This window comes from Trichosurus vulpecula, chromosome 3 (assembly GCF_011100635.1).
Source record: "Trichosurus vulpecula isolate mTriVul1 chromosome 3, mTriVul1.pri, whole genome shotgun sequence".
NCBI classification, from domain to species: domain Eukaryota; kingdom Metazoa; phylum Chordata; class Mammalia; order Diprotodontia; family Phalangeridae; genus Trichosurus; species Trichosurus vulpecula.
Genome location: NC_050575.1, coordinates 273,699,837 through 273,771,925, shown reverse-complemented (window position 1 = coordinate 273,771,925; position 72,089 = coordinate 273,699,837).

Sequence of the window (72,089 nt, the reverse complement as noted above, 5' to 3'; positions counted from 1 at the left end):
GGTGCTTGTAGTTGCCGCCTGTTAACTCAGCCCAAAGAAGAGATGTGAGTTTCCCCTGTCACTCATCCTTTACATAAGAATGTACCTAGTACACAAGGAAGCTGCAACTGCCTTGTATACGTAAAATTGTAGAATCTGCCCTGGAAAGGGCTTTAGAGATTGTCTGAGCAGGTGCTTTCATTTTACATAGAAGGAATCTAATGTGCTCAAAGATATACAACTGGTTAACAGAATTGGAATTTCTAATCTGTTAGAATTCTAAAAGATAATAAATAATTCTGGTCTCATAGATTAGAAATTCTAATAGATTAGAATTTCTAATCTACTTTCCTACCTTTTATGAATTCAATTAATTAAATATTTATTTAGAGGTAGCTTGCCTCAAATATTAACTTGCAAGTCACTTAACCTCTCTCTACCTCAAGATTCCTAATCTGAAAAGGGAGGGGGAGGAGGGGGCATGTAATGATGTAATAATAGCACATAGCTCTCAGGATTGTTGTGAAGATCCATTGAGACTATGTCTGTAAAATGCTTTGCAAAATTGAAAGTTTTATATATTTGCTAGATATCATTTCTTAATGATAATGAATCAACTCTGGTATCAACTTGGAGGAACAAGGTGAGCAGATCATTTTAAACCTCGACCTGGTGTTGCTAACTCAACCTTGAATACCACCTCCCTCAGGTTCCTTTCCCCTCCGATTGGCAGACTGGAGAGTGGCATACCAAACTCCTCCCAAAGCTTTCCTTTATAGAGGGCAGAAATTGGATTTCCACCTCTGCTGTCCATCTGCAGCTCTACCTTCTTTCAACTCCACTGAACAAGATCCCCCCCCTTCCAGCTTCCTTTTGTGTGCTGTTTTCTCCTGTTAGATTATAAGCTACTTGAAGGTAGAGACTTTCTTTTTCTTATTTTTATCCCCAGCACTTAGCATAGCCCCTAGCACATAGTATTTAATAAATGTTTATTGAATTGAAGATGATGATGATGATGATGATAAATAATAGGTAGAGAGCTGGGCCCAGAGTGGACTCATCTCTGGTATTTATTGGCTTTGTGATCCTAGGCAAATCACCTAACTTCTCAATGTCTCAGGCACCTGTCTAAGAATGTAAGTTACAGAGCAGCTGCTGATCTGCCTTAAGAGAGAGAGTTACCTGACTGGGAGTTCAGATGCAAAAATAAATTAAGTCCACATTATTAAGTGCCTACTATGTAGAAGTTTCTGTAGCAGGCACAGAGTGGAATGTACTCAGAAGATATTAACATTCACAAGTGGCTGTGATCTCATAGATATGAATATTCCCTCCAGTAATGCAGATCACTACCTGTCCATGTTTGCCCATCCTATGCAGTCCTCTTGTCTGAGTCCTTGTACAAGTTTGCCAGATGGGGACCAACCTACTTTCTGCTGATACCAATAAGAGTTGGTACCAATGGAGCACTCAGACTATCTACCTGTCATCTGTTCTGTTCATATGATCAACCCATCTTCTCTTTCCATCATACATCTTTCTATTGACATCTTTTATTTCTGTTCTTTGAAGTCTTTCATTGGTTATATTTTGCAACCTGCAGCTACCCATCATGCACTTCACTGTACTCTGTGTGCTATTTATTTTGATTTCATCAGAGACTTATGTTCCAGGAAACAAGACTGAGCACTAGGGCAGGAATATGTCTCTCTTTCATACAGTGGAGCATGAAACCTAATGAAACTCAGGCAATCCCATGATACAAGGAAGATACGCCAAGTTTGAATTCTTCAACTAAAGTTTGTAACCTCTATCCTGTTGTCATGACAACCATTTTCAGCTGTCATGCAGATAAGAATAATAAATGTTTGTTGAATTGATTATAATTAGTGTCATTATGCAATATTTGTCACTGACCATGGTTAACCACATTAGAAGTTAATGATCTCATATTCTCTTCCCAAAAGACTTCTCATCAGTTGAGGCATTGTTCAAAATCTGAGTAAAATATTGGCCAGCGAGCATTAGAATAAGAGTTCAGGAAAATTAAATGAAACTCCAACATGTTTTCTTTTGTTTCATTCTTCCAATCAAATAAAATAAGTTAAGAACTATGATCTTGGTTGACTAGATCCTTGCATCATAAATACAACTCCAACATGCTTTCCTTTAGTATCCCCTCAGTGTATCACTTCTCCAACAAAAAACAATGTAAACGGCAACCCAGATGGTGTCCTAAATGGAGGCAGGTAGGCAGCCCATCTCCCATACATCTACTCCAGTAAAAACATAAGAATTATACCAGACCAAAAAATAATCAAGAAATCCAATGAGAAACTTCAGTAAGTGACTTCCTCCCATTTAGAAAAGGGAATCTACTAGCAAACCAGCAGCTACATTCAGAACTCCAAGCCAACAGGGCTCCCTAGAACCACCAGAGGCCAGTTTAAGATACACATATCCTACAAGGCTCTGTATCTCAAAGCAGCAAAAGAAAGCTCTGTGAAGAAAGCCGAAAAAGCAGAATGGAGTCAAGAATAGAGAGTCAGGAATGGAGCCGAAAAAGCAGAATGGAGAAGAATCACTAGCATACTGCCACACAATCTAGAAAATGTGCAAGACTGAACTCTGATCAGGAAAGGCAAGGGAAGGAAAATCACAGTGAGTAATTTTTTTAGTTTGGTGCAACTTAGGAAGACAGGTCTATAGATACTGGGGTAAGAACTGGCTAGTTGCACCAGAGGCAGTAGCAGTTGTTGAAGTGTTCCAGTACCCAGGGAATGAAGAGAGCCAAGACAGAGTACTAGCACAGGAAGCACTGGGGCAGAAGGAGAAACCAGGGGATCCCTGAACTAGCACTGGGTACAAACTGGCACCATCTGGCAGCTCTATTTTCTGTTGTCCAATTCTGGGCCATGGATCCAGGGCACTTGGTAGGAAGAGTGAGCCACCCTTGCTGTGTACAGAGCACAGAGCACAAGCCAAGCAATAGGAACTCAGGTCTAACCCTCAGTTCTGCTTCTAAGCCTGCAGTGGAATAATCAGGGAAGAGATCACATGCCACAGGGGAGCCAATAGCAATTGCTCCAAACCTGCAGTGCCTCCCAGGAGGCTAACAATGACATAGTTCAGAAACAGTCTACTGAAAGTCAATCATGTACAAGCCAACACACCTAAACCTGAGTCTGGAACTTGCAGAAGACTCTGGAAGCATTGGAAGCTTGCAGGCCCCCAGCCAGAGCTATGAAAGCTGAAGGACATAAAAGGAAAAATTCAAGTCAGATAACCTTACTCCTCTCCCTACCCCCAAAAAAGCATAGAACCCAGCACTAACAAAGTTCAAAGTCAAGACATAGGATGAAAAAAATGAACAAATGAAAAAGATCCTGAGCATAAAGAGCTGCTGTGGTGATGAAGGAAACTTAAGACACAAACACAGAAGATAATCACCTGAAAACATCTACAAGCAAAGATTTAAAGAAATGTGCAGATTGGACACAAGTCCAACAAGAACTCCCATAAGAGTTAAAGATATTAAAAACCAAATGAGAGCTATGGAAGAAAGATATGAAAAGAGAAATAACAACAACAATAAAACTCCTCAAAAATTAAAATTAGCCAAGCGTCAGACATCCCAAAATGAAGACTCCTAGAAATATTATAACCAAAATCCAGAGTTCCTAGGTCAAAGAAAAATATTGCAAGCAGTCAGAAAGAAAAAAAAATTTCAAGTAATACAGAGCCAGAGTTGGGATACCACAAGATTTAGCAGCCACTACTGTAAAGAAATTGGGAGTCTAATATAATATTCCAGACTCTTGCTTTCCAAACAAGAATAGCCTACCCAGACAGAGTATAATCCTTAAAGGCAAAAAACTTAATATTTAATGAAATTGAGGACTTTCAAGCATTCCTGAAAAAAATACCAGAGCTGAATGAAAATTGTGACATTCAAACACTGGGCTCAAGAGAGACATAAAAACAAATCAGACAACAACAACAAAAATGACTGAGAAATCTTAAGGGAATAAACAAAACTAAACTGTTTACATTCTTACCTGGGGAAATACTTCACATAGCCCCTTACAACTTAATCATCATTCAAGATTTTAAGGAAGGCTAATTATACAGAGGGTGTGGGAGCAATCCTGTTATGCTTTAATGATCATAAGAGAAGAATGGAAGGGTGGGGAAGAGGAATGCACGTGACAGGGGAAGGAAGAAAAGGAGTGGAAAAAGCAACTTCACAAAGTGGAGTACAAAAGGATGAGTTTATACAACAGAGGAGGTTATGGGGAAGGCCAAGCAACATGAAAGGAGGGGATAGGGGAAAAAAAGAGGAAAATTATAAGAGAATAGGCTAGAGAGAAATATACAATTAACAGTTATAACAGTGAATGTGGATGAGATGAACTGACAAAATGGAAGAGGATAGCAGAATGGATTAGAAACCAGAATCCTAGATCAAAATTTATTCTGCTTCAACTCAGTTAGAAAGTGGGAAGAGCAATCATGATCTCAAAGCAAAAGCAAACATAAACTTGATTAAAGGAAATAAGCAGGTAAACTGCATTTTGCTAAGAGGTACCATAGGCATAAATATCAGTACTGATACATAGGCAATGAATAACAGTCCTGAACATATAAACAATAGTTGATACTTAACATATATACACTAAATGGCACAGAAATGGCACTTAAAGGAAAAGTTAAATGTCACAAGAAGAAATAGATGGTAAAACTATAATAATGAGGGGCCACAATTCATCCCTTTTAGACAAAGATAAATCTAACCACAAAAATGAACAGGAAAGAAATTATAGAAGTGGATAGAATTTTTGAAAAGTTAGATATAATCGGGCTCTAGAGAATATTGAATGGGAATAGAAATATTTCTCAGCTGTGTGGCACCTTTACCAAAATTAGAGCCTAAAAAAATCACAAATAAGAAAAGTAGAAATATTAAATGCACCTTTTATGACCATAATGTAACGAAAGTCACATTCAATGAAGGGCCTCTGAAGAGTAGATTAAAAATTAATTGATAACTAAATAATTTAATTCAAAAGAAAATCCAAGAAGCTCATTTCTAATGGAGGAGACAATGTGCACACATCTGCATTCAGTAATAATTATTTACCAAAATAAGGTTAAAATGTGTACGTGACTTAGACATAAGCAGTGATACCATAAGCAAATTAGGGGAACATGGAATATTACCTGTTAGATCTATGAATATGGAAAGAATTTACGACCAGACAAAAATAGCATTATGGGATATAAAATGGATAACTTTGATTACATTAAATTTAAAAGGGTTTGCACAAACAAAATCAATGCAGCCAAGATTAGAAGGAAAGCAGAAAACTTGGGGAAACAAGTTTCTCTGATAAAGCCCTCATTTTTTAAATATATAGAGAACTGAGGCAAATTTATCCAATTGACAAATGGTCAAAGGATGTGAATAGGCAGTATTCTGATGAAGAAATCAAAGCTATCTATAGTCACATAAAAATACTCTAAGTCACTATTGATTAGAGAAATGCAAATTAAAACAACTATGAGGTACCACCTCACACCTATCAGATTGTCTAATATGACAGAAAAGGAAAATGACAAATGCTGGAGAGGATATGGAATAAATTGGGACATTAATACACTGTTAGTGGAGGTGTGGACTGAACCAATCATTCTGGAGATCAATTTAGAATTATGCCCATAGTGCCATAAAACTGTGCATACCCTTTGAGCCAGCAATACCACTGCTGGGTCTATGTCCCAAAGAGATCAAAGAAAAGGGAAAAGGTAATATATGTACAAAAATATTTATAGCAGCTCTTTTTGTGGATGTCCATCAGTTGGGAAATGGCTGAACAAGTTGCAGTATAGGCAATGGAATACTATTGCACTATTAGAAATGATGAGCAGGCAGATTTCAAAAAACCTGGAAAGGCTTACATGAACTGATGCAAAGTGAAATGAACAGAGCCAGGAGAACATTACACATGTAATAGCAATTTTGTACAATGATCAACTGTTACTGACTTAGCTCTTCTCAGCAAGACAATTCCAAAGGACTTGTGAAAAATGATTTTCACTGCCAGAGAAAGAACTGATGAAGTCTCAGTACAGATTGAAGCTTATTCTTCTATTTTATTTTTCTTGGGTTTGTTTGTTTGGTTTTTTTTTTTTGGCATGAGTTTTCTTTTTGCAACACGGCTAACGTGGAAATATGTTTTGCCTGACTCTTCATGTAGAATATATATTAAATTGCTTACCATCTCAGGGAGAGAGGGATAGAATTTGGAACTAAAATTTTTCTGAGATGTAATTTGAAAAGTGTGAAAATTTAAAATGATTGTTATTAATGATAGCTAGTATTTTGTATAGCGTGTTAAGGTTTTCAAAGCACTTTACAAACACCTCATTTTATCCTCACAACAACCATGGAAGGTAAGTGTTATTATTATCCCTATTTTACAGATGGGGTAGAAAGAAGCTAAGTGATTTGCCCAGGGTGACACAGCTAGTGTCTGAGGCCATATTTGAAATTCATGTCTGATTAACTCCAGATTTAGTACTCTATTCACACAGCTGCTATTGTAAACAAGTAAGATATATGCAGGGTAAATGGCATATAATATCAGAGGGGATTCTAACTGAAAGATGACCAAAAGGGTCACTATTTTAGACAAAAAGTCCCAAGATTACATAGAAAGGATCCTTATGTTCATAGGAAAGCTTTGTTATAATAGAATCAAATACACCTTTTTGTAAAAATGAAACCTTAGCAGAAAATAAATGAACACAAAATATTTGGTATGTATATTCTTTAAGCATTCTTTTAGTGTTGCTCTCTCTACCAGCTGAATATTTTATTGAATGCTGCCTAAGTATATTGAATGCTGCCTAAGTACTTAAAAAAATCATTCATTTTCATTAAGTTTCCTCATATCAATGTCTGAAAATCACACTTCGGAGTATGAGATAGTATACGATTGAGACTACATCTTATCAGAAAAAAAGTCCTCTTATTTACAGAGGAGGTGTCAGAAGCCATCAGCTTTGACAGTTTTTACACTTCCTTTGAAAACCACACTGGCCAACCAATTTCTCTGATGAGAGTGCCAACACCACATGTATTGATTAAAGAAAAATCAATTAAAACTAAAGTTTACATGGAGAGAGGTTTACTGTATCAATTTCCTAGTTTCTTGTAAAAGGGTCACTTTTTAAAAATCACATTTTAAGTCATATTAATTAGCAGTCACTTATTTAATCAGCAGCAGAAATATAACCCATCTTTTGTTCCTGGTGAAAGGAGATAAGGACATGGATAATTGAGCTGCACAGATAATTCAAACTTCATTTTAGCTCACACCTTCAAACTCATCCACTGTCTTTTTTTTAAAACCAAAACTTCTAATATAAAATCAGCTAATTTAATTTTCATCTTTTCCTTGGCTAATGAGCAAGAAATTGATATTCAAACAGAGGAGTAGGAAAAGGCTTGATATCTGATCTCAAAGACTTCTTTAAATTCTAGGAATCTGTCAACTCTTGAATAAAGGAAGAATTAATGGAAATTATAAACAGTAGGACTTGAATTCCAAAATTGAGGAATTGCTGACTTTTCACTGAAAAAAACTCACAATTCAATAAACTCCATTAAATACACAATGCTAGACTCTGAAGAAAATATTTCAGTACTCCATGAAATGAGCCATCTACTTTATTGGAGCACTTCCAGTCCCTGTGGGAGGAGGTTATGGGAAGAATGGAAGATAAGATATACTGAGTAGAATAAGGAGAAGAAAATCATGTTGGTGATGTGCATTTGGGTTGATGAAGTCAACCAGAGCTTGAATTTGTTGAAAGAAGAATCATTTGTAGAAATTGGAGAACATATAAGGAATAATACCCTGTGAACTCAGATTCTGCTTCTGACTTCTGTAAAAGGAAGTTAATGAGGAAGGAGCAGGCTCAAGGAAGACTAGAAGTAAGGACCAAAAACAGACCTAAAACCTTAACCCTCAAGAATTTGGGCTCAAGGAAAGGGAGAAAGTAATGGGCAGGCAAGGTAAGTGGAACAAGTGAAAGAGTAAAGCAAATTGGTAGATTTGAATAGAAGTAGAGCAAGTAAGTAAAATAGGAGCTGAAATTCCAGTGAGACTGTCAAGTTTTTAAGAGGTTTTAAAATTCTTAAGTTGCTCATGGGATGTGTGTGTGTGTGTGTGTGTGTATTCCTAAGTGTCAGGAAGAAAGGAAAATCTCAATCAGTATAGACAACAGAGTGAATTTTGCAGTGATTAACATTGAATGTTAAATTCTTTGAATGCCTGCCATAGCCAAGTGATTATCTTTGTTTTAAGTGTAGGTAGGTCTTCCTCCTAGTAGATGTGAAGGAAGTAGAGGAAGGACTTTTCTCAGTCTGGATTATGAAGGATAACAGGAAATGTCAAGAAGGCATCATGGGTGGGGGAAAGGGATCTGGGATGGAGAGAGAAGACAACTCTTGACAGGAAGATGGAGAATTTTAAAAGAGTGTTAAATGAAGGAGAAAGTGAGATGGAGGAAGGACATGTCTAGATCAGGAGATTAAAAAAAAAAGAGTTGAGACTCTTTCCAAAAAAGAGAGAGCTGGATGTTCTGAGGAGAAAGCAGATTCTTCTGTCCCAAATAATCACTTAGCAGAGGCTAGGACAGCTAGGTAGTGCAGTGGAGAAAGCACTGGGCCTAGAGTCAGAAAGACCAGAGTTCAACTCTGACCTCAGACACTTACTAGTTGGGTGACCCTGGACGAGTCACCTAATCCCTGCCTGCATAAAACCAGAGAAGGAAATGGCAAACCACTCCATTCTCTGCCAAGAAAACCCCATAGACAGTCCACAGGGTCACAAAGAGTCAGGCAGCTTGGAGGCACAGTGGATAGAGTCCCAGACCTGGAGTCAGGAAGACCCGAGTTCAAATCCTGCCTCAGACTCTCACTAGCTGTGTGACCCTGGGCAAATCACTTAACCCTGCTTGCCTCAGTTTCCTCATCTGTAAAATGAGCTGGACAAGGAAATGGCAAACCACTCCAGTGTCTTGGCCAAGAAAACCCCAAATGGGATCACATAGAGTCAGACACAACTGAAACAACTGAACAGCGACAAGAGCCACAGAAGCTGTTAGGTGAGAGATTGTTCGGTAAATGTCAGAGGAAAAAGCCAAGGGTAGGCATGGTTGGTGATTCCTGCACAGGGCTACTGATGTTCAAACAATGACAACAGAGAGGTCTACTGCTTTCTCATATTCACTTCTCGTGATTTACGTAGGCACAAATGATTCTACCAGAAGGAAACTGACAAGTTTCGCCAAAGATTATAATGTCCTGAGCAAGAAATTAAAGAGGATCCAGGTCACAGACTGTACTTTCCTGTTTCCCAATAAAGGTAAAGAATGCAGAAGTGGAAAAAAAAAAGATTTAATAACTGAACTTCTGACTAAGAAAGTGGTATCTCCAGGTGGGATTCAGACTTCTGAACTAGGTTTAAAATACGATAATGACAGACTTCTCATGAGGGATGGAGTACATCTACCAAGGGCACATGTACATATTTGCTGGGTGTCTTGCAAATCCAATCAAAAGGACTTTAAAAGGCATAGGAGAGAGAGAAAAACACTCATGCGTGTTCATCAGGTTAAATGACGGAGAAATAGCTACAAAGAAAGAAGAGATACCCAGAAGTTCACAGGAAACAAAATCCCAGAAAAGAGCCAGTAGTAACACCATGGCTTCAGAATTTTGTGATTCTGGGCTGTTCCTTATGCTATGTAAAACAATGTGGTATCATGGACTAGAAAGCCAACCTTGCACTCAAGAAGATCTGAGCTTAAGTCCAGATCTGTCATGTACTAGCTATGTTACTGTGGGTGCGTAACCTCTCTAAGACTCTGAGTTATGGGCAGTGGCCACTGCCTTTCAGTGGAGGAAGCTTTGATGGTCTGAATACCAACAAAAAAAAATCTCTTCTGCCACTTCCTGGATGTCAGTTATGTTGGAAATAAGTAAATAGTTCTTTAATGTTTGCAAAGCACTTTATAGATGTTTTATTTTATCTTCAAAACAGTCTTGGAAGGTAGGTATTACTGTTATCCCTGTTTTACAAATGAAGAAACTGAGGCAAACACAGGCTAAGTGACTTGCCAGGTCACACAGGTAGTAAATGTCTGAGGTCAGATTTGAACTCATCTTCCTGATTCCAAGTCTAATGCTCTGTCCATTGCTCCACCTAGTAGACTACCAGTAACCATAGAACAAAAAATCAGATTTCATCATCACAGCCTTGTTTTTTCCAGTCATTGACCTTCCCCAAAGTCTACTTATCCAAATCTACTAAATTTACCATAATAACACACCCCGGATCAACGCTTCTTAAACTGTGAGTCGTGATCCCGTAAGGGGTCGTGAGTAGAAAAAGACCACCCCCATAATAAGATTTTAGTCAGCTCTATATTGTAGAAGGTTTTGAAACAAAAACTACGAATTCAGAAACAAGGAAAAGAGAAAGGAAGAAAAGTGTATGTCAAGGTTAACCATAACCTATTGTGTGAAAAAACATTGTATTTCAAGTATAGAAACCAATGACCAGTATCTGAAAAACATATCCATCTATAAAAATTATAAATCTTTTTTCCATTGATCCACATCACCATCAGACATCTTTGCTTGAAATAAAAAATTGGATCTTTATTAGGAATATGACTTATTATCCAAATCTTCACTGGTCTCTTATGCCTCAGGTACAATAACCACCTTCTCTTCAGTGGCTCCTATCTACTGAAATGTTAACTATCTATGACTTATTTCTAACCTCCATGCCGGTAGACCCTCACTATTTTTATATGTCTATTTTTCCATGTAGGACAACCATTTCAATGGCTTCTACCTATTTGAACAGACTTGAAATATTGACTCTGTTTTACTCTTTGCAAGAATAGCTGCTACCTTTCAAGGGAATGTCCTTTTCAAGAGAACAAATGTCCTTTTGAGATGCAACAGTCATTACAAAGTTATGCTCAGTTGTCCCATATATCAAAACCACTCTTGTACTGTATATTTGGGGTGGTTTCTCCATAGATAAAGATACTTTCATGTGATTTTTTTGCCTTTCACCTTATTCTACCATTTGTAATCACCACTCTCACAGGCATTCACCTACTATTCCTACATGAAGCAAAATCTAATAACCCATCCAATATTGACTCAAATTTAAATATGATTTTGTTCTATCTCTGTTACATCGTTAGAGATCCCTTAGGCCTATTTCTACCACCTTTACTTCACCTTACATTAGCCATATTCTTATCTGACCTCTTAGGTGGCCCAAATAACTTTTCGCCAGCTAACCCATTAAACACTCCATGCCACATTAAACCAGAATGGTATTATTTCTTCGCATAGGCAATCCTCAGCTCAATTCCTAATAAATTAGGCGGAGTCTTATCTGTATTAGCTTCTCTTCTTATCCCTTTAAGCAAGAAAGTCCAATATTTCTACTTTTCACACAATGTTTTCTCTTTTCTCCGTGTTAACAGTCAATTAACATTAACATGAATTGAAGGTCAACCTTTTCAATAACCATTCATTGTTATTGGCCAACTTGCATCTGTTCTCTACTTCTCACATTATTCTTGTATATTATATTAAAATCCTATCTTATTCTGGTCCCCCCAACTACCTCCTCTTCTAGTATAACAAGTATATATAGTATAGTATAGTAATGATAATATAATAAGTTTATAAGTAGTCAGTATAAAGGAGCAATAGAAGGAAATAAGATTGCAAAGAGGAACCTAGAGCTCATGTACAAACTGTTCCAAAGATCAAAGGACCATCATTTACAAACTGTATCATATATTAACCAAAATTCACATCCTGAATGAGTGGAAGCCATCTTGGCACTGCTGTCGGGCCCTTTTGGTCCTATGATATGTAAATCCCAGACAAGTTCCAGGCATCCACGGTAAGATCAACAGAATGCCACAAGGTGCTGATCATTTTGAGATGATGTGGATGTATTAACTTTAAAGTTTTACCAACAACTTTGAGATAAGTTGGCTATGTTAATGAGCTCACCCCAAGGTGGTAGAGATAATAGTCTTCCTCCAAAAACCTATAAAAATGAGACCCCCAAACTCCAACTCCCAAGTACTCTTCCATCTCTACCTGGGTCCATGTTGCTGAGTGCTCCCAACTCCAATCCATGGTTATGTGAGTGATACTCTGTGCCTCTCCCTCTCCCCCTCCACTTTCTCACACTGCCTGCCCTCCTTCACCATCCCATCCCCTATCCTCACATCATCTACCTCCATCCATCTTTTACCACAGGTCTTTAGAGACCTTTGGCGGCTTCTTGCCCCCCATGTCCTCTGTGCCTAATTAAAATGTGATTCCTACGCCTTTTCCTGTTACTGGTCATGGTCCTTCCCAGTAAGTACCCTCATTTCATGTCCCTGCCTCTTTTCACAATTTCATAAATTAATTATTCATACATTTTCTAGAGGGGCATGTGAAAAATAATCTACTCAAATGAAAGTCCCAATAATTTAGTAAAAATAATGGCCTCATAAGTTATGGAGGTACATGTCTTCTTAGGATGCAAGGACTAATAGCCTCTGGGAAGAAAGCTTCAGTCCTTACCAGCAGTCCCAAAAGTGTATATTCTACATGGGACAGCTTAAAACTGCACTAAAAATCTTTAGATAACACTATACAAATGACTTCTTGATTTTCAGTTTTTCTAGATGGTTACACAACAATCCAAACTTTTGCCATATTGTACCTGCAAATTCAAAGGAAAAATTATAAGTAGCTCACTAATTTTAGTACACTAGCATATAATATGATATTAATAATGCAATAGAATAATTAACATAACATATTAATGACATAATGACCAGCATAATACTTAAATATAACTAACTTACAAATATCCTTTATTAAGATATCCATATACTATATTTACTAGGTGTATACAGGTAAACTAATCTGATCCACTAATATATCCCTTCCTCCTGGATTTTCTTAATCTAGTATCTTTTTTTTCATCTTTTATTTTTCTTTCTGCAGGGGGGAAGGCAGGGCAATTGGGGTTAAGTGACTTGGCCAAGGTCACACAGCTAGAAAGCGTGTCAAGTGTCTGAGGCCAGATTTAAACTCAGGTCCTCCTGACTCCAGGGCTGGTGCTCTAATCACTGCACCACCCAGCTGCCCCTTAATCTAGTATCTTACACGAGACTAGTTACCCTCCCTTAAAACAACTGTTTCCTCAATAGATGACCCATCAGTCCTGGGTGGTATCTTGTACTGTTTCTGGCATCAGATACCTATCACACATGGTGATGTCATAACTCATCTTCTTTCAGTTTGGTAGGTTTTTTTTCTTTAATTTTAGGGATGCTATCTCTCAGTTGTGGCTGTGAGGCTTCAACATAGTAAGATTTCTTGTAGCTAAACTTATTCATGAACTCCATACCTTTTACACATTCCCCTACGGGCATATTTTCTATAGTATCACAAATATTTTTGCTTGACAAATTTTAATACTAAATTTGCCATAAAATGAATAAATACTATCTTATTTCCTATTTCAGTTTTATCCACAAATTCTCTTTTCCCCAGCTATAAATAAGTAAATCAATGGTAATTGCCATCAATCTCTTAAGATTGAAAAATATGCATGAAAAATAGATTAAATATTTTAATCACATCAAATCTTAGGCATAAAGTTGGGATTTTTTCAAAACTTTTAAGAAAATTTTTGTTTTTAATTTAACATAACATAGAAATTTATTTTAATCACTAATTTCATCAAATTTCTGTTATAAAATTACGTGTAATTTTTATTCAAGATTTTGAGAAAGTTCTTCAATTTTAAAATTTAATACTGACAGCATAGAAACATCATTTTTTAAAAATCCTACCTATGATAATGATGATGATGATGATGATGATGGTAGCGTTTATATAGTCCTTTAAGGTTTTCATAGTGTTTTCCAAATGCTAACTCATTTGATCTTCACAAGAACCTGTAAAATAAGTTCTATTATTATCCCCATTTTACAGATGAGGAATTTGAGGCACAGAGAGGTGAAGTGACTTGCACAGGGTCACACCACTAGTAAATATCTGAGGCAGGATTTGAACTTGGGTCTTTCTGACTTTAAGTCTTCTGCTCTATCCAGGGTAATACCAGCAAGCCTCTTCATTGTATAAGGACGTGTGTGTGTGTGTGTGTGTGTGTGTGTGTGTGTGTGTAGAGAGAGAGAGAGAGGGAGAGAAATAGCAAGCCATATACAGGATAGACAGGTGGTAATTAACAGAAGGAAGGCATTAGAATTAAGAGGGGTATATCAAGAGAAGGATTGTGGCTAGAACACAGGAAGTATTCATCTTAATTTTTTCTGCCCTAATCATGTGACATCTGAAGTATGGTGCTCAGTTCTAGGAGCAACACAAACAACAAACTTGAGCCTGTCCTCAGGAGGATGGTCAGAATAATTAGAGGATCGGAGACCATACCACTTGAGAATCAGTCTATGAAACTGGGGGTGTTGCACTTGGCCGAGGAAACCCTGGGGGAGATAAAATAGCCTCCTTGGAATATTTGAAGGGCTATTGTGATGTAGCTGAGGGGTTATATTTGCTCTACTTGGCTACCAAGGACCCAACTAAAAGTAAAGATTGGAAGTGTCAGAGAGGGAGATTGGGGCCCAATATAAGGAAAAGCTTCCTAACTCCCTTCTGACCTGGAGAGCCTGGGTTTCTGTGATCTCTAAGGTCCCTCCCTACCAGTTCGAAATCCTAAGATCTTAGGTGTAAGAATGCAGTGCCCTGCCTTTATCTCCTCCTCCATCATGACCCATCCTTGGAGATCAAGGAGTAGGTTCTGGCCGTGGGGCATTCTGCCTTCCAAGGCCTAGATCAGGACAGAAACAAGGACAGATGTATGCTCATTCCTGCTATTTCCAGGCTGTTGCTTCTACCTCATTGGGCTCAGCTCAAACAATTTCTGAAGCATGCCTCCTGACTAAATGATTCTCTGCTCCACATAGGCAGTGACTAGAGTTAGGGGAGCGGTACTGAGGGGGTGGGGGAAATGGGAGAGCGGAAAGCCGCCACCTCCTGACCTGAGGAGCCACACTGACTGTGAGGCCCCCTGTGGACTTAAGTAAGGGGCAACATGGTCGACTGAACTGCAGATTTCAGTGGATTCAGCTTCAATCTGAATCCTTCAAATAGGAAGGAACAGGCAACCACAGCAGCCACAGAGATCAGCCACTGACCTAACAGTGAATTGGTCCTAACCTCAGGCCCTATAAATATTAGGGAGGAAAGGGAAATGCCAGGTTTGAGAGGAATGATTTTCCCTGACTGCAGAGTGAATCGACAGACTGCCTGTCTCTAAAATACTGCCCTGGGACTAAAGTGTACAGAAGGTGGAAATTTCTTTTTAGACTGATAAAATTGTTCTCTCTCCTCATTCTATTAAAGGGCCAAAGATGAAGTGGAAGGGAAGATTTATAACCACAGGGACGCAGGCAGATTGGTGTATTGGGCTTGGGCAGAGGGGAGGGAGTGGTAGAAGAAGAGAAAAGATAAGAGAGTTTCTGGATAGCCTGAAGTCACTAAAACTAGTTGGAGTGATCCGGGGGATTTTCATGGAAGAAATACACACTAAGAGGTTTGGGAGGAGAGGGGGAAGTAGTGGATCACATGGGAGGGAAGGGTAAAGAGGCAATTGTCAGCAAAAAATTTATCTTGAGCACACTATGAGCCAACAATGTAATCATGGCAGCCAAAAAAAGCCTATGTGATCTTAATTTTCATTAAGATATGTAGCAACCCTAACACGGGAAGTAGAGTCCCAGTGTTCTCCACCATCTGTTACTGTGTTCCAGTCTGAACTGAAAAGCGTGGTATCTGGCTTGTGGAAAGCACTGAACAGATGCTGATTGGTGAATTCAGGGTACCACATTTTAGGAAGGCCATTATACTTGAGAGTATCGAGAGGAGGGCAACAGAATGGGGAAGGGCTTTGGGATCGTATAAACTTGCAGTTAAGTTTAAGGCCTTTAGCCAGTTGACAAGCAATTATTAGGAAAGTTGAGAAGGATTTGGGAAGAAAGACAATGAGTCTATTTTGGATATATTGAGCTCAAGTTGCCTATGGAACACCTTGTTTGAGATGTCCAAAAGACATGAAAATGCAGGACTAGAGCTCTGGAGTGAAATTAAGGTGGTAGACATATAGATCTGGAAACCATCTGCATAGAGGCAGTAATTGAACCCAAGGGAGCTGATGAGATCACCAAGTGAAATAGTATAGAGATGAAAAGAAAAAGGCAGCTAGGTAGTGCAGTGGGAGTCAGAAAGACCTGAGTTCAAATCTGGACTTAGACACTTACTAGCTCTGTGAACCTCAGCAAGTCAACCCTGTTTACCTCAGTTTCCTCATCTGTAAAATGAGCTGGACAAACAAATGGCAAACCGCTCCAGTATCTATGCCAAGAAAACCCCATGCCCAGTATCAACATGCTGTGGTCCACAGGGTCACAAAGAGTCAGACATGACTGAGCAACAACAACAAAAGAATAGGACCCAGAACATGGGTGGGCTTTGGTCCTTCTCCCCACTTCCACTCCCTCCAATACTTCATAGCAAACAGTTCCTCTGAATGAAAATCAGCTTATCTTTCTAGAGGCACAGTCTATTAAAGAGACCAGGAGACCCCCCGAAGGTAAGCAGTGCTAATTCTCCAGGCAGAGGTAAGGCAGAGGAGGGGGAGGAAGTTGAAAAGGGATAGATTGGTCAGATTCCAGTAGCAGTGAGGCAGGGACAGTCAAGGAAACAGCAAAATTCTGACCAGGCAGAGCATTCCTTAAGCAAGTCAGTGAGACTGACATGGTTCCAGCTGTCCATAATTATAGGCAGTTTGGGCTAGCAATACCCTTTTCTTACAATTAGCTCACCTCTGGCATGCATTGGTAATTGGGGGGGGGGACTTTTTTTTTTTACTGTTTTCTCTTCTGGAGCACTTAGGTAATCAAGGGATTTTGATGAGTCTAGCCTTTGTTTGATTAAATTGGGAGTCTTTGATGACCTGCTTACATCAAGAGAAAGCCTAGTCCACATAGGTTTGGGTCGTATGGTTGTGACGCCCTTTGACCCTGAAAAGGGTCTATAAACTCAGAGGTTAGAGTTTTGCTTGGGGGTCTCACTCACTGGAAGAGTGTCATGTGATTTGAACGAGGCTCTGGGCAGCCACTGGAGCCCTCCGGCTTTGAAAACCCAGATGTTGGTGCCTCTTTCTCTGATAACTATGTAATTCTTTGGTCAGACAGCTAGAGGCCTGTTTGTTGATAACTGGGTATGTTTACTCTGTTTATATTGTCTCTGAAATTTCTGTTTGTATTTGCTCTGAAGTTCAGGGTGCTGGCTTTTCTCCCTTAACTAAGTGAATGATATATGTATGTTTGATTAAAGTGAGATTATTAACCATTAAAGTTGCTTTACTTAGAAAAGCAGATCAAAGAACCTGTGCCAGCAGCCTTCCTGTGTGCTGGTTTTATTGGTCTTTCACCCTGACCACAGCTGCTAGCAACATTGTTGTTACAGGCATGTCTGCCCTTCTGGGCCCTTCTGTCCGTGGAACCCCAAGGTCCCTCAACCTCCAAACCTTGAACCTCCCATGATGCCTTTAGTCCTTCCTTCCAGTTGGGGAAAACTAATTTCCCATTAGTCCCCTTGCTGATAAGGGGCTACACTCTATTCACAGGGAGATTGGACATCAGGAGGGCATATTTAACAGTTCACTTTCCATAGGGAAGGGAGGACAATGAGTTAAGCTTCCTGTAATTATGCCACACTGTGCCTGTGATGACCCCTTTTGAGGCTGATAAAGTTTTGGAACAGGAATCTTTTGGCTTCTAAATGTGACAAGTGACCAGTTTTTCCTGAGCACAGGAGTGGTTTCAGTGACTAGAGTATGACAATCTTCATATTGTGAGTCGGACAATTACCCAGGATGCCAGCGCCCTAAGCATTTCCCTGGGTGGCGAGCTATTATCACTCTCCCTCCCAAAATGGCATAAAGTCCTTGTTTCTCCCCCGTGGGCCACTAGACAAGTGCCCGAATGTCCTCAGGGAGTACTGGCTATCCTAGCCAAGGACAGAAATAGACCCATTTTTGACAGTAATCAGCATTTGTTTACAATAAAATATGGACAATAATGGGAGAGTTTTAGCCTGACAACAAGCTTACCAACATAAAATGAAATCATCTTTCGGTCTTTCTCTATGAAACACCAAGCGACCTCGTTTGCTCAGATGGATGTACTAGACCAGTTCAGCCAGGTATCGTTTTGCCAAAACCTAATGCTAATTTTCCATGAAAGCAATGGGAATGGTCCTCTCCAAAGACAGGAGCAATGAAATCTATTATGACTTGCTCTGCTTCTCCCCAAATTGTTCTCTCTAGCATCGAATACAGATCAGGCCCAAGAATAAAGAAGCTGGGAAGGAGGCTCATGGGCACTCAACCAAAACATCAGTCAATGATATATTAAATGAGAAATACATGTATACGTGCGTTTGTACACAGACATAGATACGCATAGGTAATGTCCATGTATCTACATATATATGGATGGATGGATGTTGTGTTCAGCACTGGGGATGTAAAGGACAAAATGTAGGCGTCTGTGCCCTCAAAGAGCTTACATTCTATCAGGAGAGACACGTACATATAGAGGCGTGTACGACATGCATATAAAGCAGACATGAAGTAATCTTGGAGGAGAAGCACTAGCTGCTAGAGGGGGAAAGGGGAAGGAAAGTATTGCAGAAGGTGACATTGGAGACGTCTTAAAGGAGCCCTGCCCTGGTCAATCTGACTAGCTCCAGAGCTCTTTATTTTTTTCAGCCCTACATAGAGGCATTCAGTCAACCAGACAACGATAGTTTATTAAGAAAGGCAAACAAACAAACAAGTGGGTCCCTGACAAGGGAAATCTATTCTCCTGGGAACACAGGAAAAAAGAAACAATCCCCTACAGGTGAGCAGAAGATACTTAGGCACACACACACACACACACACACACACACACACACACAAACACCTCATTCAAAGGAGAATAGTGTAGGGCTTCCCAGAGAGTCTGGCTCAAATAGTAGCCTGCTCAGTCTGTGCCCAGAATCATTCTATATAGCCACTGGCCTGTGTGCACCAAAACAGGAAGCCATCACCATTTCCCTGGTACCGCATTTCTTTCTGCAGCAGCCAGCCATCCCTAGCACTTGCCATTTGACACCATTTCACTGTGTTGGTACCATTTCTCCTAGTTTTTCTGTGTTCTGTGTACTACCTCCCTCGCAACCAGTTGCAACCTGCCCAAAAGTGTCTTACCCAACTGCCTGTCACAGTGCCTGAAATTCCACCATTAGAAATTACTTCTCTGGAGTTAAGGTGATGTTCTTTCTTAAAAGACAAATTCTCCTTCAGAGTTTAAACAATCAGTTATTCAGAGAAGAATGTAAATTGGTTTATTGCAATCAGTTTTTTTGTCCTCCCTGTACCCTTGACCTCTTTCCCCTGGACCCTGGGGTCAGTATAGCATCATCTTAGCTGTGTTTTTTTTTTAAGTTTTGCAAATAGCATTACATTATCTCCTACGGCTCTTACAAAAACCTTGGTAAGGTAGGTGCTATTGTTATCCCCAATTTAAAAATAATTTTATTTTTAAATTGAATTTTTTTCATTCAGTGAAAAATCTTCTTTTTCTCCCTCTTACATTCCCCTTTCCCGTAGAGAGAAAGAAAAACAAAACCCCTGTTATAAACATGTAAAGCAAAACAAAGTCTTGCATTGACCATGTGAAAAAAGTCTCAATCTGCCCAGCTCATCACCTCACCATCAGAGAGTGGGCATCATATTTCATCATGAGTCCTCTATAATTACGGGTGATCTTGACAGAGCTCAGAGTTCCTAAGTCTCTCAAAGCTTTTGTTTTTACAATATTGTTGTCACTGTACAACTATTCCCTTGGTTTTGCTCACCTCACTCTGCATCAATTCATATAAGTCTTCCCAGGTGTCCCTGAAACTATTCCCTTCATATTTCTTACATCACAATAGTGTCTCATCACCTTCATATAGCATACCTTGTCAGCCATTCCCCAATCGTTGAGCACACCCTCAGTTTTCAATTTTCTGCCACCACAAAAGAGCTAATTTACATATTTTTGTACATATCTGTTCTTTTCCTCCTCGATCTCTTGGTATCGTTGGATCAAAACATTTAATTAAAAATTTAATTACACTTTTCAATCATACTTCCAAATTGCTCCCCACAATGGCTAAACTAGTTCACAAGTCCACCAACAATGTATTACACCCTCTCCAGATGTCATTAGAATATTTGACCTCTCAGAGAGAGAAGATTTCCTTAAAAGCATGTAACTTGGAGAAAGAAAAGGACTTCTTCAACCATTGGGCTAATATCAATAAAAGGCCAGGAGATCTGGACTTTGCCAACCTTCTATGTTATTACTATGAATCCATCAGATGATGCAGATGGAAGGTGAATAGGATGTGTTTGTTAAGCAGGCCAAAAATGTCTTAACCTTCCATTGAATGTGTCTGAGGGGAGGGAAGTCAAATGAGCTCTTTGAAGGCATTCTGTTGTCACACTTGTTCATGGCAACTAGGTGGTGCCATGGGTACAGTCTTGGGCCTGGAATCAAGGAGACCATTGTTCAAACATGGCCTTTGATACTTACTAGTTGTATGTGACTCAGAACAAGTCACTTAACCTCTGTCTGCATCTGAGTTTTTTTTTTTCCATTGTAAAGTGGGGATAATAATAGCACATACCTCCCCAGTTGTTGTAAAGATCAAATGAAGTAACATAAAATCAAATGAAATAATAAATAAGTAAAATATGGTGCAGTGCCTAGTTCATAGTAAGCACTTAATAAATGTTTGTTCCCTTGTTCCCTTCTCCGTGGGCGCCTATATGTCCTCTTCCATCTTAGGCATTTTCTGTGGTGGAAGAAATATAAACTATCCCATTCCCGGAATGGTGAAAGAGAACTATGTTAGGATGCACAAGCTTCCTTTTTACGTAGATAAATGGATGGATATGTGATCCCTGGATCCCCCAATAACTATATTGTACATTGAGCATCTATATGGAAGTGAGAACGCTGTTACCTACACTTAGAGAAATCTAGACATGAGCCAGCCATGCCTATGGTTTTATGAGGAAGAGTTTTACAACAGGGTTGGGGTAATGAACCAAAGGGAGAAAATAACCCTTTGGAATCGAATCCAGTCCATGTAAGCCCAGAGTCCTGGGGAGAGTTCTTGACTTTGGGTAATGTAAGTAAATGGAAAATACAAAACAATTACCAAGTCATTTCTGTGGTAGAGACAGGAAAAGCACTAACAACTAGGGGAGTCAGAGATCCCAGATGCAGCCAAGAATCTAAATGAGAAAAAGCTTGCAGGCCCCAACATGCACCTCCCTCTCCAGCCCAGGCCCATACACCTAAGTAAATGAAATAATTTTTTTTCACTGTCTCCTAATCTAACAGGGCAGGAGGAAAATTAAAAACCAAATTGAAGCTCATCACTCCAATATTGAAACCACTCAGGCTATCTTTAATGAAGCTTTTCTATGGGCCCATCCATTAGATGCCTCTGATTACTTTCCAAGACTTCCTTTGGAGCGACCTGGCTATTGGTTCCCAGTATCAGCAGCCCACTTTCTGCTGCTTATGTCCTTGAGTATTCTGGCTCAGTGTTTTTGTAATCTAATACCCAGTCAGGCTTGGAAGCCCTTCACTTTTTAATCATCATTATTTCTGAAGTTACTTTGTGTTTCTTCCATTCCCAGTTGTTTACTTCAGAAGAGTTAATTGCTTGTTTAATCAAGCCTGTACTATTGATTAAGGCAGATGGAAAAGGATGGACACATCACTTAACTTCTCTGGACCTCAGTTTTCTCATCTGTAGAATGAGAGCATTGAGCAAAATGACAACTAAGGCATCTTTCCATTTTAAATCTAAGATCTTATACCTACCTTTTGCCATCTATTTTTTCCCTTCTAAGTCCTCTCATTCTCCACTGTAATTTAGAAAGAGCCATCATTGTCCCCAGGAAGTAGTGCTGATTTGAGATCCCCAGCTTCCAAACATCATCCTTTTCTGTTGTGTTTTCAAACTGGATTCTCATTCCCTGTGTAAGAACTCAAATCCATGTGGGGTTTTAAAGTTTAACAAGCATTTTCTTCATAACAACCCTGTGAGACAGGAGGTGAAAGTATCATTATCCCTGATTTAAGTGCAAAAGCTGGAGAACAGAGAGGTTAAGTGTTTGGCTCAAGGTCACACAGATAGTAAGTGTTGGAAGTGGGATGCTAACTCTCAGTGGCCTCCAAGAACACTCTTCTTTCCATCATATTGCACTACCTCTCAGAGTGCCAAATTAGGTGTAAGAGGAGGTCAGTAGGGGAAAAAAGAGAGTAAAAGTCAGAATAGAGACGTAGAAGAGCAGAGAGGACCAGCTTCTAACCAGTCTCTCCCTGCCTTGTTTTTCTTAATGCATTCCACCTGCAACTTGTTTTCTTGGTCAGAACAAGCCTTAAACTATCTGGAATGTCCCATTCTGCCCAAGAGTATCTTCCCCAACTGCCTATCACAATGTCTGAAATTTCACCATTAGAAATCATTTCCCTTTGGTTAAGGTGATGTTCTTTCTTAAAAGGCAAATGCTCCTTCAAGGGATGAGATGATCTATTATCAATTATTCAGAGATGAGTGCAAATTAGTTTGTTGCATGCTTTTCTCCAAGAACGGACACTGAAGGAATAGGTTTAGCGCCATTTAAGTTAGTCTCAGTAAGCATATGGTAAATATTAATTCTATTGAATTGGGAGAGTGCTGGAAGGAAGGATGGTTTGCAGTTTGGCTTCCAAACTGATTTTTCAACTGGAAACTCTTCTCTCCAAAATTACCAATTATCATTTAATCCCCTAATCTAACTGCCTCTTCTCAGTCCTCATCCTTTGCCTCTCTGCAGCATTTCCCATAGTTAACCACCCTCTTTCTACTTGGCCACTCTCTCCTTCCTGGGCTCTGAAGACATGGCTCTTTCTTGATTATCCTCTTACCTACTTGGCTGCTTCTTCTCAGCCTCTTTTGTTGGATCACCATCCATTTCCTGCTACCAGCCTGTGGGATCATCCCGGGCTCTGTCCTGGGCCCTCTTCCCTCTACACTTTCTTGCTTTGGTGACCTCCTCAGCTCCGCAAGGTGTAATGACTCCCAGAGCTAGAGATCCAGCTTCAGACTTTCTCTACCTCACCAATTGCCTATCAGACAGTTCAAACTGGATGTCCTAAGGGCATCTCGAGCTAATTATGTCCAAAACAGAGCTCGTTCTTTTCTTTTAAACCCATCCCTTTTCAGAATTTCTTTATTTCTGTTGATGGTGCCACCATCCTTCCAGTCATCAGAGATCTAAACTTCTAAGTCTCCGTCAACTCCTTATTCTCACCCCATATATCCAACCAGTTGCCCAGTCTTGTCATTTCTACCATTTTTTAAAAAACATTTCTCACATTTGTCTCCTTTTCTCTCTTTTCATGCCTGGACCTCAATCATACTCACCTGTACTATTACAGTGGCTCCTTAATTAACTCTCTTGCCTCATCCCTCTCCCTTCCAATTCATCCTTCACAAGGCTGCCAAGGTTATATTTGTAAAGGACAAGTCTTGCCTTGCCACTCTCTCACTCAAAAAACTCCAGTAACCCCGAGTCTAATACAAATGGCCCCATTTGACATTTTAAACCCTTCCAGACCTGGCTTCGACCTGCCTTTCCATCTTATTCTACATTATTCGTCCTCACAAACTCTTCAGTCCAGCTAAAACGAATTTCTGACTGTTTCTCACACATGACATGTGGGGGAGAAGTGGACAAAGCCTCACTCCTCCCAAACGAACCTCAGACACTGTGTTCAGCTCTTTTATCGTAAGTGAGCTGAAGGACACAGCTGCAACAGCTAGTGTCCTTCAGTGTCTCATTCTCGCCTTTTATCAGAATCAAAAGACAGCTTCTGATGGTGAAAGATTCCAGAATCCGGGGAAAGTTCTCCTGTGGGCAGATTTCTTTGTTTTAAGTGAGACCAGCCATGTTCAGATGATAACTCCTTTATCTGTCTCCTAGAGTTAAGAATACACATTTTCCCCAGCAAAACACTATTTTTTTTTAAAAAAAAATCTACTTTATAGCCAACTTTCTTTTTTTTTGTTTCATACACTGTTACTTTGAATAATGTTTTGGTTATAGACATTCCCTAAAAATCTGTGTATAAGGAGGCTTATGTTATATTCAGGGTAGATTGCTGTCCATCTTCCAATCTGCCCTATTTAGTCAGAGTAAATGGCTTCTTGCTTCACTCTTCATAGATTCCTGACTGCTGTTATGTGACCTGACCTCAAGAATCCAGACTGAGGAGGGGTGATCCTTTGGGGTGCCTAAAAAATTCTACTACATATTCTATCCCCCAATTCCATGCCTCTTCATAGACTGTCCCCCATGCCTAGAATGTGGTTTCCTCCAAAACTTAGCTCAAGTACCATCTATCACATGAGATCCCTTCCACCCGAAAGTGCCTTCCTCTAAAACATTACCCTCATGTTTATTCTATAATATCACTAACAACTAACATGTATGTAGCACTTACTATGTGCCAGGCACCATGCTAAATGCTTTACAATTATTATCTTGTTTGATCTTCACAACAACCATAGCAGGTAGGAATTATTATCCACATTTTAAAGATAAGGACCTGAGGCAAACGGAGATCAAATGAGTTGCCCTGTGTCACACAGCTAGCAAATGTCTGAGGCTGGATTTGAACTCAGATCTTCTTGACTTCAGGCCCAGCCTTCTATCCACAGTGCCACCCAGCTGCCTATTTATTTTGCATATGTTAATATGTGCATATCCTATAATATATGGCTTCTATGATTAGAAACTCATTATTGGGATAACTTCATTATGTTGTAAGATTTAATCAGCCTTGGCACTCTATCTCATCACTACCCTCTGACTCTCTGATTGGAGGGTAAGGCCATGAACTCCAAACCTCTGTTTGAGGAGACAGTCTAGCTCAGCCACCTTCTCATTTCTCACTTGGCTGCACTACCTTGGGACTTCACTATGTCCCTTCTTTAGGTACCTCCCCTGCCCCCTTTTCAGCTTCCTTTTGGGTTTAGTCTTCCTCCATTAGATTGTAAGCTCTTTGAGAGCAGGGACGGTCTTTCTTTTTTTTCCCCTTGTATTCCAATCCCCAGTGCTTAGCACAGTACCTGTAACATGTGTGCTTAAGAAATGTTTATTGATTCTGTATGTGAGGCAGCTAGGTGACTCAGCAGATGGATCACTGGGCATGGAGTAAGGAAGATCCGGGTTCTCAGGTCTCAGACACTAACTAGCTGTGTGACCCTGGACAAGTCACTTAACCTCTGTTTAACTTAATACACTGAAGAAGGAAATAACAACTCAGTCCTGCATCTTTGCCAAGAAAAACCCATACAGGGTCACAAAGAGTCAGACATGACTGAATGATGACAACGATAAGGTGATGTCTACCCTGATAATATGAATGTGACCATCCTGAGTGTGAGAATGGTTTTATTTGTGTCTTTGTCTCCCCAGAAGCTGACACAGTGACTGGTATGGAATAGACACTTAACTGAATGCTTGTTGATTTGATTGATCAAGACAGGAGTAGGGCTAGGAAAGGCAGGCTCGAAGGGACGGGGCACTGGCATATGAAAGAGTGGGGGAGGTAGATTGAGAAACCATAAGTCAGCATTAGATGGTAGGGACGGCGCCATCAGGAGAAGTAGGAAGGGGTACTCGAGTATTTTATGGCATCGCTTAAAGTCATCCTTTGGCAAGGAGAGAGAGCATCATATGTGCAACAGCCTTCCTGGACTTGGATCAATAGCCAGTGAGCCAAAGGAAAGAAAGGGGGAAAAAACTCTGGAGACTTAGCAAGAGAGAGAATCTAAGGACACCTAGTGTGGTCAAGAACCAAGGTAATGTAGTAGAAACAGCACTGATCTTGGATTCAGAAACAGACTTGAAAGTTGCTTTCAAGTATCTGAAACAGGTTACACAGGTTATAATGGACGAGTTCTGTGGAAAATTTTTCTAGCAGTTAGGACAGTCCCCAAATAGAATAAACTACCTCAGGAGAATATGGGAACATAGATTTAGAGCAAGAAGGGAACTTAGAGGTCATCTAGGCCAACCCCCTCATTTTTAATAGTATTTTTTCTAATGATATGTAAAAGCAATTTTTAGCATTTATTTTAATGAAACTTTGAGTTCCAAGTTTTTCTCCCTCCCTCCCCTCCCCTCTTCCTAAAACAGTAAGAAATTTGATATAGGTTATATATGTGCAATCATGTAAAACATATTTTCATACTAGTCATGGTTGTGAAGGAAGAACCAGACCAAAAGGGAAAAAAAAAACAAGAAAAAAATAAAGTGAAAATAGTATGCTTCAAGATGCATTGAGTCCATCGGTTCTTTCTCTGGATGTGTGCAGCATTTTCCATCATGAGTCCTTTGGAATTGTCTGGGATCGTTGTATTGCTGAGAAGAGCTAAGTAATTCAGAGCTGATCATCACATAATGTTGCTGCTACTGTGTACAATGTTCTCCTGGTTCTGCTCATTTCACTCTGCATCAGTTCTTGTAAGTCTTTCCATGTTTTTCTGAAGTCAGCCTGCTCATCATTTCTTATTGCCCAATAGTATTCCATTACATTCATATACCACACCTTGTTCAGCCATTCCCCAGTTGATGGGCATCCCCTCAATTTCCATTTTTTGGCCACCACAAGAGGAGCTGCTATAAATATTTTCATTCATGTAGCTCCTTTTCCCTCATTTTCTAGATGAGTAAACTGATGCCCAGAGTGATTAAATGACTTGGCCAAGTCCATGCAGGTAGTAAATGGCAGAGTCAATATTCCAACTTAGGTCCTCTGACTCCAACTTCTGCTGTTCTTTCCACTGGTCTGTGAGGTAGTAATTCTAGAGGTCTTCCAGCAAAGGCTAGATGACCATGTCAAGTTTGTTTTAGGATGACTTCTTTTTCAAGTACACATCGTATTAGATGACCTTCCAACTCAGTTTGTGATTCTGTGATCTGTGATCGACCTCACTCCTCTTACCAGGTATGTGACCATAGACAATTAGCCATCTCTCTCAAATTCACTTGGTTTCCTTATTTGAAAAATCAGAATGAGTATCGGGCCCGTGTATTTCATGAGGTTGCTTTGAGCAGTGTGGCAGAATGGAAAGAACAAAGCTGAGTCCAATCCTGCCTCTCCCATTTACTAGCTTCATCAGCTTTTGACTTTTACCATCTTTGCAAGCTTTTCAGTAGATTATGAGCTCCTTGTGGGGAAAACCTATCCCTAGTATCAGGCACACAGCAAGCACTTAATAAATGTTTATTAATTGATTAATTGAATGCCAATGGGCTGAGTCTCAGTCCCTTCATCTACAGATCTGTAAAACTCTAGCACCTGTCTTCCTAGACTTGGCCGTGGGAACTGGTTGTAGATTGGATTAGAGGAGATGATGTATGGAAAGTGTTTTGTAACCTTAAATCACAATATAAACATTAGTTATTATCATAGATGGGAAAGTCCTTTAAGTACTACTCAAGTGGAAGTTCAGGCTGAGGAAGAATTCAGTGTCTATAACTGGGCAGTACCAGTTATGGATAAAACAGTGCTGGAGTGGACCATTCACAAGGAGTCAGGAGACAATGTCTCAGTAAAAAGGCACTGGCATTCAAGTCAAATGATCTGAAATTAAATCCTGACTTTGCCCATTCTGCATGTGTCTCATTAGTAGGGGTGTGTGTGCTGAGAACTATTTAACAACCAAATTTCTGTGAGAGATAAAAAAAAGAATGTTCCTTGTGATCTAAGTGGGCATGAGCTGGTTTAATAACTGACTCTGTGTAAAAAAAAAAAGTACCTGTGTGATCTTAGCAGGCGTGTGATAAATGTTTAATGACTGGCTGTCTGGTGGTTGGGGGTGGGGATGTACCTGTGTCATATGAACAAGGGTGAGCTGGCAAATATTTAACAACCATCTCTCTGAAGGAAAAAAAAACATGTACGTGTGACATACTTGCTTCATTATTAACATTTTCTCTGTCACTTTCTTAAGGCTAGACAATCAACAAAGCAATAAATTGAACCTTGATTTGTAGTGTTTGACAATTTCTTAGCTATAAATGCTCACGCTGAAAATTTAATAATCAGCTCTTGTGAACCTGATAGGAGTCAGCTCTAGCACACCCCTGACCCAAGTCACTTAGCTGTTCTGGGCTTGTTTCCTCTCCTGTACGTAGGGGTATGGGGAGCTGAACTAGGTGACTTTTGAAGTTCCTTTCAGCTTTAAATCTATGTTATTATAAGATCTGAGTTCAAATCTCAACAGCTATGTGAATATAGGCAAATCCCTTCACTTCTCAGAGCCTTAGTTTTCTCTGAGTAAAATGGGCATGGCAATAGTTGTGCTTCCCTTTCACTCAAAAGTTCTATAACTCTTTTGCCCTTGCAGCAGCTATGGAAACATGGAAACAAGGCTTAAGGTTGGCCACCATTACCCAAGGAGAAGCGATTTGCTTTGCCATAAAGAAAGGAAGATCCAACCAACATTCCCCATCTCAAGGAGCTAGAGAACTGAAAGGTCCTAAATATCTCAAGCTCATCTGTCTAAAAGGCACTGACTGTTTCAGGCAATGTATTTCTAAATGGTCCTCATGAAAAACAGGGCTAGTTCATGGATATCCCTTCTACTCCACATTTTCAAAATAATTTTTATTTAGGGAAAGTTGCTAAAATATCTTCTTCTGGCATTGACCTGATCACAAGTTCTTGAAGATCGTAGGCCATGTGCAAGCCAACCGTGTTAAGTTCTATCAAGTTGGAAGGGTAACTTAGGCAGGCAATAGGGTAAGGAACTTTTCTAGTTTCTCACCTCTCAAAAACCAAGAGCCAAGAATCCTGCTTCTCTCTAAGCTTCACTTGCGTTTACTTTTGATGCAGTTAAATGCTGCTTTCTTAGAGGCTGATGAACTCTCCCGCTGGTAAGTCCTGTGGAATTCTTGTTTTTCTTTATCAGCTTCTGAATTTCCTCATCATTTCATCAAATCAGTCTTGGTGTTTGTGAGTGTTCTGCTCTAGATGAGTCAATGTGGTGCTGGATACCAGATCTCTGGAAGCTGCCCGCTCCTTTTCTGCTCTACTGTTGCTAACTATGTGTTGGCTCAGCTTTCCCTCCAAGTTAGCAATGAACTATTCACACTAGAAGTGTTCTAATCTGTTGACATTAAGTCTTCTGGTAGTCTTGCCTTGAGGCCACAGCTTTTTTTGAATGTGAATATTTAGCTTGGAGAAGATAAGCATTTGATTGGTCAAGCCAGCACATACCACCTTCATCACTCTCCCGTCCTGTCTGTTTCTTCTCCTTACAGTGGCATATGGTCTATGAAATGCCAATGTTGCTGCAAGGGTGGCCTTTTCAGGGCTGCTTTCCACCTCTGGTGTCCACCTGATTCACTCAACTTTCCCCTGTGGCTCCAAGAAGCTGCAGCATGTGCAGTGGCCACACTCTGCCATACCATTTAGGTAGGCCAGCTAAACCAGGTTGAAGGTAACCTAGGGGTCTCGAACCTGTTGGTAAATTAGGAGGGTGCCTGCCCTAAGAATGTGAGGACTTCCCCTGGTGGAATGCGCACATGAGAACAATTTGTTCCAGTGGTCACAAAGGCAGCCGAAGTAGTTGCTGTGGAGTGCTTAGAGCTTCGTCAAACATCAAAGAGCTCAAGGTCATTCTCTGTATCTCAAAAACCATCTCCTAAATCACAGTTGGGGTTGGGACTAAAGGGAGTCAGCAAATTAATCATTAGATAGTAAGCTTCTTGAGGACAGGGCCTATCTTTTTCCTCTAACTGGCACAAAGTAGGCACTTAATAAATGCTTATTGATTGGTCAGTAAGAATTCTTTTTTAAACCAGACACTGTCCTTACATTGGAGCTGCAAGTGTAAAAAGTGACAGGATCCCAAAACTGTCCTGAGGTCATCCAAGGTTCAGAGGAATAGGACTCTTGTTGACACCACCTTGCTACCACCAAGTAAAATTGACTTTACCCTCCGTGCTTTCCTGGAAGGCAAAGACCATCTCACCTTTTTTTTCTCATCTTAGTTCCCTCCTTGCTTTGCTGTTCTCTAATAGAGAATTGGTTGCAGAGGATCCAGCCCTACTACTCCTGATTCTCCTCCCTCAGTTTGTAGCAGCACAGTGTGGCCACCCTTCAAATTGCTATTTCTGTAAACCATGTCATTTAAAATACTTTCTCAGTATGTGTGTGTCAGTCTATTAAAATCAGGCTGGCCATTCATATCTATCCAATTGTGCTTACTTGAATGGGAACTGAGGAAGTATCAAACCCCAGGATGGAAGCCAACTTGCAGTCTTGGGGTTTTATAAACCTAAAGTTGTATTTTCTCAGTGCAAGCTACATACTTAATTGAGAGTACAATGCATTAGAGGGAAAAGAAGAATAATTTTTTGGCCAGACCCTCCTGACACATGAGTTGATATGGAGCCCCAGGTTGCCAGTGGGCAAAGCAAGACTGAAAACACCTTCAATAGCTCTGCTGACTCAGTGGGTGACTGACAGCTCAGCCTGCCAGTGCCTCAGTGCCACTGGCTGCTTATATATGGAAAGCGCTTTGCAAACCTTAAAGCACTAGACAAATGTCAGCTCATATTACCTCTGCCCCAGGAAATCCACTCTCAGAGAACAACTTCCACTGTGAGTTTTCTTGCATAGAAATAAATTTGGTAACATACATTCCCACCCCCTCTCCCAAGTCCTCACATGTATTTGGGTGGGTGTTTCCATTTCAGAATCACATGGTCAGGATAAATGACTTTACATACCTAGGGTCTTGTCTGCCAATGAATCAGGCTTGGCCACAGTGGTCTAATATGGAAACTGGGATTAGGCCGTTCTTTTTCCTCCTCTGGTGAGCCTCATATAATTACTGCATACATCAATTCTGCCAGAACAAGGGGCACTCGAGTTTTGTTTTGTTATGTTTTGCTTCATACAGTTTTAATGACATCCTCCCTATAAAATACACCCCTCAAAATTAAAAAATTAAAAATTTAGAGGTCGATTCTCTGACAAGAGAGGGGGTAACACCCACTGCTGGCTGAAGCATTTGTAAATAAATAGATTCTGAGATGGGTGCCCGAAAGTTAATGTGCCTAGAGCTAATTGCACCATTACTGATATTTTGAGCCTGGGCTTGAAAAGATAGGTCAGGAAGCTGAAATATTTATGAATGGGCCTCATTTAACCTCCATGAATCTTAGAGCCATGCACTGGTTAAACATCCTCCTTAATGGAATCATAGCTCATGGGGGATGAAAAGAATTGGCCCAACTCCCCAAACTCATTTTTCCTTTTAGTTTCACATTCTGCTGTTGGAGTGGGCCATGGAAGGAAGGGGGAAATAACTGCTGTCTGGGGAGAAAAAACAGTATTATTTCTTGCAGGTCCTTTTGGCATTTGCTCTCCTCTGTTCACTTGTCTTCTTTCTTCTCCACCCAGGATCCAACCTCTGTCATCTATCCTCTTATTTATTTGAGTTGTCAACAGTTCTGTGGCATCTCTCCAGATGACTAGGTCCTCAATCTAGTTTGATTGAACAAAACTTTATTAAGCATTTCATCTATGGCTGGAGCCCTAAAAACTCCCCGTCCTCTGATATCCTTCCATCTTGCCTGGATCTTGTCTCCAGGTGCTGCTCACCACCCTTTTCCTTACCTAGCTCTCAGTCCTGTGCTGCTTTCTCCCATGAGCTCATTCAGCCAATCTAGTTGAAATAAGTTCTGTCCACACTGCCTATTTGTGTTATGAGCAGAATGGTAGTGGGGGAATTCTGGTACCCGGATTAAGATTTAGTTGAGGCTAGGAGGGGCAGAGTGGAGTCTGCAGGGCTTCCCAGGAACTTCTCCTTTGGCAGAGGGTATTACAAGACCCATGAAGTGATCTCTATCTCTGGGAAGAACAAGGTCCAGAGAAAGATTCCTGGAGAAGTAAAGCCCTTAAGAACACAATCATGGCTGACTCACCTAGGGATTATATTACTCTTTCTCCTTATCCGGTCTAGAGTCTGCACCTCTCCTCCCTGCCCCATCCCTTCCTGATCTTTATCCTGAGACTGAGGAAGGGGTCCTGTCTTCTCTCCCACTCCTTTCCTTTAAGACAGGAAGTATGCCCTTTTCTCCCTGCCCCCCCCGCCCCCCCCCACATTAGTGTGCTTGATGCAGAGGCCTGATTGCCTTGCCTGTTTCAACTCTGGCTTTGAGACATTCTCTTCAGTGGTAAAGGAAAGCTGTTAAAATAAGACAAAAATGGAGAAGCACTTTCTTCCTATCGATCCTTCTTTAAACCTTTAGTTGAATCTCTGCTCCTTTCCTAAACCATTTACTTATTTGTTTCCCTTCTCTGATATTCTGATAACTAATTGTACTTTGCTTTCTTTGTTACTTTTCTTTAAAGAGATAAATGCCTTAAAAAAATTCCACTAGTTTTGTGGTTCAACTTTTTAAGAATTGTCATTAATTTGTTCTCTTGCCTCTGGAATTGATTTCCCCTTGACATACTTAGAAACACACTTCTTAATCTAGCCTGTAGCTCACATTCGCACACGTTGCTCCATTTCCTGCCCTTGAACTGATTTAGATATGTATGGTTTTCTCTCCCTTTCTCTATTTCCAGTTTGTGACATTTGTAGCTCAGATTTGGTGAGGATTTTGTTAATGAAGCCCTGAGGATCTCTACTTGTTCCTCATATTTTGTATTTCTCAGAGGAATTGTAATCCATGGAAGCTTAATTATAGTGTCTCTTAGTATTCACCAACCAGCCTGTTCTTGACTCATAGATTCCAATACTCTAGGCTCACTGGATTGTTTTATAACTCTAAACATTTTTCCTCTTCTTCAACCACAGCCTATTGAATTGTCTTCTTTTTCTCTAGTCAGGTAAGTTTAGATACCTGTTTACTAGTGGACACAAAGTCCAGTATTGATTGCTGTACCCCATCCTCAACAGACCACTTTTTCTAGTAGTTGGATCAAGAATATTCTGTTTAGAAAACAAATTCTCCCTAGATATATAGGTGTATTTTTTATAGAAGTGTTCATTTTCTTTAACAAAAAATCCTCCTCAATCTTCTCAGTAAAATGTCTTAATGTTTTATTCCTTTCTTCTCTCCTCTTTCAGAGGTTTCTGGGAAAATCTAATATCTTTCATGAGGCCTTTGCCTATAAGCTAAAGGCAGAGCTTGAATATCTACCTCCTCTTGACCCTGTGTCACTTAACCTCACCCAAAGACTATGTGATAGAGCTCCAGGAATTGCAGACTTATGAAAAAGAAACAAATCACGGAGACCCAAACATTGGTAATAGATGTAAACCACAGGCAATGTATCCATTTAGTAGGGAATTTTACTTTTAGGAGTGGTATCCAGATTCTGAACAGATCGCCTCTAGGTACAGGGGAAATCTGTATTCAGATTGAGAGAAGTTGACTGTGTCATTGATGATGGTCAAGTAGATTCAAGCAAAAATGTGAGTTAGGCAGCTTGTACTTGATGTCCTTTGCAATTCCTAGAGATAGAATCAGTTTCCTCTAACCTACAACCTCATTGTTTTTACCCCGCTCACTCAGGAGCTTGCTGGCATCCCCTTTAGGTTTCCCATAGTATCATAGATTTGGAGCCAGAAGGGACTTTAGGGTCAAACCCTCTCTCTTTTACAAATGAGGAACTGGAGGCCCAGAGATGTTAAGTGACTTGTCCCGGGTCAATCCATCAATAAACATTTATTAATCACCCACTATGTGGCAGCCACTATGCTAATTACTGGGGATATGAAAACAGGAAAAAGATAGTCCCTGCCCTCAAAGAGCTTACAATCTAATGGGGGAGACAATACACAACAAACAAACACAAAGCAAACTATCTATCTATATATGTATATACATACATACATCCATATACATATATATGATCAATTTTGTTATTGTTCAGTTGTCTCTCAGTCATGTCTCACTTTTGTTACCCTATTTGGGGTTTTCTTGGCAGAGATACTGGAGTGGTTTGCCATTTCCTTCTCCTGCTCATTTTATAGCTGAAGAAACTGAGGCAAACAGGGTGAATGACTTGACCAGGGGCAAGCAACTATTAAGTGTCTGAGGCCAAATTTAAACTCCAGAAGGCTGGGCTGGAATTAAGAAGGATTAGGGAAGCATCACAGAGCTCATCGGTGAGGTAGGATTCAAACCCAGGTCTTTCTGGCAACAAGGTGGAGAGAACACTGGAGTTCAAATCCAGCCTCAGACACTTCCTACTTGTGGGACTCTGACCAGTTGCTTAACCTTTGTCTGCCCCAATTTCTTTAATTATAAAACAGGGATAATAATAGCACCTATCTCACAGGATTGTTGCAAAAATCAAATGAGATAAGATTTGTAAAGAGTTTTACAAACCTTAAAGTGCTATAAACCACTAGCTATTATTATTATCATTCACTATACCACACTATATCTGAGCTGCCACTTCTTTTGTTCCCTTATTCCTTCTTTTAAAAAGTATATTTTCAAATAAATCCATCTCTGATGTAACCATGGATTCTTTAATTTTAAGAAATTTTCTTTTTTTAAATTTTTTTTCAATTTATTTAAATGTATTTAATATTTTAGTTTTCAACATCGATTTCCACAACATTTTGAGTTACAAATTTTCTTCCCATTTCTACCCTCCCCCCATTACAAGATGGCATCTATTCTGATTGTCCTGTTCCTCAGTCAGCCTTCCCCTCTTTCACCCCACTCCCCCCCCCCATCCCCTTTCCCCTTACTTTCTTGTAGGGCAGGATAGATTTTAAAAGTTTGAGTTCCAAATTCTCTCCCCTCATCCCTTCCCACCCAACCTCCCTAGGAAGGCAAACAATTCAACATAGATCACACATGAATCATTATGTAAAACACTTCCACGATGTTCATGTTGTGAAAGGCTAACTATATTTCCTTCCATCCTTTCCTGTCCCCTTTTATTCAATTTTCTCCCTTGATCCTGACACTTTTCAAAGGTGTTTGCTTTTGATTACCTCCTCCCCATATCTGCCTTCCCTTCTATCATCCCCCCTTTTTTATTATCTTCCCCTTACTTTCCTGTGGAGTAAGATATCCAATTGCATGTGTATGTTATTCACTCAAGTTGGATCCAAATGAGAGTAAGATTCACTCATTCCCCCTCACCTGCCCCCTCTTCCCTTCCCACAGAACTGCTTTTTCTTGCCACTTTTATGTGAGATAATTTACCCCCTTCCATCTCTCCCTTTCTCCCTCTCTCAATATAGTCCTCTCTCACCCCTTAAATTTATTTCATTTTTTTAGATATCATCCCTTCATATTCAACTGATCCTATGCCCTCTGTCTATATTCCTTTCAGCTCCCCTAATACTGAGAAAGGTCTCATGAATTATGCACATCATCTTTCCATGTAGGAATGTAAACATAACAGTTCAACTTTAATAAGTCCCTTATGAATTCTCTTTCTTGTTTACCTTTTCATGCTTCTCTTGATTCTTTGAAATTTGAAAGTCAAATTTTCTATTCAGCTCTGGCCTTTTCATTGAGAAAGCTTTAAAGTCCTCTATTTTATTGAAAATCCGTATTTTGCCTTGGAGCATTATGCTCAGTTTTGTTGGGTAGGTGATTCTTGGTTTTAATCCTAGCTCCTTTGACCTCTGGAATATCATATTCCAAGCCCTTCAATTCCTTAATGTAGAAGCTGCTAGATCTTAGGTTATCCTGATTATGTTTCTACAATACTCAAATTGTTTCTTTCTGGCTGCTTGCAGTATTTTCACCTTGATCTGGGAGCTCTGGAATTTGGCGACACTATTCCTAGGAGATTTCTTTTTGGGATCTTTTTCAGGAGGCGATCGGTAGATTCTTTCAATTTCAGTTTCACCCTCTGGCTCTAGAATATCAGCACAGTTCTCCTTGATAATTTCTTGAAAGATGATACTTTAGCTCTTTTTTTGATCATGGCTTTCTGGGAGTCCAATAATTTTTAAATTATCTCTCATGGATCTATTTTCCAGGTCAGTGGTTTTTTCAATGAGATATTTCACATTGTCTTCCATTTTTTCATTCCTTTGGTTCTGTTTTATAATATCTTGATTTCTCATAAAGTCACTAGCTTCCACTTGCTCCAATCTAATTTTTAAGGTAGTATTTTCTCCAGCAGTCTTTTGGACCTCTTTTTCCATTTGGCTATTTCTGCCTTTCAAGGCATTCTTCTCATTTGCTTTTTGGAGCTCTTTTGCCATTTGGGTTAGTCTATTCTTTAAGGTGTTATTTTCTTCAGTATTTTTTGGGGTCTCCTTTAGCAAGTTGTTGACTTGTTTTTCATGGTTTTCTTGCATCACTCTCATTTCTCTTCCCAGTTTTTTCTCTACTTCTCTAACTTGCTTTTCCAAATCTTTTTTGAGCTCTTCCATGGCCTGAGCCCAATTCATATTTTTCTTGGAGGCTTTAGATGTAGGCTCTTTGACTTTTTTGACTTCTTCTGGCAGTTTTGCTCTCCTTTGTCACCAGAAAAGAAATCTAGAGTTTGAGTTTGAGTCTGAGTTTGCATCTGAGTTTGTTTTCACTGCCTGTTCATGTTCCCAGCCAACTACTTGACCCTTGAGCTTTTTATCAGGATATGACTGCTTGTAGAGTATAGAGTACTTTGTCTGAAACTTTAGGGTGCAAGCACTGCTGTTTTCAGAGCTACTTCTACTCCACCATCACCCCAGGCTCTGTCCCAGCAGTGCTCCTCCTCCCCCAAGAACCCAACCAGGACCGCAATATGGATCCAAGCAGGGCACAGCAAGAGAATCTGCCTTTGTGCAAACAAAGCGCTCCTTGCACTCCCACTCTGATATGCTGCTAGATTCCTCCCATGGTGTGAGCCGGGGATTTGGGTAGTGGCTGATGCTGCACCACCTCCTTCACCCCCAGAGCTCTTAACTCAATCCTGCAGTTTCCCCCAACCTGCTCCTTTGGCATTTGTGCATTGATAAGTCTGGTAACTGCCACAGCTCACTGTTTCATGGCCCCAAGGCCTGTTCTGGCTGACTGATTCCAGGGACAGATGGCACAGCCCAAGCTGGGCTGCCCTCCACTCTCAGCACCATCCTGGCAACCATCCAGGCTCTCTTGGGCTGGGGACCTGTTTCCCTCTGCTATTTCGTGGGTTCCCCAGCTCTAGAATTTGTTCAGGTGTTTGGAGGGATTTGGTAGAGAGCTTACTCAGGTCCAGGCTTTCCAGCCGCCATCTTGGCTCTGCACCACTAAGAAATTTTCTCCCTCTGCCTGTGAATGAAAGCAAAACCCCAAACCCTTGTAAAACCAGGCGGTTCCCTAATCCTCATATTAATGCCTTCAGGAAAGTGAGACAGTTAAACTGTCAGACTGTAAGGTTGCAGCTGCTTCCAATAACTAGGCTCTCACCTCTCAATCTACTCTACCTCCATCTGAGGACATCTTAAGTAGCAGATAATAATTCTGGAATGTGAACCTAGTATTGGGCTGGTTCTTATGCTTTGTCTTTGAAGGTGAAAGTTTACAAAGAAGGCAGCCAAGAGCTCCAACATGACTCACAGTGTTGGTAGTATGGCTATAGCCAACCTCTCTCAATCTATTGCTTCTAATGTGGTATGGGGCGCGGGGTGGCAGCTAGGTGGTGAAGTGGATAGAGTACCAGCCCTGCAATCAGAAAGACTCGTCTTTCTTAGTTCAAATCCAGCATCAGACACTTATTGGCTGTGTGATCTTGGGCAAGTGACTTAATCCTATTTGCCTCAGTTTCTTCATCTATAAAGCTGAAGAAGAAAATGGCAAACCACTTCGGTATCTTTGCCTAGCAAACCCCAAATGGGGTCAGGAAGAGTTGGACACTACCGAAAAATGATTAAACAAAATGTATCTTGACCTGAGGAATCAGATAATAACCAAACTTGTTAGCACTGTTGAGTCTAACATAAGAATAAATTGGCCCTGAATAAAGGCATGAAAGTCTCACCTAAGTCAAGTGCTTGGATTTCAATTCTTGATGCCATTAATTTACCGAGGCTACTGGCTGTCCTCCATGCCCAGAATTCTCTCCCTCCTCATCTCTGCCTTCTCTGGCTTCCTTCTGAGTCCCAGCTAAAATCCAACCTTCTATATGTAATGAGCCTTCCTCCATCCACCTTAATGCTCCTGCCTTCCCTCTGTTTATCATCGCTGACTTGTCCTGCATGTATGGGCGTTTCTATATTGCCCCTCCCCCCACATTAGACTGTGAGCTCCTTGAGAGCGCGGCTGCTTTTTGCCTTTCTTTGTATCTCCAGCACTTAGCACAGCCCTTGGCATACAGTAGGTGCTCAATAAATGCTTGTTGATTTGACTTTTCTTCTTTGCTCTCAGCTATGTTATAATAGATCAAACTGCCAGATAGCGAAGTTTCAGATTAGTAAATTCTTTCTGCGTCTTTTTTCTCCGTGTGATCCCCCAAGTCCAGGTCATCTTGCCATCATTTGTTCTGCTGTTCCTTCTCGAAAAGAACATTTTCAAATGAATCAATTTCTGATGTAACCATGGATTTTTCAAATCAACAATGTTTTTAACCTTTGCTTATGAATTCAGGCAAAACAAAACCATTGTAAAACCCAGTGTGATCCCTGCCAAAAATGAAATAGAACAGACCATGGTACTAAAAACCTATTGCAATTTATGCCAAATGATTCTCTTCCTCTCCTCCCCCTATTGATGCATCTCAATATAAAGTAATCCCATTTACCAACCAACTCAGGCAGGCTTTATTTTCCATATTGATTTCTGAATACTCTGCCTCATGTACTCTGTGTTCTAGTCAAACTGGCCTATTTACTGCTCCCTGAATTTGGTATTCCATCTCCTGCCCCTTGACCTTTGCTCATCTCCCTTTCTCTAGATTCCTTTCTTCCTACTCATATGTGGACTATATACTTCCTCCTCCAGTCCTTAGCTTCCTTTAGGGCTCATCCCAGATGCTGCTTGCTATGGAGTACCTTCAGTTCTCTCACTCTCAAAATATCTTGCATTTATTTATTTGTGCATGTGACATATCAATAGTAGAATGTTAGCTCATTGAGGGTTGATGCCGGTACGTTTGTTTGGTTTTTGTATCCCTGCACCTAGTATAGAATTTTGCACATGCTAGGTATTTACTAAATGCTAAATTGAACTGTCATGTTTCAAGAAAGATCGAAATGAACTTTCTAAGGCTAGGAACATTTGCATTTTCCATATTTATTTTTGAATTCTTTGTTTTTCTCAAGGAATATAACACCAAACAGTTTGAATGGGAAGCATTTGCTACCTACCCTGGGCCCTGAAAAAAAAGAGCTCTGACCCTCTGTCAGCATACACTCCTCACTGGCTGGATGGGAGCATAAACTGTTTTTGTGTGTACTCCCCACACTGGAGCAAGGTACAGATAGATGTTAGCAGGAAGCCAGCACTCCTAAGAAATACAGCGATTTTCAAAACGAGCTGAGGATCTGAGATAATAAAACATGTTCAATTAGTATTAAAATGGCATCCCCTTTTCTGAACAAAGAGAACAAGCATTTGCCCATCTTTTCCATTTCTCTAGATTACATTGGAGGGAGTTTATTTTGATAGCTCTTCGTCTGTTTATTTATTTATTTATTTTTATGATACCATAGAAGAAATACGGCCCCATCTGGAGACAGTGCACAACTTGATGCTTTTCATGGCCCTTCCAATCAGGAATAACTACAGCCGCCGAGGGAGCACTGAAAAAATGTCAATTAGCAATAAAAGTTCCACAAACAAGCATTATGTCTTCCTCTTATGAGTCCCTGAGCACAGCTCAAAATCGGGCAATCATGTCCACCGTTAAAAATGGCTGCTGGGGGCTCCAGTGCTCTCTTTCTCTATTAATAATTGTTCAGCCTCTGAGCCTAGGACTCTGCTGGGTGGAGCCCTGGCCACCAAAGGACTGACATGTTAAAAATAACTGCCACCTCTTGTGTCAGAGTTAGAGCTGGAATAAATCTCTGTGTGATGGCCATGGGCTTGGGATTTGTGCCTCTTATTCACCTGGAGTATGGGATTTTTCTTTTGTTGCTGTTCAGGAATGGTGATGCCTCTCCAGTTCTGAGCAGGAATTAGAGAATGATCTTCCCCATCACAGTCACTTATAGTAATCTGCTGGGACCCAAAGCATTTGGCCTTTGTTTATTGACCAGCACATTGTGCCCTGGAGATGTGGCAAAAGAGATGCTCCCCTAAATGAGTGCCTGGCTAAGGGGACAGAGAAAAGGGCTGAGCGGATGTGATCAGCTATGCAGCATGACATATTTAAGAATGGAGAAAGTGTGTGTGTGCATGTGTGTGCATGTATGTGTGTGTGCATGTGCACATATGCCTATGCCCAGGAGCTGATGCTCACATACAAGAGACAGGGGTAGAGGGAAGATTATAGGGAGAAGAGGATTCAGGATTCTGTGGCAAGGAGCTCATGTAGTAAACATTCAAGAAAGAATGGATGAATGAAAAGCAATCTGGTGGGGAAGGGGTCTTTAGAGAAGACACAAAGTCTCATGAGATCCTAAATTTAGAACTGAAAAGAACCTTAAAGTTCATCTAGTTCGATCCCCTCATTTTATAGATGCATCCATCCATCCCCCATATCGAGGATGATCTGTTTAATGATCTCCAAATTCCATTCCCTCTATCAAACGCCTCTAAATATCCTGATTAAAAGCAGCCTTTATTTACTAAAAGTGTCAGCCTGGTCTATTGTACTATCCCACAGTCCCAGTGGTGAGAGAGCATCATTTGAAACCTCCTTTATATTATATGAGGCATCCCCATACCCTCTCCCACTTTTGTGCCTTCTGGTCTCCCCATTCTTTCTATTATACCAACAGTGAGGCAAGACACACCCATAACAGATTCTGATTCTTTCTAGCTGGCTTATAATTTAAGATCTGTACCCATTACTTTACCAAAACGGTCTTCTCCAAGGTCAGCCATGACCTCTTAGTGGCTAGACCTCATGATCCTTTCTCAGTCTTCATTGTCCTTGAACTTTCCTTACATTGGATGCTGGTAAGCTCTTAATGTCCTCTCTTACTCCTCTTAAGGACCAAAGCTCTTTCCTGGTTCTCCTCTTGCTTGTCTGACTTGGGCAGCAGAGGTTTGGCTTCCTCTTCCTGCTCCCAAGGAAGAACTGATCCCCAAGGCTTTATTATTGTCTCCCTTTTCTCTTTCTCTCATTCTTTCCTACTGCTTCAATTATCACCTCTCTGCAGATGATTCCCAAATATGTACAAGCTCCCCTGATTTCTCTTTCATTTCTTACTCCCCACAGATGTTCATCTGTGGTGGTCTTGCCATCACTTCAAACTCAACATGTTTAAAACTGAATTTATCATTTTCCCTCCCAATTTCCTAATTTCAGTTGATGGTGTTTCCCAGTTAGTCGGGCTCAAAACCTGAGTTATTCTTTTAAACTTATTCTTCACCCCTCACATCCAATATGTTGCCAAGACCTCATAATTCTACCTTGAAAACAAAAGTTCTTGATCTTTTTTGTGTCATGGATCCCTTTGTTAGACTGCTGAACTTTGGGACATCTTCTCAGAATAATTGTTATTGCCTTCATTTATAATTGAATCAAATACTAAATTTCAATAAGTGTTGCTGAAAATAAAGATGTATTTTTTTTGCCTATCCAAGTTCGTAGACCCATTGAAATCTATTCATGGACCCCAGAATAAGACCCATCCTCTAGAATATATCATAAATCTGTCCCATCACATTAGTTCAGGCTATTACCTTTCAATGTCATGATTGTAGATTCAGAGAATCAGAGATGAGAGCTGTAAGGAACCTTAGAGATTAATTTTTACTGATGAGAAAGCTGAGACCCAAAGGTAGTATGTGGATAGGATTTGAACCAAGGAATTTTGACTCCCAACCCAGAGTCTGTTCTACTGCTATATTGATCTTCAATCTTTTCTTCTCTCTGAGTCTTTACATAGCTACACATTTCTTATCATATCACTCCCCCTCCCCAAAACCTTGTGACTCCCTATTCTCAATAAGATGAAATAGCAAATAGATTCTTTAACCTGTCATTTGGAACCCTTACAGACTGTCACTAACCTACATTTCTAGCTATTCCATACTACTCTCTTGTGCACCCTCCCCATTCCAACCAAGCTGGATTCCTTTTCGTTCCCTGATTTTGTGCTGTGCTACCTAACGTCAGGCACTTATAAAGGCATTTGTCCCATGCCAATGTAATGGGAGAAATGGTCAGTGAGGTTCCAGTTCTTATGCTCTTTCTGATATTAACCCATGTAGAGAGGACAGCAGAACCTGCTTTGGGAAATGTGTGATGGAAAAGTGTTTTTCCCTCCCTGCTTTAGAAAATATACAGGTATCCTCTTACTATTGCCTGTCAATTTACTGTGTGGTGATGAGAAAGCCTTTTAATTGCCTACTAAGCTGGAGCCAAATGTTTATATAAAAGGCTCAAATGGATGAACTCTCTGTTCCTTAGAGACAAGGGAGGCAAGAGCTGCTGTGGACCTCTAGGTAGGGGAAGGACTTTGGGCCCTTCTCTCTTGCCGTGCTGCCATGTGGTCATGAAGGCATAGTATCTCTTTTATCTTCTGTCATTGTTGGGTTTCATTCTTTTCCGCTGTTAGGGGAATGTGTATATGGAAATAGAATAGACTATGTTTCAACCTTGTAAGCCTCAAAGGATTGAAAAAGGCACCAGAGTTTCAGCAGCTGGAGTTAATTGCTGAGTATGCTGACAGCCATAGCATCTGAGTCCAGGGAGGAGCCAGCTAGAAGGAGCAATCCACTGAGCCAACCTATCAGTGAGTCAACCTAACAGCTATACCCTGTAAACAAGGTAGAAACTCATCTGTTGGCTATGACACACTCAACGGTAAATTTGGAGGGGGGGACTCTGACAAAGGAGAAAAGGAGCCCAGGAGAAAAAAAAATTAATCATTGAGTCCACCCCCTCCAGGGACTGAGTCTGTATAGAAAGGGGAGAGTGTGTTCTTGGTTTCAGAAATTGTTGTACTTTGGTCCTTGCTATGCTTTCTCAGTAAATATCATTTTAAAAAACTAATTAATGCTAATAGATTAAATGATATTGGGAAGAATATACCAAATGAAGGCTTGTGGGTAGTAATATTAGGAATTCCTTTCCCAAACTCCAACTCCTCGAGGTTATCTTTAGAGAATTGGAGAATAAACTTGGAGCTATGCACTATATTTGGAAAGCCCTTCTTCCTTATTTTCCTATGGTGAAATAATGGGAGCATGCAGACAAGAGACCCACAGGTCGAGGAGGCATACATGTATCTGTTTTGTTGGATAGAACTTCTGGATTGATGAGATCACAGATTCATTTGACTATTTGTACAACAACATAGCACATGGTATTCATAGCCTGCTTGTCGCATGCCCATTTCAAAACATTTAATACCACTAAACTAGAAACCCCATTAGCAGATTTACCTAAACTTTGTATCTTGCTGAGCATGCAGCATAGTTGTAGGTGCTTAATGAATAATTATTGAATTAAAGCATACAGTAGGTGCTTAATGAATAATTATTGAATTAAAGCATACAGTAGGTGCTTAATGAATAATTATTGAATTAAAGCATACAGTAGGTGCTTAATGAATAATTATTGAATTAAAGCATACAGTAGGTGCTTAATGAAAAACTATTGAATTGAATTTGTATTGTCATCATTGTTTGTCTTCAATACTCCACTCATCTGCCAATTCCTTTGTGAAACCTTCCCAGATCTCCTTCCACCTCACAACACAAATTGTTAGTGTTCTATCTCTTTTCTTTTTCTTTTTTTTTTTGAAGGAGGGAAGGCAGGACAATTGGGGTTAAGTGACTTGACCAAGGTCATACAGCTAGTAAGTGGGTCAAGTGTCTGAGGTCGAATTTGAACTCAGGTCCTCCTGATTCCAGGGCTGGTGCTCTACTTGCTGTGCCACCTAGCTGCCCCTGTTCTATCTCTTTTCAAATTACCTTGCAATTATTTGTCTGTGTTTGGATTACATACCTTTAGTGGAATGAATAGTGGCTAGATGATGCAGTGGATAGAATGCCGGGCTTGGCATGAGAAAGACTCATCTTCATGAGTTCAAATCTGGCCTCAGACTGGGCAACTCACCTAACCCTGTTTGCCACAATTCCTCAACTATAAAATGAGCTAGAGAAGGAAACAGCAAACCACTCCAGAATCTTTGCTAAGGAAACCCCAAATAGGGTCACAAAGAGTCAGACAGGACTGAAATGACTAGACAACAACTAAAAGTCCTTGAGGGTTGGGGCAAGCTAGTCCCTTTTGGTCTTTGCACCCCCTAACATAGCACCTTATATAGCAGGTGTTTAGTAAACGTTTATTGTATTGTAATAAAGGAGAAATTGAGGTACAAACAGGGCTATAAATATATTGGATCATTTGAGAGTATTGCCTCATGTCTGGGTCATGTCTGGGAAGTATCTCCCTCCCAATAACTTAAATTTTTATGTTCCTTGTAATTATTTCTGAGAGACCTCCTTAGAATAAAATTTTTGCATCTGCTTCTGGGTAGAGAAAAGAAAAATAGCTTACGTCAAATCTCAAATCCATAATTCCAGAAACGACTTCTAAGTCATTTCACTCATCCAAGAACCCAGATATCTAACACAAGGCAAAACCTCCTACCATCTGGCTGTCCAAGGGGTCATTAGAAATGCTATGGACAAGAGTTACTGCCCTAGATGGAGAGTCGGAAGGGTAACTCCACATCTAGCTTCACTCTTCTCAATTGCTGCGTGACCTTGGATAAGTCACTTTAACTCTGTCTTCAAGCCTTTCTGAAACACTGGTATGAGTTGTGGGAAGGTAGAAACAACAGCTACCCCATAAGTAAGTGCCCCTAAAGTTATGGCAACTACAAAATATGTTTTGTTCAGAGATTGAGAGAGTCTTAATGACCTTGGAAATGGGAATTATGCAAAGAACCCAGGGCTCATAGTCAGGACACCTGGATTGTAATTCCAGTTCCATCACTAACTCGCTGTGTGACCTCAGACAAATGACTCTATCTCTGTGTGTCATCACCTCCTCTTCTGTAAAATGACTGGCTCAGAGGTGTCAAATTCATGGCCTATGGGACTTCCAGAGTGAGCATAAACCAGATTAAAATGTCATTGGGAAATGTTTAGCAAAATAAATAAAAATATAATACAACATAATGTTAATTTGATGTTTTTTCAGTCCAAATGCAGCCTGTCTGAGTTTGATAGCCTCTGGGGTCTCTTTCAGCTCCAGAGCTATGATACTATGACTAGATTATCTTGAAGTTCCTGTCCAGTTCTAAGATTTCGTGATTCTGTGATGTTAAGTCAACCTGGCACCTTGGATGGTGTCCAAAGGCTGAAGGAAATGTGTTGCCCTTGAGAGGACTAGAAAGGAGGATGATTCACAGGGCTGGCAGCTAGCCTGGTGGCTATTGGAGGGGGGAACATAAAGCCCAAAATAGCCAACTCGCAAATTTGCTACCTAATATATTCATCTTTGGAGTTACTCCCTTGGCTTAAGATTTTTTTGACAAAAGACCCTCTTATAGTAGACCTGCTACCTGAGAGGCATAGCCCATCATCCCATTAGCTCCCCTTAATGTTGTAACTCATTATCATGAATTAGTACAAGGGCTCTCTACCAAAGATAAGGTTATAGACTTATTGTAAGGCTTAAATGAGGCAACATATATAATGTGCTTTGCAAACCATAAAGTGCTATAAAAATGTCACACATGTTTTTTGTTTGGATCTGTGATTTCATTGATATAAGGAACTCCAAGTGAAGAGACTCTCCTCTCACCGAAAGCAGATTAAATACCTGCTTTATAATTCCTAGTCTTAGAGAGTTGCCTGGGTCACTGAGAGGATAAATGGCTGACCCAGGGTCACATAGCTAGTATATATCAGAGGCAGGACTAACCACAATGCCATTCTTGTTGTTAAGTCATTTCAGTCATGTCTGACTCTTCACTGACCCTATTGGGATTTTCTTGACAAAGATACAGGAGTGGTTTGCCATTTCCTTCTCCAGCCCATTTTTACAGATGAAGAAACTGAAGGAAATAGGATTAAATGACTTATCCAGGATCACACAGCTAGTAAATGTCTGAGGTCAAATTTGAACTCAGGTCTTCCTGACTCCAGGCCTGGTGCTCTATCCACTGTGCCACTTAGCTGTCCCCACAATGCCATACTGACTTTCATAACTGTCACCATCATCATTGACATCAGAATTATCATACAGGATCCAGAAAAGGTAAACTTTATTGAGGAGAGACAAGGTAGACAGATTTTGATGGAGGTGTCCTAGAGGAAAGCCCAGAATTCCAGTTTGGGGAGAGGCCAAAAGCCTCCCTGGAAGGGGAGAAGTGATGACATTATAAGTTTGTTCATGCCTCCTTTTGATCTCTCAGCAAACCCATTCTGGATGGAGAATGTGCCCATGAGGAATTCAGCTGTTTCACCTCCATCCAAATAACAGAGTGGCCAACTGAATGAGTAGTACCAAGGACGGGGCCATGCATCTAAATGGACACCAAAGAAATGTTGTGAATTGGCTGATTGGTGGATTGGCCATGTGATTGACTAATAAACTGATAAGCACTATAAGAAGCCCAGCTCAGAGGAGCTACTGATTTTCCTTCTCATATTTCTGTTTGCTTTCCTTTGTGCCTAAGTGATTATCTGAAAATTCTACCAATATCTGTCGCACTTGACTTTGTTCATGCTGTGGAGTTGAACCAAAGAGTCAATTTGGTATAGCAGGCAGAATCCTTAATTGGGAGTTAGGAAGCCTGAAACCTAGTACTAACTTGAACCCTAGCTAGGTGCATGACTCTAGGCAAGTCATTTGACATTCCTAGTCCTTAGTTCCCTTGTTTTTAAAAAGAGGAGTTTGCCCTGGATGAACTAGAATTCAATAACAAAAGCCAATTCAGTGAATATTTATTGTGTCTGCTCTGTGGTTTTTTTTTTGGAGGGGGAAGACAGAGCAATTGGGGTTAAGTGACTTGCCCAAGGTCACACAGCTAGTAAGGGTCAAGTGTCTGAGGCCAGATTTGAACTCAGGTCCTCCTGACTCCAGGGCCAGTGCTCTTATTCACTACACCACCTAGCTGCCCCTGTGTCTGCTCTGTGAAAAGCTAGGGATACAAAGATAAAAATGAAGGTCCCTGCCATCAAGCAGCTCACATTCACCTGAGTATAGGTGGATCCACGCAAACAGGTATAATGCTAAAGAGGGAGTGAAGAGGGAAAAAAAGAAAGATCCGAGGAAGTGCTCTAAGAATATTTGATCAGGTAGAAAGTGAGAAGAGTTAGACAGGATGGGGAAGGCTTCATGGAGAAGATGGTACCTGAGTTAGGCTGCATAGTATAGTGGAAAAATCTTGAGTTTGGAATCAGTGTTCAAACTCCAACTCTGCCACTTAATATCTATATGACCCTGGGCAAGTCACTTAATCTCTTTAGGCCTAGATTTTTTTCTGCCTATAAAGTGATGGGTTTGGACTAGATGACCAGCTTCTCTTCCAATTCTGTATCTATAATCTTATGACAAAGATAGGAATCTGAAAGGTGGAGACAGGAAGATAATCCCTTCCAGGCATGACGAAAGCTGTAAGATCTCCCATAGCTGCAAAACTAGATCTGTATGTCTTGACCAGTTAGATGGTACAGTGAATGTCCCGCTGGCCCTGGAGTCAGGAAGACCTGAATTCAAGTCTAAACTCAGAAACTTACTAGCTGTGTGACCTTGGGCAACTCCCTTAACCTTTGTCTGCCCCGCTTCCTTCCTTTGTAAAATAAGGATAATAAATGTACCTTTTCCCCAGAATGTTACTAGGACCAAATGAAACTTATTATTACAAGCAGAAATTGTAAAGCACTTTGCAAACCTTAAAGTGCTATTAAATGCTAGCTACTAATATTATGTTTAAAAGACTCATAAGTGATTCTGACCTCTCCCCTGCCTCCACCAAGCCCCAGTCTCAAATGCCGGAGAATTATGGATTAGTATGTTTAGTCTTGCTACATTGATACAAATAATTGATTTTTTAAAAATTAATTTATTGTTAGAGCCCTGCACAAGTATTCTCTTACCAAGCCTGCATCCTCGATCCCAGAGGATGAATTGACCAGTTGTGGCCTTTACTATCTGAAGGATTATTTCCATCTGGACATACTGAACCTACCCATCAGCCTTAAGAATTTATCAATACGTCCCATATCTGGCTCAGAAAGATTCCTGGGCTAAAGTAGATGAAACTTATAGGAGACAGACATTCCTTATTCTTAAGGGGAATTCCTTACTTATTCCTCAGTTCCTTCATTGGTACCACATTGGTAGTGATTCCTAGATTCATGGCCATACCACATAACTGGGCTATACTCTCAGATTTGAAAGCAGATACAGAGAGAGACAGAGAGACAGAGAGACAGAGAGACAGAGAGATACAGAGAGAGAGAGAGAGACAAAGACAGAGAGATACAGAGAGAGAGAGAGACAAAGACAGAGAGATACAGAGAGAGACAGAGACAGAGACACAGAGAGACAAAGACAGAGAGAGAGATAGAAACAGAGACAGACAGAAATGCAGGAACACACAGAGAGACAGAGACTGAGAGACTGAGAGAGACAGACAGACAGAGACACAGGGATACACAGGGAGACAGAGACAGAGAGACATACAGAGAGACAGACAGAGAGACAGAGAAATACAGAAACAGAGAGACACAGAGAGATAGAGAGCCACAGAGAGAAACAGAGACAGAGAGACACTGAGAGACAGAGATAAAGAGACAGAGAGATAGACAGAGAAAGAAAGACAGTCAGAGAGAGACATAGAGAGACAGAGATACAGAGACAGAGAAGCAAGAGCTGGGAGGCCAGACAGAGAGAAGCTGGACGCACACAGGACATCTGAGGTGCCATAGAGCTCCCCCAGGGAATCATGTTTTCCAAGGAGCTATAGAGCTCTAAGAATAGTAGTGGCTTTCTGGTGAATAGTTCATGGACTAAGGAGGGTGTGAGCCAGCAGCAATGAGGCAGCAGTGTAAAGCAGCCATGAAGTTCCTAGACTGTGTGGATTTTCTGAAGTAAGCTGTAGCCTGAGCTGAGGATCAGCAAGGGATAGAGCCATAATGTGCAAGAGAGCATCTGGGCAAGGTGAGGCATTCGCAATTTATCAAGGAGGTAGCCTCACTTGTTAAGGAGATGTCCTCAAGACCAGAACAGTGACAGGGCCACTGCCTGGACGTAACCTCCCTAGACTTACTTCACACGCTGTATTCCGTGCTCACTGTACTATAAGCACTTCTCTGAACTTGGCATTCTATCTTGTTGCTGCTCATTTTCAGACGTCATTCTCTAGACTTATATGCATTCCCTTCTCAGCTCAGATCAAGTGTCATGTCCTCTGGGAAGCCTTATCTGATACCCTTATTTGCCAGTATTTTTAATCCCTTCTCAAATTATCTTGTATTTACCTATGTGTCTACATGCTGTATATTCCCAACAGAACTGAAGCTCTTTGAATTCCTTGACTAGAGCAATGAATGTAGTCTTTCCCCACAGCTCCATCCCTAATCCTTCCTTCTCCCTATGTGGCACCCCTTCTTCTTTTCCCCATCAATCACTTCTTTTCTCCTAGCCTCTTAAATTCAAATCCCACTCCTGGCTTGCTTTAGGCATGTCACCTCTGTAGCTTCTGATAGATACTTCCCTGGCTCTGAACACCTTCCCTTAAGGTTCATAGCAAGCCAGAGTCATAACTAGGGTGGGATGACTGAGACTTGTCTCAGGGAATCTATTTTAGAGAGTAAGGAGAGAGAAACAATAGTTTGGTGTTTCGTTAGTTAAAATAGGAAGGAACCCAAAGAGAAGGCTGAGATGAGCTCCTTTTTTGACCCTGCCCTGTTCCTCTGGGTTGGACCTCTCTAGCAATAGCCTAACAGTGGCAAGCCAGTGTCCCTGCCTCCCCACCCACTTGTGCAGCTTGCCCCAGGTGTCAATGTGGTACCTGCCCCAGGCACAAAAAGCCCTAGTTGCATCCCTGCAGCTAGTTACACTATTCAAGGTTGCACATTCTTCACCTCCCATCTCCAGATGCATTATACCACGAATTGAGAAATGTACGTGTTCCATTTATGAGTATGAGAAACTTAAGGAAGCATTCCACTGGAGGCTCCCTCCTGACAGGCAGACAGAGAATGGGAAAATTTTCCTGGGGAATGAAAGGGAATAACTGCAAGCAGTGGGGGTGAGGATTGTCCTGAGTCTCAAGGCACAACTAGTGCCTCAACCTAACAAAGGGCTGGTACCTACTCCCTTCTAGCTTCTGCTTCATCTTCTGCTCCCTGTACCCCCATTCCCTTTCAGAAAAGCAGACCAACCAGAAAGCAGTTCTCTGAGGGTTAAGACATCTGTGACAAGTAATTTAATACTTTCTTTCTGTTGGATTGGATAGCAATGGTATTGACTCATTTCTCTAGCAGAGACATGGCAAGTTTAGCCTGTCTAAATGAAATCTCTTCAGCATCATTGGTTTGAGTAGCATATTCATTTTTCCTCTAGATGCTCTGTACTGCTGTTGTTTTTTTTTTAAATGCCTTTTTTTCTTCCAGGGTGCAAACAGAAGCAGGAGCTTCCTTCAGCAGGAGCACTGATGACCTTTTCCTACCATGCAGTATTATCATGAGGCATATGGTTTAAAACAGCTGAAAAAATAAGGGGGGGGGAAGAGTAATATATCTTGCCTGAATTAGCACCGGATTGGGGAGAGCACTGAGGTAGAAATCCTCCATCCTTTTAACACTTTGGACTCACTGAGGCAGGCTAAGTCCTATAATCATCATTGATTATCTCATTCAGCGTGCCTCCTGGGAAATCTGGGGAAAAGCAAATTGAAATGAGTATTTGATTCCATTCTGGGGTAGAAGGGCCCCCTTTTAGATTAATTTCAAGGATGGCCACTGCTAACAGAAGATGATGATTTGGACCAGTGTGGAGGAGGGTCATTCCCCGGTATTGTGGCAAAGATGGCCAGTATAATAGGTGGCTTTGGAATGGAGCACACTCAGTCTTTTAACCAGGGATTAGACCCAGGAGGGAGGCTTTTCCTACAGGAGCTCCCTTGTGGTGCACTTTGAGATGGCCAGTAATTAAGGGAGATTAATTAAATAAAGCCCAGGGGCTATTGTTCCTCCCGGGTGTCCTGGGTTCCCCAAGGAAAGCAGGGGGTTGCACACAGTGGTTTCTCAAGCAGAAGGCCTTTGGGGGGCAGGACCTTCGCATAAAAGAAAAAGAAGCTCTTTTGTAACATGTGGGTAATTCTGAGGGGACCCTTCATTCCGGGCTGATAGAGGGGGAAGATCAGCCCAGTAAAACTTAAAAAGAACAAGGGGTTATTTATTGAGCCTTGTGGGTTTGGAGCCTGCAAGTGGTGCTGGAGGCACAAATTTCCTAACACAACCGACTTGTTGAGTCGTGATCCTCTCTTTTGGCCAAACTCTCCCTTTGAAATTTTCTCCCAGAAGACCCGTGAGTAGTAATTAGCAACTCAGGATTTTGAGCCAGAAGGGACCTTTGAGATTTCTTAGTCCAGTCTCCTCATTTTACAAACGGGGAAAATGAGGACCAGCAACATTGAATGACTAGGCTGAAGTCATAGAATCTAGAGCTGGAAAGGGACCTCAAATCGTGCTTTTTGGTATTTGTTTGTTTTCCTTTCTAAGCCGATCCTTTTCTCTGCCATCATCTTGATAAATGTCTAACCTTGGGGTTTCATCACCTTACTGACCTCTCTGAAACCAGTGTAGCATCTTGGAAAAATTGGAGATAGATTCTGGAGGAAATGTTGGTGTAAAACTTATGAAAAGAGAATTGGATAACAGCAACAATAGCTGACATTTCTATAGGGCATTAAGGTTTACTCAGTGCTTTACCTACAATTTCCCACTTAGTTGATGCTCACAACAACCCTGTGAGGTAGATGTTCCCATTTTACAGATGGGGAAGTTAAATCATCAAAGCAGAGATGATACAATATTCTGGATAAACATTAGCCCTCAGGTTTTGGGTTAAGGAGTCTGAAGCCTGATGCTCTCAGAGTTGATTATCCAAGGCACAGGTAACATCAAGTGTAACCCCGTTCCAAACAACCATCTCATCAGCACTTCTCATCAGAGAGACGAAAGGAGCATTGCCTGAAGCATTCTCAGGACGAGGACAATCAGTACCTATAAAAGCACTACTCACTGGCTGAACAGAATCACTGCAAAGAAGAGGTCATCAAAAGAAACTCAGAATGGATGAATCTTTTTTAAAAATATATTTTTATTGATATCTACTTTTACATCATTTGTTTCCCAAGGCATCACTCTCTGCTCCTTCCCAGAATGACCATTCCTTAAAGCGAAGAATAACAAAAGAGAAAAAAACAATCAAAACTAACCAATCCATTGAAAAAGTCTGATCTAATAAATAGTGTTCCACACCATAGTCTCCTATTTCTGCAAAGAAGGGACGGTGGTGGTGGTGGTGGTGGTGGTGGTGGTGGTGGTGGTGGTGGTGGTGGTGGTGGGAGAGATGAACGTGCCTTGTTCTGTCTTCTTTGGAGCCAAGCGTGATCATAATAATTTTCCAACATTTGACTTTGACTGGAACAATCAATCTTACTATATTTCTGGCTATATCATCCTTTGCAGGAGTGTTCCTCCACTTAACTCTCAGCCATTGATGGAGTTGCAATGACTCCTAGGATCTCAGATGGTGTACTTTAAATATAGACTTTTTTGGCTTTATATGGCTTTAAATATAGACCAAGGTATGGCCCAAAGAGCAACTTAGCTACATTGCTAAAGGCTGATTGCCATTTTGGCTATAGGGGAGTAAATGTTTTGGCCACAGCAAGTTCTAAAGATTGTCTATTAATGTAGAAAGGGGCTGTGATTGGCATTGGTAGAAGGGATACCTGGTACATGATGAAATAGGTGGCACAGTGGAAAGAAGGTTGTACTCGGAGCCAGGAAATCCTGATTTTGAATCCATTGTCAGACGCTTCCTAGCTATGAGACTCTGAGAAAGTCACTTAACCTCTCTCTCTACCTCAGTGTCCTCATCTGTAAAATGAAGATAATAATAGCACCTACTTTATAGAGCTGTGAGAATCAAATGAGATAACATATAAATCACTTTGCAAACCTTAAAATGCTGTATAAATGCTAGCTGGCATCCTCATCCTCATCCTTGTCTCTAAGGTAATTCTTTATCGTAATCCATATTCTCTTTGTGCACCCCGATTTTGAGAGATAGTTTCCACCATCTTTCTGAAAGATTTCATTTTGGGATTCTGGTAGATTCTATTTTAACTTTGCCTCCATATTCTAAGAGATCTGGTCAGTTTTCTTTTAACATTTCTTGAAATATGATGTCTAGGGTTTTGGTTTTGGGGGTTGGGTTTTTGTTTTTGATTATGGCTTATAGGTAGACCATTTATTCGTAAATTATCTCTCCTTAATCTGTTTTCCAGGGCAGTTGTTTTTCCTATTAGATATTCTCCATTTTCTTTTTTTTGGTTTTTAAAATTTATTTTTATTTTCTTATGGAGTTATTGGCTTTTATGTGGTCCATTTTAATTTTCAGGGAGTTTGTTGCTTGGGCAAGGTTTGTTTTTATCTCTTTTATCTCTCCCCTTTCTTCCATGGATACTCTTTTTCCAATTTTTCCTCTAGCATTGTCATTTCCTTTATAAAAATAGTTTTAAAATTCTTGCTTCATCTCGTTCAGGAATTCTAGTTCTACTAGTATCCAAGTTGTTTTTTCTTTGAGGTTTTGCTTACAGATGTTTTTGGAATCATCTTCTTCTTTCGGGTCCCTATCATCACGTCTGCAGACCTCTCTTTTTTCTCTATGCAAACCTGGGCTAGAAAAATGACTCACTATGATTTTTTTTATTAGATTTCCCAGTCGAGTCTCTGGTATACTTTCTAGATCCGTTTGGAGGAAATTGCGGGGTAGAACTTGATGGTACTTTATCTGTTATTCTACCATCTTGCTTCTGATTCTCAGGGTAAACCTTCATAACAAAAAAGGATGGCTACAACTGAGGGTGGTTTAGTTAATACATCAGGGGTGCTGGGGCATTGTGGTGTTACAGATCCCTTAGAGTTGGTTTTTCTCACATCAAGTCTGTCTTTAATGGCTGCTGTGAGGATCAGTTAAATTTTCTAATAATGTACATATCCTCAAAAGGCAAGCATTCCTGAGAGAAGATAAACAATATCCAAGAAAGGGATGAGATAGGGCTTTTGTCAGTGGGCTCTTGGGTTTATAACCTCCCTCAGGATCACTCTCATATATCAAAGTCCCTCTCAGAAATGGCTGGTTGGTTGGTTGGTTGTTGTCCTTCATTCTTGAAGAGGACCAAAATGACATCACTATGCTAGAGTCAAGTTCCAGTGTATCTGACTATAGCTGATCAGACCAATATGAGCTTGGAATGCTTTACCACAGGTTGGGCACAAATAATCTGTGTGAACATTTGGAGTGGATTCTCTAAATCTACGCATCCTGCATTTCCTTTGAATTGTTTCAATTTCTACTTTGCCTATAGAGCACAACATCTTTTCTGATATGGACATGCCATGCTGAGTTGTTCCTGTGTCAGTGTCTCCTATGTCACCAAATTAATTCTAAAGTTCTTAAGAGAAACCTTGAGAGTGTCCTTTTATCCCTTTTTCTGACCACCCTGTGAATGCTTGCCCTGTGTGAGTTCTCCATAAAACAGCCTTTTTCGCAAGCCTACATTTTGCATTTGAACAACATAGCCAGCCCATCCAAGTTGTGCTCTCTGAGGTAGAGTTTGAATGCTTGGCAGTTTAGTTTGAGAAAGGACCTCAGTGCCTGGTACCTTATCCTGCCGGGTGATCTTCAGAATCTTCCTAAGACAATTCGAATGGAAGCAATTCAGTTTCCCGGCATGGTGCTGGTAGACTGACCAGATTTCACAGGCATACAACAATGAGGTCAGCACAACAGTTCTGCAGACCTTCAGTTTGGTAGTCAGTCTAATACCTCTTCTCTCCCATACTTTCCTTCAGAGCCTCCCAAACACTGAGCTAGCTCTGGCAGTGCCTGCATTAACCTCATTATCAATGTGTATATCCCTGGAAAGTACACTACCGAGGTAAGTGAACTTATCCATAGCATTTACAGCATTCAAAACTTCTCCATTTGCTGTAACTGATGATTCCACTTATAGATAGTGTAGTGGTGGCTGATGGAGCACTTTTGATTTCTTGGTATTGTTAGGCCAAAATAAGCACAAGCAGCAGAGAGTGGATCCATACTTTGCTGCATCTCAGCTTCAGAGGCTGCACTGAGTGCCCAACCACCTGCACCAAATCATCTGGTGCAGAAAATCGTGCACCAGTACTCCCTTCATTTTGGTCTTGGCTTGTAGCCTTTTCAAATTGAAGAATTTGCCACCGTTGTGGTAATTGGCCTTGATGCCGTGTTCATCCTCATTGAAAGCATTTGACAACATGGCTGAGAACATCATGCTATGAAGCATGAGAGCAAGCACACAGCCTTGTTTCACTCCATAGGTGACTGGGAAAGAAGGGGAGCATTGTGCGTTATCCAGAACCTGGCCAAGTATGCCATCATGAAACTGACGTACAATGCTGATGAACTTCTCTAGGCAACCAAATTTGGACATAATTTTGCGTAAGCCCACATGACTGACAGCATCAAAGGCCTTGGTCAGATCTGCAGATGTTATATACAGACATCTGTTCTACTCCTGGCATTTCTCCTGGAATTGTTGGGCAGCAAACACCATATCAACCGTTCCTTGGCACTGGATGAGTAGGATGTAAGATCCTTGAAGGCAGGCTTCTGGTTTTCTCCTATCATCCCCTGTAGCTAGCATGTAATGAGAAAGGTTAGATGGCCCCCAAGGTTCCTTCCAGTTCTACATCTATGTTCCTACGTTTGTAAGAGCTTAATAAGTGCTTTTTGGATAGGATGTGACTGGGTGACCATTGCATTTCCCTAGTTACTCTCTGAAATTTTGGGTTGCTTATATCAGAAATGCTAGTGTTCTTATGTTGCTAAGAAATGAGAAGGGGAAAAAATACCTTTTAGTCAAATGGATTCTGATACTTGGATAAGTGTTGTAGTAGATTCTTTTCCTCATTAAAATGCTTTCTTCCTTTTTTGGTAACTTTTATATAGACTTTCCATTAAGCTAATTGATAGCTTAATAATTAATAATAGTAATAATAATAATAATAGCTAGCATTTATATATTGCTTTAAGGTTCATGAGCCCTTTACAAATATTATCTAACTTAATTCCTCTAAATTAGGTGCTATCACTATCCCCATTTTACAAATGAGAAAACTTGAGGTGAGAGGTTTAATAGTTTGTCAAAGGACACACAACTAGTGTGAAAGGCAAAATTTGAACTCAAGTCTTCCTAACTCAAAGCCCAACATTCTTATCTACTAGGCCACTTAGCTGTCCCAAGATTTAATGAGTCCTTCTGTCTTTCTACAAGGATTCCTGAAGAGGCCATGATTTTTCAATATTCCTCATGTATTCAGCATGTTCTTTGTGCTGAAGATAGTCCCAGAACCTTGAGCTTGGGAGGGACCTCCAAGGCCAACTGATCTCTGACAGGCCATCAAATACAGAGATGTGCTGGAGCCAGCTCAAACCTGCTTGAGGAAAGCCTGTTATTAAATTTTCAGTGTTAACATTTATACCTCAGAAATCTACAAGTTGCAAATCAGGGCTTGATTTATTGTCTCATTGCTTGTTTAGACTCAAGAAAATGATGGAAAAATGTTAATAATGTAGATTAAATTTTAAAGTATGAATTGCATACATTGTTACTTTGAAAGAGAATCTGTTTTAAATATTTACTAGCATACCTCTGGTCAGGTAAATGTTCATTCAACATCAAGGAAGGAGAATTCTGCTGCCTCTGGCAGAAGAGTGCCTTCTGCCACTCTTCTTTGAAACAGCCTTAATTGTTGGGAAGTTTTTCCCAACATGAAGCTGAAATCTGCCTCTCTGCAATCTGCAAGATATTAAAAGTCACAGTAGCTACTCCACAGTGTCTAGACTATGAGTTAGTCATATCCCAGTTGAGTTGTGCTTTATCTCTACTTCAGGATTAATCCAGAGGGTGTTTGAGTATGAATCTTACACAGGTTGTATTATCTTTAGCAGAGGTTAAAACTCCCTGCTGAACCCTTTGATCCAGCAATAACACTGCTAGGTCTATATCCCAAAGACATCCAAGAAAGGGAAAAGCACATATTGAACAAAAATATTTATGGCAATTCTTTTTGTGGTGGCTAAGAATTGGAAATTAAAGGGATGCCCATCAATTGGGGAATGGCTAAACAAGCTGTGGTTTATGATTGTAATGGAATATTATTGTGCTATAAGAAATGACAAGCAGGATGATTTCAGAAAAACCTGGAAAGATTTCTAATAACCGATGCATAGTGAAGCGAACAGAACCAGGAGAACCTTGTACACAGTAATAGCAATATAGTTCAATGAAGAACTGTGAATGACTTAGCTATTTTTAGCAACACAATGATCCAAGACAATCCCAAAGGACTAATGATGAAGCATACTATCCACCTCCAGAAAAAGAACTGATATTAATTGAATACAGACTGAAGCATGCTATTTTTCACTTCCTTTCATTTTTTTTTCCTTTTATTTAAATGATCTTGTACAAAATGACTAATATGGAAATATTTTACATAATTACATGTGTCCAACCTATAGTTGATGGCTTAGCATCTCAGGGAGAGGGGAGGAGAGAGAGGGATGGAGGGATAGAATTTGGAACTCAAAACTTTAAATAAAAATGTTAAAAAGGGTGGGGGAAAGAAAATCTGGAACTGAAAATCATGTGGAACTGAGTGTTGCAAACTAAAAATAAAAAATCCTAATTAAAAAAAAAATCAAACTCCCTGCCGAGTGAAGAGAGAGGCTGCAAGCTAAGCTAACAGCAATTCCATGGGCCTAACTTTCTGTACTTCTTCTGCCTAGAAATGGTGGTGGATATAGGGAGCTTGACACAACATGGTAAACTTTGAGGGCAAAGGGTACTCTTTACTGCACCTCAATGACTGACCCTCAGTTACCCCAATTTTATGACATAGGAAGGGCAGGTAGTATTAACAAGGGGGATGGAATAATTACTTTATTAAAAATTTGAATTTATTTATTCACTTTTGGTTTACAATATTCAGTTCCACAAACTTTTGAGTTCCAAATTTTTCTCCCCTTCCCCCCTGCCCCCCTCTCCAAGACAGCATGCAATCAGATACAGGATCTACATAGACATTCACGTTAAACATATTTTCACATTAGTCATGTTGCAAAGAAGAACTACAACCAATGGAATGAACCATGAGAAAGAAGAAACAAAACAAAGCAAAAGAGAGAGAGAGCAAATGGTATGCTCCAGTCTGCATTCAGACTCCATAATTCTTTCTCTGGATATGGATAGCATTTTCCATCATGAGCCTTTTGGAGCTGTCGTAGAACCTTGCATTGCTGAGAAGAGCCAAGTCTATCAAAACTAGTCGTCACACAATGTGGCTGTAACCGTGTACAATGTTCTCCTGGTTCTGCTCCTCTCACTCAGCATCAGTTCATATAAGTCTTTCCAGGTTTTTCTGAAGTCCTCCTGTTCATCATTTCTTATAGCATAATAGAGAATAATTACTTTACCTATGACATCCAATGTATCCAAGAATCAAATAAGGAAGTACTTTCAAGATCATAGTCAGCTGGGTGGTACAGTGGATAGAGTGCTGGGCCTGGAGTCGGGAAGACTCATCTTCCTGAGTTCAAATGTGACCTCAGACAATTACTAGCTGTGTGACCCTGGGCGAGTCATTTAATCCTGTTTGCCTCAGGTTCTTCATCTATAAAATGAACTGGAGAAGAAAATGTCAAACCACTCCAGTATCTTCGCCAAGAAAACTCCAAATGGGGTTACAGAGAATCAGACACAGCTGAAAGACAGCTGAACAAAAACACATTCAAGATTATTGAGGTACAGAAAAAAGACAAAGAGATAGATGACTATGGAATAAGGTGCAGAGGAGAGAAGGGAAAATAAAGTATAAAAAGTGTATTCTTACTTTTGCCTCCATTGACTGCCCACTCAGTCTTTGTACTCTGACCTTCTCTTCCTAACGCTTTACTGAAACTACTCTCGCACAGAATCTCAGAATTGCAGAGTTGGCAGGAACCTCAGTGGCCATCTATTCTAACCAATGCCTGAAAGGAATCCATAGGCAACAGGCAAGTGTTCATTCAGCCTTTGCTCAAAGAACTTCAATGAGGGAGAACTCATTACCTCCAAAGGTAAACTTGGATAATTCCGATGGTTGCATACATAAATAACGCATTTATTAAGCACTTACTGTGTGCCAGGTACTATTAAATCACCAAGTGCTGGGGATATAAATATAAAAAAAAAATAGTCCCTGCCCTAAAGGAGCATATATTTTAATGGATGAAGGATATATATAAAAGGGAGCTGGAAACTGGGAAAGATGGGAGTGATGGCTCTGGACTATGGGAGTAATGGTGTGCACACTGTGGTGCCAAGGCCTGGTTCTGGGCAAGATAGGGCTATAGTTCACCTAACAGAGCCAAGGCACCCAGAGATGGGTCCAATTGTTAGGACATTTTTCCTTAAGGCAAATTTAAATTTGCTTCTGAAACTTTCACCCATTCCTCCTTAACTCTGACCTCTGGGGCCAAACAGAACAGGCTTAATCCTGTCTAACAATTGTGTTTTGGCCAGAAACCCTGCGGGTCTTCCCCTCCCTGATCTATTTTTTTTTTAAAAGAGGTCATTCTTTGCCTCATTTTTGAAAGCCTTAATCACTGTACCTGAGTCGCTGCCTTAGTCAAACTGAGACCTGTTAAAGACCTTAGCTTGAAAAGGCCGAGGTCCCCCACTGCATTCTGGACCATCTTCAGTTGTTCTGATTCATGTCTGGCCACTAGACCCATATGGCTCCGGAGGAGAAAGTGAGGCTGGTGACTTTGCACAGCCCTCCCTTACTTAAATCCTATTCACTTGCCTGTCAAGGTACTACCTCCTTGATGTCATGGTCTTCTTTGAGAATGAAGAACAAACTACAACCTTGACCTCCACTTATTCTTATTCCTGTGACCCAGCAGCATCCCTACTCCATCCCCTGAAATGTGTAATGACTGCCTCTCTTTTTGCTGACTTCTGCTGTAATCATATAAGATTGTAAGATGTGGAGTTAGAAACAGCATTAAAGATGAGCAGACCCAACTTCTCTTTTTGAAAGATGAGGAAACTGAGGCCTCCCTCACTTGAATCCAATTCACTTGCATGTCAAGACATCACCTCCTTGAGGTCATGCTCCTCTTCCAGAACAAAGGATAAACAGCAGCAACATTCACACAGACATCTATGAAGTCTCTTCCTTTTCTCTCTAAACATCCCTAGTTCCCTCAGTTGATGCTTATGTGGCATGGTCTCAAGATCCCTCACCATTGTGATTGCCTTTCTCTGAGAATTCTCCAGCTCATCGTTGTCTCTCCTAATATATGGCTCCTACGACAGAGCACTAGGTTCCAAATAGGGTCTAACAGGTTCAGAGGAAGGGGAGGGGCGGGACAATAACTTATTAATCATTTACTATATTCCAGGCACTGTGCTAAGTATTTTACAAAAATTACCTCATTTGATCTTCAAAATAACCTTAGGAGGTGGCTACTATTATGTTTCCCATTTTAGAGTTGAGAAAACAGACAGGTAGAGTTTGAATGACTTGCCTAGGCTCCTTGAAGGACTATCACTTCTCTATTTCTGAAAACAATGTCTTTCTTTATGAAACCCAAAATCACTTTAGCTTTTTTTTTCAGCCAAATCCAAGGACCATTATGCCTTGATGTCCGTGAAACATTTGACTCAGTTGAACATCTGTTCCTTAAAACTCAACTGAATTCTGTGTCATTTTGATGTACTTCCTATCTCCTTTTCTGTCTTCCGTCCTGGTTCCTCTTCCTCCTCCCATCTCCTAAATGAAATAGGATCCCTGAGATAATTCCCTCTTTTCCTTTCTTGCCCTCCTCCCTCAGAGATTTTGTCTACTCCTGTGGCTTCAAATATCACCCCTCCACAAGTTAAACTGGTTTATCTCTGATCTCAGGTTAAACTAGAAGGTGTTGGAAGGTGGTAACCTAACTAGACATTCACTACATAGGATGTGACAGTTCCCCTTAGCAAGGATTGTGAGGTCTTCAGCCTCGATCTCTCTTCCAAACTCCACCTTTACATCTCTAACTGCTTCTGGGAGGTTTCCATCTGGATGTCTCATCGCCTCCTCCACCTCAACATACCAAGTGAGGAGATGCCTCAACGTGAGTGAGGAGATGATCAGAGGCCACATACGTGTACTCACTAAATCCAGGTCGGAGGCTAGGGACCTTGTTATATACTTTGGGGAAACTTAAAAATGAACTAATTCTAAGCTTTATTTTGGAAATGAGAACAATCAATGTAAAGAAAAAAAGAATACTCAAGATAGCCCCCAAGATCATATCCATGTGAACTCAGAGGTTTTAGGGGGCCCTGAGTCATGGATCACATTATGATGTGGCATCCAAGAACTGAATACAACACTTTAAATATGAGTCAAATAGGCCAAAATAAAAGTGTGATCTCCTTCCTCCATCTGGACGTTATTGTTCCCTTAAGGCTGCCTAAGGCGGCATTAGATTTCTTGATTGCCAGGTCACACTACTGATTCCTATTGACTTTGCAACCCACCCAAATCCCCAGATCTTTTGCTGACGAAGTCTTGTCTAGACATGCCTCCTTCATCCTGTAATGCCAAAGACGGCATTAGATTTCTTGATTTCTATGTCACACAATTAGTTCATATTGAGTTTACGGCTCTGTCCATTCCCCAGATCTTTGCAGACAAACTTATCTAGCTATTCCTTCTCCACGTTGTACTTGAAAAATGATTCCTTGAACTCAAGTGTGGGATAATGCTGTTATCTCTGTTAACGTTTATTTCATTGGATTTAGCCCATTGTTCTAGCCCGTTTACATCTTTTTGAATGCTGTCATCCAAATATGTTAGTTAGCCCTCCCAACTGTCATATCGTTTGCAACTTTCATAAGCATGCTATTCGTAAACATGCCTTCATCTGAAGAGGTTGTTAAGCCTATGGAATAGCACAGGTTACAAGGACACACTTGCAAAATGTGTCACAAATGTCGTCCCATGGAATCTTTACAACATCCCTGGGAAATAGGTGCCATTATCATCCCCGTTTTACAGATGAGGAAACTCAGGCAAATCGATATGAAATAGCTTACCATGTGGTCATGGCGTCATATATAGAAATGGAAAAGACCTTCAAGCTTCTCTGGTTAGCACCCTTATTTCACAAATGAGGAAACTGAGGCCCAGAAAAGTGAAGTGATTTGCTCAAGGTCACACAGGAGGTAAGTGGCAGAGACAAAATTTGAACTCAGGTCCTGTGACTGCAAGCTCATTGCTCTTTCTACTGGACCATGAAACTTCCTCCTGAGTTGTTGTCACCTATCCCTCCTCTAGAAGAAGAAATACGTAGTGTAAGGGCTGCCTCTTTGGCTCAGAGATATAAATCCCTGGAAACTCTGGTCACATCAGCATTCAGCAACATCTCCTTTGTGCTAGTGACTGTCATATGAATGATACAGGGTGCAAGGGACTGCGTAGGCTTTATGGCCTCACCCACTTTGATATCGCATACGTCTTTGTCCAATGCATAGTTTTTAAAAGAACACCTCTGAGATTTTATCTTCCTTTTTATATCTTCATTTTTCAAAGGTGACTTGTGTAATGTGCCTAATGAAAAATCATGATCCTCTGGTGAATAGAGCGCTCGGCTAGGAATGAGAACCGAGTTCCATCACTGGCTTCATTCCTGACTTGCTATGCAGTTTGATTAACCTTTTTTTGTGTATCAGTTTGCTCATCTATAAAATGGAGATAATAATGCCCTCCCTCTGCAGTTCCCCCCCCACAACACACACAAATATAACTCATCTCTTAGGGTTGATGTGAGGCTCTGGATATGAAAGTGCTTTGGAAAAGTTCAAAGTGTACTACAAATAGAATATAAGCTCTTTGAGGGCAGGACTGCTTCAATGTTTTTGTCTCTGTATCCCCAATGTTTAGCACGGGGCCTGATAGAGTAAGCACATAATAAATACTTGTTGTTTACAGATTGCTTTTGTGATGATCATTCAGAGAGAAACTAGTAAACAACCTGAAACACGATATTAGGACTGGGCCTGGCTAGGTCACCTCGGAGGTCCTTTCCAACTCTAACATTCTGTGATTCTGTGAGAATGTTCAAGCCAGAGGTCAGGCTGGTGAAAACCTCCGGGGGAGGGGCCCCCTTGATGATTTACATGGCAGGGGTCGGAAAACCATCTCTCCTTCCCCTAACAAATAGAACAAACAGAAGCGGGCTGTCTGCTATTGCCCCGCGCATATGATCTCTGGGTTAGACACCTTTGTTTGGACAGCAGCCCAAGTTTGGGCAGGTTTGGGACCCTTTGTGAGCTGTTCTTCCATATACTCTGTCATAGCCCTCTTTCTTAACCCTTCCCTTCTCCTCTCCTCCAGTCACTCTTGTTGTTATGGTGAAAGAAACCAGGGGCCACCTTGGCCACCAGAGGCAGGAGAATGACCCCACTTGTCCCAAGCAAATGACCTCTTGGAAAGAAGAATTCAGAAAAGATAAAAAGGAAGGTTTTCCCTCTGTCTGATGGTCCCAAAACACTTACTGCTCTGGAAGCTAGAACTGGGAGAAGAGAATTTGGATAAAAGTGATGGCTTGTGATTTGGTGATCATTATTAAATCGATATATGATAGCTTTGATGGGAATAAGGATAATCATATTTGTGTAGCACTATGGTTACATGGCACTTTCTTTGGCATTGTCTCATTTTATACTCCCTTAACCTTGTGAGAGAGGGAGGACAGGTTTTACTTGAAGAAGAGGCAAACAAGTCCAGAGATAAAAGGATATCAATAAATTGAAAGTATTCTGACCAGACTAGAACTACCAAGATTGTATCTCTTTGATTCCATTTTTCAGAGCACTAGGAGAAATAGGCATTGATGGAAATGGGCATCCTGGTAGCAGTGGGGTCAGAAAATTACAACAGTGCTGCGGTGGGTGTGAAGATGGGGTGGGGCATGGAGTCTAGAAATGTCCAGTGATTTGCTTAAGATTACAAAGCTACTGAATGTTGTGCCTGGGACTTGAACCCAACCCATCTGATGTCAAGTACAATGTCCTCGCAGTTACACTGTGTTGCCTTTATCTAGTTCATTCTAGTACATACAATGACTTCAAGATAATAAGTATAGAGTATTTAACTTTCTTTGTCACATAGCTCTAGATCATAAGTTCTAAGAACACTAATCTACCAGGACGTTTTCTTTGATGTAAAAGATGCAATCCCAAATAAAAGCTAACAGAGATCAGAATCTTGGGGATTTGAATGTTGTTGGAATGTTTTCCATATGACAAGAACTTGCCTTAGTATTCTGAATAACAGCTTTATATCAATTGAAAGTTTGCACTCTGTTTTCCCATTTTGCTGATGAGGAAACCGGGGTGCAGATTCACCCACAGCCGTATGGCTAGTGTTGGAGCCAACACTGGAAACTGAATTCTAATTCCAAATCCAGTGCTCTTTCCAGTACATTATTTTTATCTATATGTTTGTTTATTTGTTTCTTAAAACATGGTTCTTCCCACCTTATTTAAGGAGTTCTAATTTCAATGGTTACTTGTTGACTGATCCCACTACTGGCTGGCATGGGAGCTTTGACCTGTTCCATTTCTTCTTTTCTTTTTTTTTTGAGGGGGGAAGGCAGGGCAATTGGGGTTAAGCAACTTGCCCAAAGTCACACAGCTAGTAAGTGTGTCAGGTGTCTGAGGCTGGATTTGAACTCAGGTCCTCCTGACTCCAGGGCTGGTGCTCTACTCACTGTGCCACCTAGTGCCCCAGACCTGTCCCATTTCTTACATGGGCTGGTTAATGGAATATGAAGATCTTCCCCACCCCATTAGTCGGCCTCATGTGGAACCCACTAGGGGAAGCTTGCTTGTAGGAAGGCTTTCATAGTTGATTAGGCACTGAGTCATGGTGTTTGTGATGCCTTCCGGCTCTGAGAAGTGTCTGTATATATGTACTCTGAGTTGGCGTTTTGCTTGGGGGATTCACTTATGAGAAGGATCTTTTGATTTCCTAGTCAAGACTCTGAGTAGTCATATGTTCAGAGCTCCTCAACTGCTCAGATGTAAAGGCTCTCTCCATCCAGTCGTGTATGTAAAGTGTATAGCAGCATTGCTTTGATCAGGCAGTTAGAGCCCTGTCTGTTGATCTTTGTGTTTGTAATTTTCTCTGCTTATACTTTCCCTGATGTTCAGGGTGCTGACTTTTCCCCTGAACTAGTGAATGTTGTTAAATTGTTGACCCCTTTAAAGCTGTTTTCCTTTAAAAGCAGGTTAAAGAACCTGTGCTAGCAAACCATCCTACGGTGCTTACTGCTACAGCTGGTTCACCCCTTCTTAGCCATCCTGGTGCCTCCCCCTCCATGGGTTCAGCATATTGGTTTCAGACTTAGCTTGGATCAGCTTAGTCCACTACCCCTCAGAACTCCTGAGTTCAGCCTCTTTGGTAGCAGGATTATAGGGACATTTGCCTCCATACCCAACTTTTCTACTACATTCTGCCAAAGTCATTTCTCGATCAGATAAGCATCCTGAAGTAACTGACTTTCTAAGGTTATATTTGAGGAGCACTTTGAGGAATTCTATCATTAAACATAATCATTTGCAATTGGGGACATATCACAAAATGTGGGTCCCATAGCATGATGAGGATTTTTATATCCCTTTGCCTGCCAAAATCAACAGCTGTGGGGGACTTAGTGGAAGAGCTGACACTGGTATTCTCAGGTATAAATCAGCATGGAACTCAGGAATTATCTCTTGACTTTCAGCACTGCTGTTAACTGGATTTATTTAAGGGCCTTAAGTGGGAAAGACACTGTTATGAGAAATTTCACCCTGCACAGCTTTGCTATGAGAGTGATGGAGTAGGACCTTCTTTAAATGAATTCATGATCCAACGATAATCCTCTTTCAAAGATTACATTGACTGGGAACTCATTTATGGCCAGGCTGGTGACCTGATCAGCCTGAACTTTATGCAATGAAATGTAGCTTCTATTTGGGTACCTGATGGAAGGTCAAAACCACTAGACTCCCATCCTGACCACAAGTGAATACAGATGAGGATGTCTTTTAAAGGAGTATGTAGGAAAGGATGGTTTTCACTTCTAGTTGATATCCATTTTAAAAACAGTACAGAGATATGTACCCTCCCTTAGATAAATAGGATTATAAAATTTAGAGCTAGGAGGGAGTTTAGATATCTTCTAATTTAGAGGTTCTTAACATAATTTGTGTCATGGATCCCTTTGGCAGTCTTCTGAAGCCTATGAACTCCTTCTCAGAATCATGTTTTTAAATGCCTAAAACAAAATATATAGATGACAAAGGAAATTAATTTTAATTATCAGAATATTGGACAGATTCCCTGAAATTTATCTATGGACACTAAAGGATTAAAGACTCCCAATCCGGTCTTTTTCATTTTATAGATGAGGAAACTAAGGTTTATAGGGTAAAGGACTTTCCCCAAGATCAAACCACAACAAAGATCAGATTCAGGATTTGAACCCAGGTCCTCCAACTTCAAATCCAGAGTTCGTTCTACACTAATAAATTATACTGATTCCTAATATATTTTCATTTGAATTTTTTGGAGCTTATTTTTTTCTGGTTTTAATTCCCTTTTCCCTATCCTGTTCTCTACTATGTCAAATTGGCTTATATCAGCTTTACCTGGTCTTTTTGTGTTTTCTTTGCCTCTTTTCAATGCATAGTTGTGTCATTATTTACCCCAAGACCCCTTTTTAAAAATTGAGATTCTGGAATTAAAATTTTAATATCGGTCACTCAATCACTTTGCTAATCCTCTGTTCTTCATCTAGACAACATAAGCATTACTATAAAGAGGCTAGGAGATGGGGTAGAGAAGTTTTAGCAAAGGTCAGGTACATTTTCTCTCCCCTAGAGATCTCATCTCTTTGCCCCAATCATAGGATGTTAGTGACAGAAAGGTCTAGAGTTGGCATCTTAAAATTTTAAAGGTAGAAAAGCCATAAGGACTATGAAAAGGCTTGCCATATCTGAAGTGGCTTTCTTGACTATGAGTCACAAGGCTTGAATGGGAAATTATTTCATACACGCACACACTTTAACTTACACAATCATAAAGGCTGCCTTCACTATTATGTATTCAAACCTCAAAGTACTGGAAAAAAATGAAATGAAGTTAAGGAGGCAAAGAATTTCTGTGCAATTTTTATGATAAATTAAAGAAAAAAGTCAGAGCTACGTTGTGGGTAGAATAATATTTCTCGAAATGAGTAAAGTATACTAATGAAGACATACAGCTTGGGATTTCAACAATATTATCAAATAGTATTTGTCATACCTTAGGGTTCCTCCCTAGAACGTGGGCCAAGGGCCAGTCCCAAAGAGGACTGCCTACAATGTGAACCTCATTTCCGGAGTCCAGGGATTCTGTCTGATGTTCATGATGATATTAAAGGAAAGCAAACAAGAGTACCTCATATCCATAGGACCTGACTTATTTCAAGGCTTGAGATGGTGAGAGGAATCCTTCATGTCCCTAAAGGATTTATGCATAGAAGATGATAAATATCATCTACCACTACCCTATGATTCAGAAAAAAAAATTACCTTAAGATTTTCTCTTGGGAAATCTTAACTCTCTCTTTTTGAAATAGTGATTTTAAATATACACTTTTACCTTATCCATGTTCTAGAATCAGTGAGATCTACAAATGACTGCTGTCCTAGCATTTTACTTTCAATTTACTTTAACTCTACCCCCTGAGAGCCTCTTCCTTTGTATTTCAAAGTAACCTTAAGTGATAATCCCTCCCTTTCCCACCATGTTGTTTGTTTTGTTTTGTTTCTGGAAGATGCTAAAACAGCAAGGAAGATATTCAGGGACTTCACAGTTGGTCAATCAAACTCACTTCCACATAGATGCAGAAAGGCAGTAGTGGGGGAAAAAAGCTAGCATATTAAACCCCAAGAAATTGTGTTTCAAACTATACTTGCAATTTCAATGTCATTTTTCTTCCTCTGATATATTTAAGAGGCACTGCCAAAATATAGACTTAAGCTAGTTCTTAAGTCCTCGATTAAACATCTGTTTAATCATACCTTTCCAAAGTTCTCATGCCCAACTCTGGATTTCTCATCCTGTGACCCTATGTTGTTCTTTGTACAGCTGCTAGGTCGGTTTTATTCTTTCATTTGATGTTCTCATATGCCATGGCCAGACTCCCTAGCCAGTGTCTGACAACATAATCAAGGGAGTAGACAGTCCGTGTGGACTGTTCTAACTGCACCCTAACAGTTTAAATAATACAGGGCTGGTTTCCCCATTATAGGCAGTCTGTATAAGAAAACAATGTTTTTCCAAGACTGGAAGAATGATTGATTTTGACTTCCTTTTTGTTCCTGGGTCTGATTGTGAAGAAGAAACTGAATACTGAACAAAAGAGATTTCCTTTTGCTCTTTTTCAAATGTTTTTGGTGTGCTGTATAGGTGTTTGCTGGAGCCAGCTCCAACCTGCTGGTGAAAACCAATTGCTAAATTTTCAGTGTTAAATTTACACCTTGGAAATCAGCAAAAGCTACAAATCAGGACTTGATTTATTGTATCTTTGCTTGTCTAGACTTAAGAAAGTGCTGGAGACAAATAATAATATAGATTAAACTTAAAAGTGGGCCATGCCTTTTCCCCACCAGAGAGCTAGTTGTTTTTTTCTTTAAATTAATTTATTTAATTTTAGTTTTCAACATCCACTTCCACAAGCTTTTGAGTTGTAAATTTTCTCTGCCTCCTCCCCTTTCCCCTCTCCAAGACAGTGTGCAATCTGATAAAGGCTCTCTCTCTATATATATACATTCTTATTAACACATTTTCACATTAGTCATGTTGTAAAGAAGAATTAGAATGAATGGGAAAAACTGTGAGAAAGAAAAAACAAAACAAAAAAAGAAGGAGCAAATAGTATGCTTCGATGTGCGTTCGGACTCCATAGTTCTTTCTCTGGATGTGGATAGCATTTTTCATCATGAGTCTTTTGGAGTTGTCTTAGATCCTTGCATTGCTAAGAAAAGCTAAGTCTATCAAAGTTACTCATTGCACAATATGGCTGTTACTGTATACAGTGTTCTTTGTTTCTGCTCATTTCACTCAGCATCAGTTCATATAAGTCTTTCCAGAATTTTCTGAAGTCTGCCTGCCAGAAAGCCAGTTGTTAAACCTTTACCAGCACAGCACTGTTCTCTTTCTTCTGGTTTAGCATCACTCTGGCCTTTTCTGAGTTTTTATAGCAGGTTTTGTCTTAATTTTGACTATAATCAAACATTACCTTCTTTGGGGGTAACTTTTTTATTAATATATGCAGACTATTGCTGCCATCATCTTTGAACCCTGTGAAGTTTGGGTACAAATTGTGAGGGATATTGATGGTAATTTGCCTGTCTTGGTTCATTTTTCCCTAATCTAGTTTAGAATCTGGGGATTTCTAAAATTAGTTCATGAGTAGGTATTTCATGGGCTCATCATACTGACAGATCCAGGAAAGGAATAGCACTGAAATAGTAAAAATGTGTAATTAAGACTGAAATGAAGAGTTAAGCAACAAGAAAAAAAAAACAAAACAACAACTACAGAGCCCATATTTCCAACTGAGTAAACATTGATGCATTTCATTCTCCTTCCTCTATGCCCTGCACCCTCCCCCCATCTCACTCCCCCAATAGGTAGGGAAATCAGTTCCTCCAAAAGGTTCAGAGCAGTCACAAATAACGTTAGGCCAGGCAAAGTCCCTCCGTAGCCATTTGTTTCACAGAGGGATGGGTGTGAATGACACTTGGCAAGATAAACTTCCCAGCCCCTCAGGCCTGTTCAACAAAGCTCTACTTCTTGGCCAAAAGGGAGGGGGAAGAAAACTGTGGCTCTGTGCTCTGGAGAGCCTCCAGCTTACATACCTGTCATTTCTTCAAGCAGATAATAAGCTTCTAGAGGGCAGGGATCAGGTCTTTTGATCCTTTTATCCCCCACCGGGCCTGCTACACAATCTGACAAGACAGATAAGGTCATAGAACCCAGAGAGAGGATGGACTTATTACACAGGAAACCCTAGCAGAAGATATAAAAATTACTGTCTGGGCTCTTGAGGTTACTTGAAGTTAGTAGGTCAGTAAAAGATTAATTCATCTCTTTGCTACTAAAGGGGGAAAAAATTGCAATGCTGTGTTGCTACCGTTTCCATGGGAGGGATGAATTACCATACAATGTACAGTTTTATGTCTTGCTATAAAGTTCAGGTTTAGTGGCTATAAATGACCAGATAGTAAGGGGCTGCTGCTATTACTCAGTCCTTGCCATAATTAACATTCACAGTAGTTTATGTGGTTATTTATGTGTAGTAAATGAAGCATGTTGGACTGAAAACGATTTGGAAATCTGCCTGGATAGTGCTTCTCATCTCCAGCCTATGGGCCACACCTGACTTTTGGATTTGGGCTAAAGAGGAGCAGGGTTCTAATCTCAGCTTTGCTTTGTGACCTTGGAGAATTCTGTGACTTATTTGGGTCCCAATACTGATAAGATTGTGATAGTGCAATAAAGAAGTTATAATTATTTTTGTACCCGTTTGTCCTTTTCTTCATTTTTTTTCCTTCATTATCTCTGGGGTATAGACCAAAGAGTTGTTTAGCAGGGTAAAAAACATGCGCAATTTAGTGACTTTTGGGGCACAGTTTCAAATTGCTTTCCAGAATGGCTGGGCCAATTTACAACTCCACCAACAATACATTAGTGTGCCTGTTTCCCCTCAGCACCTCCAACAATTGTTATTTTCCGTTTTTGTCAATATGATGATGGTTAAGTGGAACCTTAGCGTCGTCGTTGTTGTTTTTGCTAATCTGAAAGATATGAAGTGGAACCTCAAAATTGCTTTAATTATTCTTTCTCTAATTATTGGGGATTTGTTTACTTATTGACAGCTTAGATTTCTTCCTTTACAATCTTTCTGTAGAAGAGAAACCACTTTGCAAAGTTGTGACAGCCAATGAACATTTTCAGCTTTTGTAAGGAGTATAATTACACTAAAAAATTACAGTGTTTATATTATCAGTTAACATAATATATTTCTTCTGGGGGTGGGGAGGTGGGTCTGGACCTGTGACTTAATTGTGTATGGAGGAAATTCCCTCTATTAATGCAGAAAGGCAAGCATTCTACAGCTCAGTCTTGAAGAGGTGTCTGGGGTACCTGAAATGTGATGTGACTTTCCCAGGGCCACATAGCTAGGATTTGTTAGGTGCAGGACTTTAAATTAGGTCTTCCTGACTTCAAGGTCAGCTTTCAGTCCACTACCACCTGCTGCCACTTTACTATTAACATCAAACTGACATA